Here is a 71,928-nt window from a genome sequence, read left to right on the forward strand (position 1 = left end):
TAACATTTCCATGTATGGACAACTCATGAAACAAACTAGAATCAGTTAGCGAGTCTAAAATGAACAGCAAAAGGTGGATGGCTGCACAAGGAGAAGCTACCAGTATCCATTGAACTACGGTGGCACAATTGATCCAAAGCGCCTGTTGGATGTTCCTTTGTCAAGGAATCGTAGAGTAATGTTGTGTAATCAAAGACACAACTTTGTTTATCGGTTTCTTGCTTGTGCAAACGAACTATTTCTTGGGTCTATTGTATACGGAATTGATTGACACCAAGCAAAGTCTTAACCCTAAACAGAAAAGAACCGATGGTGATCACCTCTACTAATAGTTCTTTTCAAAGTAAGAAGTTTCTTCTGTGGTTGCTGTATTTCAAGATGTAGTTTGTTAAACAACGTAAAATTTGGTAAGATGTGATCGGTTAGTTTTGTACTCCAGATTATCTTTATCTGTTTGGTCATTTTACTCCTTAAAAATTGACTGATCTTTATCTGTTTAATAACATCCATTGAAAGCCTAGGTTCGTACGCACGGTGTACTGAAAAAACTCTAACCACATTTGTAATTCTCTTTATCTGTTTGGTCATTTCACTCATTAAAAATTGACTAATCTTTATCTGTTTGATAATAGTCGTTGAAAGCGTAGATTCCTATGTATGGTGTATTGAAAGAAAGACCCTAACCACATTTGTAGTTGATCAGAAATTAAGAATATTTAGAGGAGGTGCAGGAAAGAAGAAAAGGCAATGATTCTTTATTTAAATAGATTCATTAAGAATACACTGAAAGGAAAACAAACTACGTACTGTTTAATACAATGAATATTGCATGGAAATACAACTCATTATTTCAGTATTATTTTATATGAATTTCTTCACAAGTAAGTAAGTAACCCTTATTATCAACGACCGATCAATTACCCAATGACAGGGACCCTGGTAACAATGCCATCTGTATCGACCCAAACACGAACCCTATCACACCGGAAATCTGTAGTGACAGGTGTTCCTTCTAGCACGATCACTGCCTCGACTAAAGAGTTTTCGCTCTCAATTGTTGCCTTTGCAACTGTTCCCTCAGCTCCCAACAGTTCAGGCCATGAATCCTTACCTGCATATATATTATATTTATGGACTCAAAAAAAATTTAGTACTCGCAACAATTACTTTATAATTCAGAAACCAAGTAACCAGATATGATCATGCATCAACCTTACCTTCGCATTGATCGGACATCTTTGCTTTCTTTCAATCTAGGCTTTCACTCTCTGATGATGAATATCTCTCTTGGAATATGTTTGTGGTGTATTGGAGGGAAGGAGAGATTCATATATATAGTGGATCATTGAACAAGTTGTGGGTGGTGATTATTGACTATTTGGGTCTTATGATAAATGCATATATGAAAATGCGAAGAGGCTGTTTACTTTTAGACGCTGGTAGTCCTTGCACGCATGCAGAAGCAAAATGGAGAATAGTAGTTTCGTGACATAGAAATGAAGAAAAATATACCTGGTCAATTAGGAATACAGAGAAGTCTATCAGTTTTATGTAAGCTTATCAACAAATCTGATTGTACGACAGGCGTACTTTGATGATAGGAATTGTTCAAAAGAAATTGATAGTTTGCTACTGTAATCTTCCACTTAGGTAACACCCCTAGACATATAATTAGACAACTCTAGAGTAGATTTCTCATTCATTAGTTGATTTGATTTGTTTAATTAAGACTTATTATTTTGGTTAGAAGAAGTCCACTTGATCGATCAGATCAAGGAGTGCGCGATAGTCGGAGCACCGTACCCTCATCAAAACCTTCTCCATACGAAACCCATCGGAACAAAACTCTGGGTGAAAGGAAAAAAGTACCACTTGCGCGCCCTCGATGGCATTTATGTCTGATTGTACAGTGGAAATGTCCAACTAGGGAGATGTGCCCCAGGTAATATACTCCTCGCTTTGTCTTGCAGCAAATGAAGCAGTTAAAGGAAGATGTGTCATCCATGTTTAATTAAAGTTTGAGACTTCTATTATTCTATATGGTACGAATTTCGTGTCCAAGATTCTAACTATAGCTAGCAGCTACCTTTGTTCCATAATTAACTTGATCAAAGTCATCAAACAAGTAGAGCTGGCCTGACTTACCAGTTAAAATGAGAAACAAATGAAAGCTGTGTGCATCCATTTTAATCAGTACTAAAAACAGGTTGAAAGGCTTAATTCTCTACAATTAACAAGCTAGAAAATGAAGGCTTACTTATCTTTGAAGAAACAATAACATAGGTATCTTTCATGATAGAATAGAAGTTAAAACTAAATTTAAATACTGTGAACTTTACCAAGCGATTCTTCTTCAATCAGTACAATGCATTGAGATCATACAACTACTCCTAATTTAATTTAAGTAACCTTGAAAGTCCTAAACAGAAATTCAACCAACGGTACGTAGGGACCCTGGTTGAAGTGGCGAATAAATTGAAGCAGCTCGCCAAGGATAATGCTCTTGAAGCTGTTTATACCCAATAGTAGCATATCGGTTTATCGATTATATCGTGGCCATTTAACGAATGAAGATATTGAGATAATTATGGGTAATTTTTAATTGATGATAATTATCTTGATTTGCATGGGTAGTGTTTGCAACGAGTCAGGAAAGGAGCTTATGAAGTGGGACTTAAAGATAAGTTTTCGTTTGATTAAACAAGCTGCTAGGTTGTTGTGTCAAACTGTCCAAACCAATTAATGTAATCATGCAATAATACTTGTTGAATTGGAGTAGGATTCTGTTGCATGACCGTGGTACAATGCTAAAACTAATTGCATGATTAACATTGATAAGTCATACATACTAGCTGGTGACGTGAGACCTTGATATACATCATGTGTATCAATTACCTAACATGCATTAGGAGTCCTAATAAGATTGAAGCAAGCAATTTGAGTTCGAGAGAAAGACTTTACATTCGCTTGGTCGTCCAGCAAGTCCACCTCTATATAAAGAAGCATCAACAGAAGACAAAGGACACAACATCTTCAGTCAAAACTCCATCATGGGTTTCCTTTTATTTTTCTTAGCTCCAGATTAGTTTCATTGTCTTTTCAATTCTTTAGTTGTTGGCTCTACTAGTTCAAGTCATTTCCCTTCGTTTTTCTTGTAATCTAGTATCGATATTTCAATTGTCTCCTTTGCTACTTTTTGGTTATAGTTGATAGTTTTATCTTTAAGCCGTTTATCTTTTTTGCTCTTTACGTTACTGCTCTTTCAGTTTTTGCAAGTTACTTCATTGTTCTTTACTTTCTTGCTCTTAGTCTAGAGTTTACTTCTGCGCTCTTCTATTCCCGTACTCTACGTTCTTTGCACTAGGAGTAGTTTTAAAGTAATTATTTGGTTACCAATCATCATTCGCCTCATCCATTGAACAACCCGAAAGTCCTTGTTTCCAAGGCATCGAACCCTCAGCCGAGATTGTTCCTTCCTCGGCTTTCAGTCGCTCGACGAAGTCAGAACTCGCGCACTACATCTACAATTGCACACTTGGCCTTCTGGCCGTGTGCTGGCACGCCCCGCAATTCATTCATCAAGAAGGACGTTTGTTCCTTGATCTCTCGGCTATCTAGGCCGAGGTAATTTTCAGAGGCAACAAACGCTGATTACCATCAATCAACAGTTGGAGGATGATAGAGACGCTTGCAGAGAGGCAGCGAGGAGCCCTCAAGGAGAATCATGAGAAGAATGAAAAGATAAATGCGTGATAACAGATGGAACTGCTAAGCGTTTGGCACACCGTTATCACATTCAAGTTGCAAATGAATGGTAGACTCTTAGTTTAGGTTCTTCCTCCTGTCTAGTCAAACTGACCTTATATAGGTGTATGAAGTTGATAGCTATTCCCACGTCTTTTGATCCCATATTGCAGTTTATGAAAATTGATGTCAAAACTCTTGAGTAGAAACAAGAACCAAGATGAAGAAGAAATTAACGGTTTTATTTAGCTTCATATAGAGTACATTGTAAGAAATACTGAAGGATTGCATGTTCTGCAATGTATTTCAATATTTTCACCTAAATTGTCATCAGTGGTGGCTTGTCTCCAGCTCTCAGCTTGGATATTATCTTGCATTTCTCTTCCTCCTAGTGCTTGCTGTCTTTAGGCCTCAACAAGAGTTCTAAACAAGTAGAAGTAATTTATTAGTGGCCGGTCTTCTGCACCCTCTAATTTGCAATTAATTAAAATCTGTATATGTCTTTATGGTCTGCACACCCTCTAATCGGAAATTAGGCCTAGAAGTAAGGAAATTTCTCTACATCAAGTACAAAGAAAGTATCCTGGTTAGTTATTTTTACTTGTGAGGGATTAGGCTACATTGTTCTGTTGTGGTGATTGTCTCCTCAGATTTACTTGTGGGCTGTTTGAGTTGAATACATCATTTTTTTTTCTATTTCACTATATCTAATGATTGCTCTAACAAGACTTTATTTGATGAACATTCTGGAGTTAAGTAGAGTAGTCAAGCCATTATGTGCTAATGTGGTTTTTGCATATCAAAGATTAGCCCAGAGTTGCGTTTATCATCTTGAGTGGTGACCCTGATTCATTTGTAGATCAGCTAGGTTTCGTTGTGCATTTTTTTATTTCGCAATCGTGAGCCTTCTGTTACAATTCCCAAATGTACTCGAGGTTTCTCTTAATTAGAACTAGAGAGGATAATAGTCCATGACTATCATAGTTTTGGTTAAGATGCCTCTGTCTTGCCTTTGACAATTCGTTCTGAGCCTTGACAAAAGGAAGGAGGAGGTTTGTCAGAGGTTGATGTCCATTTGCACTTCGTTAATACAAATGATGTTGGCAGAACATGGTTCTCTTGGACGGGAATAAATAGTCATGTCTTAGTTGTAGGGCTGGAAGTTTAATTGATTCAATGACTAAATAAGGATAATTAGATGGGTTTTATCTTGTCCAAGCATTGTCTTTTTGATTAAATGAAAATTTGGGAGGTAAATCTTATGCTTTTGGGTCTTAGAAATTAATATCTTTGATAATACACTGATGTGAAACGTGTCTACTATTGCATAAGATATGATTGTTGAAGAATGTTAACTTTAGTGTGCCTTATCAAACTAAGATTAGTTCTATAATTGTAATATGAGAGATTTCCTACTCCGAGTTGGAATATGAATCCTTGTACTCCAAGATTCACTAGTACAATTGTTAACAATAGGCACGTTCATGATTCGTGGGCTACGGTTATACGTGTCAATAGAGCAAAGCTAACGTCTAGAATGAGGACTACAATTAAATAACAGTAACGTCGTATCTTTTGGCTAATGCTATGTTAATGCTGCATTAGGGTTGGGAGCTTAGTATGTTAAGCTTTGTGGATTACTTATTCCATTCAAAGATTAGGTGTTCTATGATGAATCTGCACTTTCTGGGGTTTTGCTATGATTCTATGTTCTTTAAGTCTTTGCTTGAATAGGAATTATATCAGAATTTGAAATGTTTTGGCTAACAGTTGAACTGTGTTTCATGTTAGATTTTTACTTGCTGTCGGAATATGGCTTCAGAGGCAGAGTACTCTGCATTTGAGGAAAAGGTCAGACGAACTGTATACCTTGATAACCTCTCTTCACAGGTTACTGAAACGGTTGTCAGAAAAGCTATCTCTCAGTTTGGGACAGTTAAAAATGTTCAATTCATTCCAAATTACTTGGAAACAAAGGCGAATCATGAGAAGTGTGAAATAATAAATGGCGTGATAACAGATGGAACTGCTAAGCGTTTGGCACAGCATTATCACATTCCAGTTGCAGATGAATGGTAGACTCTTTCTTTAGGTTCTTCCTCCTGTCTAGTCGAACCGACCTTTTATAGGTGTATGAACTATGAAGTTGATAGTAATTCCCACGTCCTTTGATCCGATATTGCAGTTTCTGAAATTTGATGTCAAGACTCAAGAGTCGAGGAAAACAACTAAGATGAAGAAAGCATATTAACTGTTTTATTTAGCTTCTGTTGTAAATATTAATGTGGCTATTCATGTAATAGCAATTAGTGTTGCGTGATATACGCCAATTAAGATTGATTGGTGATTAACAGAATATAATTAGCGATTGATTGATTGTAATCAGACGAGTGATTGATGTAATCGTTAAATAGTTACCTTTTGTAAACCTGAGGTACTCCTATATAAACCTCATTGTGAGATGAATAGAATCACTCCATTTCTCATACTTCATTCTTGGTGTCTAAACTCTCCCTCTCTCAAATTCTTTTACTATCGTTTTACAACACGTTATCAGCACGACAAGCTCTAGGATTCAGATTGCGAGTTGCGGAGAGATGTGGTTCATCATTCAATCAAGAGAAGAGGCAAATAACTCCCAAGCTATTGGATTGGTTGGATTGGCTGAGAAGACAACCTTCTCAGTTCTGCACAAATAAGATGAAGATTCATCCGTTCTACATTGAGTTAAGTTCTCCAAATTCTAATTTTAATTCATTTTTTCAAACTTGATTATATGAACAATCACCATGATGCATGAACCCCTAAATTTACTTTATTAATTTATTTGGTTGATACATATATATCTGTCGTATATATTTGTTCATGTTTTTGGATTTGATTGACATGTACCATGACACATTGACATGTAGAATTCCTATTTAATATTACTATAATGCCGGAAGCGTTTATTCAAATCATTGCCATAATAATGTGCATCATTTCCTGTTAATGTCGTATATTACGCTCATCACCATAATGATTTCATTATTGACTTTATGATATTTATTTACTTCATTACAATTTCTTAATGCTGTACATTAAGTTTATTGCCATAATGATTATGTAATATTTATGGGGTTAATGAAGCGTTAATGCCAGAAGCATTTAAGAAAAAAAAAAGACAGGTTAATGGTGAATATTAAATGGGGCTGAGTCAGAAGCTCAAATCAAGCCCAAAGTCACAACAACAAATCTGAGCCAGAAGCTCAAGCCCAAGTTGCAAGACCAGAACAGAAACTCATCACATGGTGCCATGACAAAAGTTATGAATCTTCTCAAACTAGGCTCATCCAGTTGGATGCGATGTCTAGGCAAGGTTCAGATGAGGCTGTGTACTTAAGAGAGCCTCGCTCCACCTAAACCTCATCTTTCCTTACCTGGTCGTATTCAATTGGAGTTACCGAAATGGTTGAGTAATAACTTTTCATTCCTTGGCAGACCAGCTTGAGCCCAGCAGGCCCACTCTCCCTCAGCAGGACCTAGCAGCCCAGCAGGTCTCACACACCATTTGAATTACGCATGAAAGCCCGGGTCACAAGCCCGCAGACTAAGCCCGATAGACTTCACTATCAAGCCCACTCCTTTGGTCCAACAGAATCAAATAAAAGGAAAAATGATTTCATATTGTAAATAGATTCACCATATCTAATATGTGTAATTAATTGCCAGAAGCATTTATTCACATAATTGTGTGATAGTTAATATGTTAAATTAGTAGCATGCAATTAATATCTCGATTGATTTGTGATTTTTATTTATCCAATTTGTGAGATTATTTCAATTTGCTCAATTCAATATTATTGAGTTACTTGTCTAAATTTTCGCACTAGAATATATATGTAGAAAATGCAGGTACCTAATGAACTAGAAGTTCTAAATGAACCAGTAGTTCATACATATATCGAACTTGTAGTTTCGATAAATGCCGTTTAAGAAACTTGAAGTTTACTTCATAAATTCACCACACACGATAAAACCAGTAGATTTTACATGTCTAATCCGATTTTTCATACCATGTTATAGAACCTGAAGTTCTCATTACTTGCTTATGGATGATATTACCCAAGGCACTAATATTATTTGTTCCTTTCCTGTAAGAAATTTTAAATCTCGATCAACATGTTTGACTTTGTTGCTTTGGAGGTCTCCAGAAGAAACTATCTAAAGTGAACTCAAGATGTGAAAATTCATCTGATTGCAAAGAAGATGAGATCAACAATCAATGCTAACAATGTCGTCATTGAGGCTTTTAATATGAGTGCCATAATTTTCAAAGGAAACATATGGAGAAAACACTCCAAGTTGAGTATTCGATGAAGAGGATACACAGACTCTTTGGGTCGCTCTGGAAGAGCACTTTCACCATCAAATGACCATTTTCTTGCTTGAAGCAAGACATGATTGGCAGAACGAAATTAGCTCATATGACCGTCTGCCACTTGGCCAAAGCCCAAGAGGCCATGTAATCAGGCTCCACGTGGTAGAAACCATGATGCCATAATTGAGCAAGCCCGAGTTGAAAGGAACACTGGTCCGGCCCGCTGCCACCAGAATCAGCATGATCTTTGTTATCAATGTGGAGAAATTGACTGTTGGTCCCGCACCTATTGTGCGATAGCCTAAGCAGTAGATGAGTATTACGCCGGTTGCGTAACTCGAAATACCAACTTTATTGAAGGGTCATTTTCTATCGATTCCACACTAGAGATCACGGATTTTCAGGCAGTTGCTGAACATACCGAGGATTAGAACTCGAAGACATGGGTATAATTGGCCCCTTGTGCCATATCTATTTCATCTTAATGAATAAAACATCTTCGGATTTTGGTGATTTATGTTTTCAATTATTTTGGATAATAGAAATGTGGTTATGTTCGAATATATTTAATTCAATAAACTTATTCATACATGTGATCCATTGAATTAAATAAATGAATAGGCATATTTTGTGGGGAAGTTTGTTGTCTGGTTAAAAGTGCTATTACGCACACCATACTCCCATATCGGAGATATTTTTCAAACTTATTGTCTATTCATACCTCTGTGACAACCGTATTAGGTCAATCCAACCTGATAGAGGGTTATGGCAAAACCCACTATATGTTGTCCAATGGTACTGAACCTACCATTAATGAGGCCTTATAATCTCCACGTTCCAGAAGAACGTTATTGAGTATTAAGGATATTCGAACTAACGGTTATCACGTTGAAACCACTGAGAAAAATGAGTGTAATATCTTTGCAAAACCTCCAAAGTGTGTGGCCAGAAGCGTACATTGAAGAAATTGGAATCTGTTAGCTAGAAGCTAACTAATTCAAGCAACTACTTGCTATGGCATGACCGTTTGGGACACCCAGGTCAAAGTATGATGCACCATATCCTCAATTCATCGCAGGTGCATCCCCTTCTGAATAAGGGTCTTGTATATAATGGCACGCTATGCCATACTAGACCATCATATGCAAAGACTAGTACATACACCACCATTTTTCTGCACAGAATGCAAGGGAAATTTGTGGACATATATATCCAACCACCATGTGGACCAGTTAAATATTAATGGTTTTGGTTGATGTATCGACAAAGTGATCACATGTTACACTATTGTCCACAAGAAAACGCTGTTTTTGCTAAACTCTCACCCAGATCATGAAATTGAGGGTTCACCACTCGGATTATCCCATAAAGTCAATAAGACTTGATAATACCGGAGAGTTTACATCGAAGTCTTTCGATGATTATTGCATATCCCTTGGGATTGATGCTGAACATATAGTTCCCTATGTTCACACCCAAGATGGTCTCGCAAATAGAATCTTGGTAATGCGCACCAAACTTCTAGTTTTTGCGTGGGGCTATGCAATCTTGCATGCAGCTATGTTGGTCCCGTTGAGGCCCACTGCTACCCAACCTTACTCCGCGATACAGTTGGTGACTGGGTACGAACCTGATGTTTCGCACTTACGCGGATTTGGGTATGCAGTCCGTGTGCCAATTGTGCCGTCACAACGTACAAAATTGGGTCCTCAACAAAGGATGGGCGTGTATGTCGATTATGAATCCCATCCATTATGTGCTCCTTAGAGCCCTTGACAGGCGATCTCTTTACCGCTAGATTTGCGGATTGTCACTTTGATGAGACAGTCTTCCCGCCGTTAGGGGGAGATAAGAACGTCACCGTTCCTGATGAACGGCGTGAATTAACATTCCCACAATGTCTCATCTTGATCCCCAAACCGCATGAAAATACTGAAGTGCGGACAATTCTAGATCTATAGAGTATAGAATACAATATGCCAGACACTTTCTCTGATCTAGCTAAAGTGACGAGATCACATATACCTGCTGCAAATGTGCCTGCAAGGATAGATGTCCCTGTAGGACGTGTCGCCCCAGATGGACGAGGTACGACCATGGCGGCTAACCAGTCACATGTCCCTGCCCAGAAGCGAGGTAGACCACTAGGTTCGAAGGATTCTTATCCCCGGAAGAGGGTAAAACTGGCACCAACTAATCCACTAGACATCGCGATCTGAACTGATCCATCTCACGAGACAATTTCGGATTATGGGTCTGTCCTAGAAGAGACGACGTTGGGGGACGCTCCAACGTCTGAACCCACTCCAGAGAATAGAGAAATCTCGGTAAATTATTATGCATGCTTAAGTGAGATTTGGAATCGGAATGAGATTATCATCGATGATATATTTGTATTCGCAGTAGCTACCGAAATTATAAATAGCGATGACATCGAACCTTACTCCGTTGATGAATGTCAACGTAGAGATGACTGGCCAAAATGGAAAGAAGCAATCCAGGTCGAATTAGATTCCTAGACAAAGAGAAAGGTGTTTGGGCCTGTAGTTCCCACACCTCCCCATGTTAAACCTGTAGGATTTAAATGGGTATTTGTAAGGAAGCGTAATGAGAAAAACGAGATTGTGATACACAAGGCTCATCTAGTGGCGCAAGAATTTTCTCAACGCCCTGTGATTGATTACGAGGAGGCGTATTCTCTCGTAATGGACGTCATAACGTTCCGCTACCTTATCAGTTTGGTAGTTTCCGAAAAACTGAATATGCAGCTTATGAATGTGGTCATAACTTATCTCTATGGGGATCACGATACAGAGATATACATAAAAGTTCCTAAAGGACTTAATATACCCGATGCAAATAGTTCTAGACCACGGAACACGCTCTCCATTAGTTTTGAGGCGTTCACTTTATGGATTGAAACAATCCAGACGGAGGTGGTATAACCGTCTAAGTGAATATTTAATCGGGATGGGATATGTGAATAATAAACTATGCCCATGCGTGTTTATTAAGGAAACAAGTTCCTAGTTTGGAATTGTGGCGGTCTATGTCAATGACATGATCGAATTTGATTGATACACCTGAAGAGATCAAGGAAACCGCAAAGCACCTGAAGTTGGAATTTGAGATGAAAGGCCTTGGGAGAACAAATTATTGTCTCGACCTGGAGCCCGAGCACAGTGCAGATGAAATTTTGGTCCATCAACCAAATTACATCCAGAAGAAGTTAAGTTGCTTTAATGAGGATAAAAGCAAGCACACCCATGGTCGTCTGAAGTCTAGAGAGAACCGTATCGTCCTGCAGATGATAACGAAGAGATATTGGTGCCAGAAGTCTCATATCTAAGTGCAATTGGCGCATTATTGTACTTGGCTTAATGCCCTAGATAGGACATCTCATTCGATGTGAACTTGTTAGCTAGATATAGCTCTGTGCCAACACGCTGCCACTGGAATGGCATAAAAGACATTTTTCGCTACCTTAAAGGTACAACGGATATGGGCTTATTCTATCCCTACGCATCAAGGAATGGATCAAACCCCCTTGATCCTCAGAATGATGCTTGCCTTGTTGGATATGCTGATATAGACTATCTATCAGACCCGCACAAGGCACGTTCCCAAACTGGTTATGTCTTTACCATTGGGAATACTGCAATTTCTTGGAGGTCTACGAAATAGACACTTGTTGCTATCTCTTCGAATCATGCTGAGATACTAGCTCTTCAAGAAGCAGTATGTGAATGTACATGGCTAAAAGCCGTTACAAAGCATGTTCGAAGCACATGTGGACTGCATTCCACCACTGATGAACCAACCATTATCTATGAGGATAATGCTACTTACATAGAGCAGATAAAGACGAGTTTCATCAAAGGAAACAACACCAAACATATTGTACAGAAGTTCTCCTTCAATTAGCAACAACAGGAGCATCAGAAGATTGAAGTCAAGCAGATTCGATCTGAAGATAATCGTGCAGACCTCTTTACCAAGTCACTACCAAAGTCTACATTCCAGAAGCATGTTCAAGGTATTGGTCTACGTAAACTATCTGAATGACCTAACATGTAATTTTCAGGGGGAGTCGAAATCAGGGGGAGTATCCCGAAGCATACACATTTGACCATCGTGTACTCTTTTTGTCCTTCGTCCAGGGTTATTTTGTCCCACTGGGTTTTGTTACCTGGCAAGGTTTTAACGAGGCACATCTTTAGCATGGTCACCCCACTTGTACTACATCCTGAAGATGTTTTGATTTGACATATATGCATTTGCTCATCTTTTCCCTTCGACCACGGGTTTCTCCCACTGGGTTTACCGGGCAAGGTTTTGGTGTAGCAATTCTAATGCATCCCTCTCGTAGACATACTACGTACTTATGGTGCTGATAAGAAGACTTCACCTATATCTGAAGCTGTAATACTGCTACTCCACACTCAAGCGCGTTGTGCTCTTTTTCTCCTTCGACCAAGGTTGTTTTTTCCCACAGGGTTTTTATTACTTGGCAAGGTTTTTGACGAGGCAACTTAGAAGCGCATAGCAGGGGCAACACTATTGACATGGAATATCCAAGGGGGAGTGTTGTAAATATTAATGTGGCTATTCATGTAATAGCAATTAGTGTTGCGTGATATACGCCAATTAAGATTGATTGGTGATTAACAGAATATAATTAGCGATTGATTGATTGTAATCAGACGAGTGATTGATGTAATCGTTAAATAGTTACCTTTTGTAAACCTGAGGTACTCCTATATAAACCTCATTGTGAGATGAATAGAATCACTCCATTTCTCATACTTCATTCTTGGTGTCTAAACTCTCCCTCTCTCAAATTCTTTTACTATCGTTTTACAACAGCTTCATATATAGTACATTAATTGTAAGAAATCCTGAAGGATTTCATGGTCTGCAATGTATTTCGACACTTTTGCCAAATATTAGCATCAGTGTTGGCTTGCCTCTAACTCTCAGCTTGAAAATCTTGCATTTCTCTTCCTAGTTGTGCTTACTGTCTTTAGGCCTAAACAAGAGTTCTGTGTAAGTAGAAGTAATTTATTAGTGGTCTTCTGAACCCTTTAATTTGCAATTAAAACCTGATCACAGCATTTCTTAATGGGCTGCGCACCCTCTAATCAGCAATTACACCATAAAAGGTACGGAAATTTCTCTACATCAAGTAAAACATGAACAAAGGGCAAAAGAAACCAGTCAATTGGAGCAAATGAGAGTTGGAGATGATGAACAACAGAATAATTTTGCTGCTTAACATTTCCAAGTATGGACAACTCATGAAACAAACTAGAATCATTTAGCGAGTCTAAAATGAACAGATAAAGTTGGATGGCTGCACAAGTAGAAGCTACCAGTATCCATTGAACTACGGTGGCACAATGGACCCAAAGCGCGCCTGTTGGATGTTCCTTTGCCAAGGAGTTGCAGAGTAATGTTGAGACAGGCTACAATATCCTTCCGTATCCCATACCTTTTATCTAAGAAATGTTGAACAAAGGGCAAAAGAAACCAGTCAATTGGAGCAAATGAGAGTTGGAGATTTATTACCACAAACAGGACATTTATTACAATATTTTTAATCATTTGTCCTTATATTCGTAATAAGTGTTGTCAGAGATATAATTATTTTCACAATGAGAAAGATTACACAAGATATCACCCAATTACACATTCGAGAACTATATTACGTGAATGAGGGCACATGTTCTATTTGGTATGAAATACGAAGATTTACCACTTGTACAACACATTTGTCGTCAATTTTGTAAAATAGTTCATAAATTAATATATGTTGTCTTAGACCTTGTAATTACCCCAAACATGATATTTATTATAATATTTTTGATCATTTGTCCTTATATTTGTAATAAGCATTGTCAGAGACGTAATTATTTTCTATCCAGAAGATTACACAAGGTTCCACCCAATTACAAATTTGAGACCTCTATTACGTGAATGAGGACACATGCTCTATTTGGTATGAAATATGAAGATTTACCACTTGTACAACACATTTGTTGTTAATTTTGTAAAATAGTTCATAAACTGGTATATGTTGTCTTAGACCTTGTAATTACCACAAACAAGACATTTATTACAATATTTTTGATCATTTATCCTTATATTCGTAATAATCACTGTCAATGATGTAATTATTTTCTCAATGAGGAACATTACATAAGGTACTGGTCAGTTGAGAGCTCTATTACGTGAATGAGGACACATTGTCTATTTAGTCTAAAATATGAAGATTTACCACCCAAAACAACACATTCGTTTTTAATTTTATAAAATGATTCATAAACTTGTAAATGTGGTCCTAGACCTTGTAATTACCAAAAAGAGAACATTTTTTACAACATTTTTCGTCATTTCTCCCTTTTTTTTTATAAATATGATCCTATGTGGAATAAGTACCATAATAGAATTAAATTTCCACATCTATAAGGTAATATATTGTCATCATACAAGTAATTACTTGATTTAATGATAAATTACTCAAAGTAGACCTCAGTTATAATTGATTAAAGAAAGTACTAATGATGTACTTAATTAGTAATAAAAGACTCATTACTTTTTTATTTTTTAGAGAAAAAGATTCTATAATTAATTACTAATGATTTAGTTAAGGGGAAAACAGGTTACCAACCTTTTAAATATTCAAGGCCATTGAATATTTTTTTAAATATTCAAAAAAATGGTTGTATAGCAAACAGCCCAGTACCTTAGAATTTTCCATGTTGTGTAATCAAAGACACACATAACTTTGTTTAATTATCGGTTTCTTGCTCGTGCAAACGAATTATTTCTTGGGTCATTTTGTATACGGAGTTGATTGACACCAAGCAAAGTCTAAACCCAAATAAGAAAAGAACTCACCTCTACCAATAGTTCTTTTCAAAGTAAGAAGGTTCTTCTGTGGTTGCTGTATTTCACGATGTTGTTTGTTAAACAAGGTAAAATTTGGTAAGATGTGATCGTTTTAGTTTTGTACTCCGGATTATCTTTATCTGTTTGGTCATTTTGCTTGTTAAAAATTGACTAATCTTTATCTGTTTAATAACATTCATTATAAGCCTAGATTCGTATGTATGGTGCACTGAAAGAAAACCCTAACCACATTTGTGATTGATCAGAGACAAGAATATTTAGAGAAAAGGCAATAATTCTTTATTTATGTAGATTCAGTAAGAATACGCTGAAAGAAAAACAAACTACATTCTGTTTAATACAATGAATATTGCATGGAAATATATACAACTCATTATTTCTGTATTATTTCATATGATTTTCTTCACATGTATGTAAGAGACTAGCTAGTAACCATTATTATCAATGATCGATCAATTACCCAATGACAGGGACCCTGGTAACAATGCCAGCTGTATTGACCCAAACACGAACCCTATCACACCGGAAATCTGCGGTGACAAACGATCCTTCTAGCACGATCACTGCCTCGACTAAAGAGTTTTCTCTCTCAATTGTTGCCTTTGCAACTGTTCCCTCAACTCCCAACAGTTCAGGCCATGAATCCTTACCTGCATATATATTTTATATAAGGACTCAAAAAAAATTAGTACTCGCATCAATTACTTTATAATTAGAAAACAAAGGAACCAGATCAAGCATAGATTACCTTCGCATTGATCAGACATCTTTGCTTTCTTTCAATCTAGGCTTTTACTCTCTGTAATGAATATCTCTCTTGGAATATTTGTGGTGTATTGGAAGGAAGGAAAGATGAATCTTTATATATAGTGGATCATTGAACAAGTTGTGGTCGGTGATTATTGACTATTCCGATCTTATAATAATAACATTGGTAATCCTTGAACAAGGCTGTTTACTTTTAGACGTTGGTAATCCTTGCACGCATGCAGAAGCAAAATGGAGAATAGTAGTTTCGTGATATAAAAATGAAGAAAAATATACCTGGTCAATTAGGAATACAGAGAAGTCTATCAGTTTTATGTAAGCTTATCAACAAATCTGATTGTACTACAGACGTACTTTGCTGATAGGAATTGTTCAATAAGAAATTGTTTAGATTTCTCATTCATTAGTTGATTTGATTTGTTTAATTAAGACTTATTAGTTTGGCTAGAAGAAGTCCATTTGATCAGATCATGGAGTACATGATAGTAGGAGCACCGTAACCTCATCAAAACCTTCTCCCTACGAAACCCATCGGAACAAAACTATGGGTGAAAGGAAAAAAGTAGCACTTGCCCTCGATGTGGCAATTATATCTGATTGTACGTTGGAAATCTCCAATTAGGGTGATGTGCCCCAGCTGGTAAAAAGGAAGCAGCAAAGGAAGCAGTTAATGGAAGATGCGTCATCCATGTTTAATTGAAGTTTGAGACTTCTATATGGTACGAATTCCCCATGGTTTGAGTCACCATGGGGTAGGTACGAATTCCACCTACAACCTATGTACTAGTTTATGGACAATTTAACAAGTGTGACAACAAATTTATTGTTAGAGTGGTAAATCTTCATTTTTTTTTATCATTAATGAAATTATTACTTCAATGACCATGCATTTTACCATAATCTATGTCAATTTGATGTAAAAGCGGTAATTTTTGTTCTATTTTTAGTAATTACTCCACTTAAACTAATGTACTAGTTTATGGACAATTTAACAAGTGTGATAACAAATTTATTGTCACAATGGTAAATCCTTATGCTTTTATCATTAATGAAATGATTACTACAATGACTACATATTTTACTACGACCCCCAACAATTGATGTAAAAGTTCTCACTTTTGTTCTATTTGTAGTAATTACTTCAAAAACTGCATCATTTACAAGATAATCAACTATTTTACAATTCTGACAACAATTGTGTCGTGAATATGGTAAAATTAATATTAGACCAAAAGATATGTAAGTACTCTCTATTGTAAAAAGGTTCTCCATTTGATAAACATTGTTCAACTATCATATTTACATCTTTGACCACACAATTACAATAACCACAATAAGTGTGGTCATAAGTCGTAATTTTAGTTCCACTAGGTGTAATTTATTATTTTGACAATATATGTTACATGTTTCTTACCAATATTACATGTCAAGATAGAATGTATCGTTAATATAGTAAATTTTATTTTTTAAAATAACATAGGTCAACATTTAGGTGGATAACCTGTTAACCAATTCAGTAGGTTTCCATTACATTAATTTATTAAAATAAAAATAAGGGTATGGCATACATCAAGGTACCCTAGACAACCCCGAAATCCTGAAGGATTACATGGTCTGCAATGTACTTCAGTACTTCAATATTTTCACCTAAATTGTCATCGATCAGTGGTGGCTTGTCTCCAGCTCTCAGCTTGGATATTATCTTGCATTTTTCTTCCTCCTAGTGCTTGCTGTCTTTAGGGCCTCAACAAGCGTTCTAAACAAGTAGAAGCAATTTATTAGTGGCCTTCTTCACCCTCTAATTTGCAATTAATTAAAATCTGTAATAGCATGTCTTAATGGTCTGCACGCCCTCTAATTGGAAATTAGACCTTCAAAGTATGGGAATTTCTCTACATCAAATAAAAAGAAAGTTAAAATTTTCTGCTGAGTCAAACATGAACAAAAGGCAAAAGAAACCAATGAACTGAAGCAAAAGAGACGTTGAAGATCATGAACAACAGAATAATTGTGCTGCTTAACATTTCCAAGTATGGACAAGTTATGAAACAAATTAACTGGAATCAGTTAGCACGCAATGAACAGCATTGAACGGTATGGTGGCATAATTGACCCAAGAAAGGTGGATGGCTGCAAAACTAGAAGCTACCAGAATCCATTGAACGGTATGGTGGCATAATTGATCCAAAGTGCCCGTTGGACGTTCCTTTGCCAAGGAGTCACAAAGTAATGTTGTTTAATCGAAGACATATCACTTGGTTTATTGGTTTCTTGCTTGTGCAAAGGAACTATTTCTTGGGTCATTGTATACGAAATTTGACCGACACCAAGGAAAGTCTAAAGCCATGCCAAAACAAAGAAGAACTAATATATGGTTACCTCTACCAATAGTTCTTTCCAAAGTATGAAGTTTCTTCTGTGGGTGCTGTATTGCACGATGTAGTTTGTTAAACAAGGTTAAGTTTGGTAAGATGTGATCATTTTAGTTTTGTAGTTCAAATTATCTTTATCTGTTTGGACATTTTACTCGTTAAAAATTGACTAATCTTTATCTGTTTGATAATATTTGTTGAAAGTGTAGATTAGAAATGTATGGTGTACTGAAAGAAAAACCCTAACCACATTTGTAATTGATCCGAAACAAGAGTATTTTTAGAGCAGAAGAGAAGGCAATAATTCTTTATATAAATAGATTCATTAAGAATACACTGAAAGAAAAACAAACTACGTACTGGTTTTTTTTTTAAAAAAAAGGACAAACTACGTACTGTTTAATACAATGAACATTGCGTGGAAATACAAATTATTTCATATGGTTTTCATCACATGTTTGAAAGAGACTAGCTAGCTAGCTAGTAACCATTATTATCAACGATCGATCAATCACCCAATGACAGGGACCCTGGTAACAATGCCATCTGTATCGACCCAAACACGAACCCTATCACACTGTCTCCGGATATTAATAGGGACAATTGTTCCTTCTAGCACGATCTCTGCCTTGACTAAAGAGTTTTCGCTCTCAATTGTTTCCTTTGCAACTGTCCCCTGAGCTCCCAACAGTTCGGGCCATGAATCCTTACCTGCATATATTTTATACATGGACTCAAAAAAAATTAGTACTCGCATCAGTTACTTTATAATTGCAGAAACCAAGGAACCAGATCGTGCCTGAACATTACCTTCGCATTGATCAGCCATCTTTGCTTAAGTTCTTTCAATCTAGACTTTTACCTTCTGATGATGAATATCTTCCTTGTACTACTTTTGTGGTGGGTTGGAGGGAAGGAGAGATTTATATATATAGTGGATCATTGAACAAGTTGTGGTTGGTGATTATTGACTATTTCGATCTTATAATAAGACGTACGTGCGCGTAAGAGCTGTTTACTTTTAGAGATTGGTGATCCTTGTCATAACCACGCCGAAGCAAAATGAAGAATAGTAGTTTCATGGTATGAAAAATGAACAATTAGTATACCTTGGTCAAATAATGACAGAGAAGTCGTTCAGTTTTATTGAAGCTGGTCAACAAATTGGATTGTAGTACACACAAACTTCCTCTTCGAGATTTTAACTAAAGGAGCTAGCTCCACTTGTTTGGAGCTAGCTTTACTTGTCCAAACAAGTGGAGCTAGCTATAGCTGGCCTGAATTACCAGTTAACATGAGGAGAAACAAATGAAAGCTGTGTGCAACGATTTTAATTAGTACTAAAAACAGGTTGAAGGTTAAATTCTCTACGATTAACAAGCTAGAAAATGAAGGCTAACAAGGCTATGATTAACATGATTCAATGGAATTAGAACTAAAGAAGAACAAACATACTAATTCATCAAACTATTCTTAATTAATCTATCAGTACAATGCATGGAGATCATACATCTCCTTATTCAACTTAGTAACTTTGACATACCCTAAGAGACTAAATTCAACCACTTGTGGGGACCCTGGTGACGGTGCCATGTTTATCGACCCAAACTCGAACCCTATTACACCGAAAATCATGAGTGACATATGATCCTTCTTTCACGATGACAACCTTGACTAAATCATTCTCACTCTCAATTTTTGCCTCCGCCTCTGTCACCTTGGCTCCGACGAGCTCAGGCCACGAATCCTTACCTACACACCGCATTTCATACGTTTCCCTTCTGTGTTCTCGATCTCTTTAGCCAGCTGTATGTGGAATTGTGATATACATTGGCCAGCTAGGGAGAACGTTGAATTTATAGTATCACATATCTTACTAGCTTCTGTTTGGTTGCTATCGACCTTTGGGTGTATTGCGTATGCTGAAATAACTGATTTTGTTTCCACACATTGTATAAGTACAAACCTTACCGCCAAGATCGTGTCTATCTCTATATCATGTGAAAACCTCGTCTGGGGCGTAGGGGGTATTTCACTTTAGATATTGGCATTCCTTGTCATAAGCATGTATAAGCAAAATAAAAATGTATTTTCTTGGTATGAAAGTGAAGAACACAATACTTTGGTCAATTAGGAATAACAGAAAAGTAGGTCTTATTGAAGCTGAGCAACAAATCTGATTGTACTATATACGTTATTTGATGATAGATAATTAACCAAGGCGAAGGAAAATACAGAGAAACGAAGGAAGAGGGAGAAGAGAAAGCAAAGGGGTCGCAAGGTCTACATTTTTATCATTCATCACAATTAACAAAGTAATACAAGTGCCAGTTATAGTGATCTAACTAACAACAACAATTGCCAAAATCCATAACAGAGAATACGTACGCTCATTAAAACTTTGTTCATACGAAACTCATTGGAATAGAACTCTGAGCGAAAGGAAAAATGTACCACCTTTAATGCAACAATTATATATATATATACATTAAAAATGATCCGACTAGAGATGCAGAAGGCGTTTACCCGATTGCCTTTACAATTTTAAAGAGCACAATATAAATACATGATCGCGGTTTAGCTAGGTGGTATGAGTGTCTCATGTCTTTGGCTTCTATCAGTAGGCGGTTCGATCCTTTTGGAATTCACGTTTAATTAAAATTTGAGCCTTCTAGGCTTCTACCAAATGGCACAATTTTCTGGCCTCTCCTCTAACTAACATAAGAAACAAATGCAGGTATGCAACCATTTCAATTTTACATCAAACAATATTTATCATCTTACTTCTAAATCTAATATTGAAAACCTTTTGTCCCTGTGCTGTAGAATTCAATTTTTTTTTTTTTTTTGAGACTAATTTTTTTTCTTTCTCAATGAGAGGGTATTGGAACTTGGAACATCCACAATTGAAAAGAGAAATATAATTACACAAAGTAGTCTAGTATTAGAAACAAGTGGAGTGCCAAATTTCCTCCAATTAACACGCTAGAAAATGAAACCGAGCTTAACTTTCCAGCACATGTAACAGGTACGGGAATTAGAACTAAAGAAGAACAATAATGCTTTAAAATTTATCAAACCATTCTTATTCGATTAGTAAAATGCATGAAGGTCATACATCTCCTTATTTTACTAGAGCAAACTTGACCGCAAGAGCCAAAGTTCAACCAATTGTAGGGACCCTGGTGACAGTGCCATGTCTATCGACCCAAATTCGAACCCTATCACACCGGTAATCTTGAGTGACAAATGATCCTTCTTTCACAATGACAGCCTCGACTAAATCATTCTCGCTTTCAACTTTTCTCTCCGCCTCCCTTCCCTTGGCTCCGACGAGCTCAGGCCACGAATTCTTACCTGCACACGGCATCTCGAACGCAACCCTTCAGTGTTCACGATAACTATATATATATCGTGTTGCTTGTGAAATTGTGATGTACATTAGCCAAAGAAAGTTGAATTTATAGTAGTACTGTATCGCGTATCTTTAATAGCATGGTTGGTCGTTATTGACTTTCGGGTGTATTGCGTAGGCTGAAAGATAATTGGATTTGTTTTCGAACACTACATATATGTACAAACCTTACCGCTTCGATCGTGTCCATCTCTATATATGATTCATCACCTTGATGAGCCATAGCTAGCCACCTCGTTTGGATGTTTTATAGTGTAGATTGACTGTTTTGAAGTGTCAATTTTAAGTTTCTGGTATATAAGAGCAGACATCTTCACAAGGATACCCTGCTACCAAAACAGTCACTTTCTTGTTCAATTTAAGGGTAAGATCTCGTGTAGAGCCTACAGTGCAACTCGACTTCGATATCAATTCAAATATGTATGTGCCACTAGATATTAAGCCAGCTGCTCTCTTCTGGATGTGGTCCAAATAGATTTTGCGAGAAAAGATTGACGATCAAGATCAAAACCAAGTCTCTGGTGCTAGCACATCCTAAATAAGTCCGTAGCTTTGTTGATCAGTGTGAACAAAATAGTACCAGAATGTTCAAGTGGATAACAACAGGAGGTCCTACATGTACGAAACCATATGTACATAGACCATAAAGCAGAACATTCAGGATTTCAGGTTGCTCGATTTTCAACTTCATACACAAATAAAACCATTTGGCATCAAATTATACTCTTCTGATGAGGACGTAGAAAAATTATCCTAAATATATTCATTACAATGCCACATTTATAAATCATTTTAGCAATGGAAAGAAATCCGAGTTGAGGACACATTTTCTTCCCCAATATTTCAACAATATACGCATGTCTTTTAGAATTTAGGATCACTAATGTTGGAAAGTATATTGGCATTTAATTAGGATGATCTGTTAGCATATTTTCAGCATCAATTTGTATCAATCTGTATTCATTCTGTAAACAATCACGTTAGCTGTCTTTCCTTCTTAGTCTCCTAACTAGATAGAGATTCTTAGCTGTCAAGATGTAATCTCTGTATATATTGCTCATCGTCAAATACAAGGAAATCATTCTGGTATAATATCTTTTCCTATAACTAAAGCAGTTTTCAAGCGAGACTGATTCATTGAGAATGATATATATGGGTTGTAAAGTTCGCTGCGTAGATCACCCCACAAGGCTTCAACTTCGGCAGCAGCACCTATTAAATTTCAACTATAAACAGGATACTATATAATCAACAACTCTTATATTGACAGGGGATAGCCTAAAGCTCACCCAATACATTCCTTATCACAATTATTAACCTGATTCATTCATTCATTTCACAACACGCATAAAACCACTCAAACAATGAAAACATCAAATAGTTAACCAATCTACAGATTTGAAATTATTACATGAAGATGGATCAGAAACACCTGGCTTGGTATCTCTGTGTAACAGAGATGTAAATAGCTCAGTTATTTCAGCTTCGATCATCTGGGGAAATAGTCATCACTTCCATCTTCATCAATATTTTTATCCACATAGCAAGAAATTAGAATTCGTAAACGCCATACCGCACAATATAACATAAATCAACCTATTGTACATGATCATCATCATGGCATATATTCAATTATATATTAGCAACACCTACAACCCACAGAGAATACACAGCAAGAAGATACATACATATATAACCCAATATCATCACAAATCTGAAAGACAAACACACAAAGTACCCAATTCCAGAGAGCTAACCACCACAAAGACATGAATATACAAAAATAGTCTAACCCATTGAGATGGTCCAGAATCCAAACACATGCACAACACAAGTAATCTGGTAGTTCACAAATTCATAACTCAACTGTCAGATCACGTGGTCGGAACAACCAGAAGGCCAAAGGAAACAACAGTCCACGCAAGTATTAGATCTAGCATCACCAAAAAAAAAAAAATCTATAACTGGGTGTAAAAAAAAACCACTGCAGTAAGATCAGATTCAAGCTAATATCGTAAGCATGGCTCAAAAATACGACCTTTCAGAAACACAGTTGATAATCAGATCCAGTACATTTGTTTATACAAAGAGAGACTGTACGTCGAGAAAGAATCCGAGAGAAACTTTTTCCCTAACCCTCTTCCTCTTCAACAGTCATCTCTTTGTATAAACAAATGGAATGAATCCTTTATATTTATCGATCCCTGTAAGAAACAACGCGGATTGACCCAAAGCGTATGAAAGAGAGAAAGTACGGGTCCTGCTCATCTGCTTTACACAGAACACCGTGGAGATTTACGTGCAGTGGCAGCCTTTGGGGTTTCTCCACGGTTGTTTCTATGTATAAGCAAATAGAATGAAACCCTTAAAGAGGTTATGGAATCGGCGCAGAAGATGAAAGGTCTGAGAGGTTATGTCTTCTTTGGGTGAAGTTGGTGGTACTTATATAGGGTAAAATAATGGGTGACGTGTCTTTGTACGTACCACTCCCAAAAACCCTAGTCAAAGGTCAAAACCTCAAACGTGACGTTAGACTGTACGGGCCAAGCCCAGATTACAATATAATCGACCCGGGCTTATTTAAACCAACCCATTTTAATTTAGTGCATTTGTGGGTTATATATAGTCATGATTGTTGCAACTTGGTGCAAGAACTTGCATGCATTCTAAGTTCGTGCCCGACCCTGGGCCGTCCCTGATGCAACCTGATCTGAGACAGCCGTCTCAGGCAAACTATCTCCGGCGGAATTTGGATAGCTGGGTTTTTGTATACATACATATATGATTATTGTTCGTCTCAAAATCATCTCGGCCCAATTAGAGGCCGATCAAGGGACTTGCGATTTTAATGTCCTTCTGCATTACGCATGCGTGCTAACTCGCGGCCGATTGACTAAGTGAGATTTTGATATGATTTGCGCTTGATCTGACTTCTTTCAAGTGATTGTGGGCCGAGAAAGGAACCGTCTCAGCCACTTGGTTTTGTTCCCTTTTATGTCAACTTTTCTTTTGGGTGTGCAGAGGAATTTCTTGGGTGTTCACTTGCTTTTAATTGCTATTTTTTTAGGTGCTCAGGTTAACTCTTTGTTCAGAGTAACAAAGTGGAGTTTTAGTGCTACTGTTCTATTATTGTATTTAGTTTTGGTTCATTTGTTTTCTTTGTTTGCTTTTTGTACTTCTAATTTTGTTGGTCCTCCTCTTTTGTTCATTTCTTTTGGCAAGGTTTTGGTATAGCACCCTTTGTTATGTACCACTTTTTTCTTATATCAATAAATTCGGGTAAGAGCAATGACTTAGCTCTTATTATGCTTCTTTAAGAAAAAAAAAAAGTGAGAGCAAGAATAAAAAGTGCAACAAGTAAAAGAGCAAGAATTTAAATTGCATGAAATTTAAAGAGACTGAAAGGTAAATTGTAGGAACTTTTTCAATGAGTTTTGTAAATAAAGCAATAAAAATTTAACTAGGCTAGAGCAAGAATGAAAAGATATTATAGAGAATTTGATGTATTGAAATTGAGTTGTGTTGTGTTGGTCGGGACCCTTTACAATGAGCTAAGAGGGTCGTATTTATATAAGGGTAAAAATCACAAATAATACCTGAACTATACCTCAATCTTATCGATGGTACCTGAACTTCAATTTTGATCACAACCAGTACCCGAACTTTTCGATTTTATTTTAAATGGTACCTAGAGCCACCTTCGGTCACTATTCCGACTAAAAACGGCATGTGAGGTGATCATAGTGAAGATCTTTGGTGATTTCAAGGGCTGCGATTATAGTGATGATCTTTTTGTTAATAGACTTGCCTTGAATTTGTTTTTTTTTTTTATTTGATTTGCCTTTTTTGGCCGGAATAGTGACCGAAGGTGGCTCTAGGTACCATTTAAAATGAAATTGAAAAGTTCGGGTACTGGTTGTGATCAAAATTGAAGTTCAGGTACCATCGATAAAATAGAGGATAACTTCAGGTACCATTTGTGATAATAACCTTTTATATAATTACAAAAATAAGATTTAAAAAGAAAAGAACAATTAAATTAAATGAATATGTCGGTCTTAATGACCCAAATCAAGAACTATTATTACTTCCTTCTTGTGGCACCATTATGCTTGATTTCTTTTTATTTCTGCATATTGTCTTCAATGCCTTCAAACTCAATAAAATCTCGGCATTAATTATTCTGAGAAATAAATATCGCTGTTATTCATTTCCCTTCCAATTTCTTATCCAATATTTAGTACCTAATAAAATCTCATAAAATTAAATTTTATTGAGATACCATCAATAAAAGCAGCATAATTTTCTCATCTATCGACCAAGTATTTACAGGCCGATTTTCTAAAAATGGGTACAAACAATTATATATTAACTATGCAAGAAATAGCAAAATGTTGTTGTAGCCCGGTGGTTATCGCTTGGCCTGTGGTTTTGAATACCCAGATTCAAAGTTCCTTGGATCCAGGCCAGTCGTTGCCCATGGGCAACATTGGCGACAACCCAAGGCCCAACAAAAGGGGGGGCGGGCACCATATTTTTTACATAAGATTTAATATATATATATATATATATATATATATATATATATTTAATTGTATATATAAAAGTAGTGGAACATAAAAGAAAAAAATATTCAGATTTCTAGACTCAGGTTGCGTCTTTACGTCATCTTTTTCTTCCAATAGCACGCAAAAAAAGTCGACGTCAGTATTGATTATACCAATGTCTCTTACTCTCTCCCAAACCTTGAAACCTAGTAAATTTTATCTTTAAATTGATTTCAATAATTATTCAAATCTTCAATTCATTCTCATCCATCACCCAATCTTTCTCCTCTTTATGCTTCTGATATTCTGAGCTTTGGGTGTTGGGATATCAATAGCTAGTTCATCTTTGTGTTTATTTGTGGTTTGGGCGGACAAAGCTTCTTGGGCAAATGCTCTATTGCATTTTGACTATAGGGTCAGGCTAGCAAACCCTGGGAGAAGAGTACTACGATATCACTTAGGTTCAACTAATTATTCAGCTTCTAAATCTCTCACATTTGAACCCATTTTTTGTAGTTAGTAGTCTGATACTTGTTTTCTTTAGGTTGCAGGCCTTATGGGCTGCCTCCAACACGAGCAAGGCGTGCACCTTTCATTGTGTACCAGACAACTCTTCCTTATATTGCAGAAAGAATTAGGTCCTAACTCTCAACCTGCAGTTTTGATTTTGATATCTTGATTTTGAGATTTTACTGATGGATTGATGTATGGCTGCTTTTGGATTTTTGTTACTAGTTCTCGAGCTACTAGTCGTGGCATATCCTTGCTGATTCCCAGATCTTTTGGTGTAATTCATTCAATTGTGAAAATGGGCCAAATAACAGAATACTAGGCGAATATATTTATATGGGCTTTCTTGTTGAAGCATATGAGGCCGATCATGAGTAAGTGCATATTCGATAATTTTCATTTCTTTCCAAGTCATTTTCAGTTTGTTTGTTCAACTTTTGAATATGGTTTTTCTTTTTTGATTCAAAATTCTTCATAAGTTTTACCAAAACACACATTATCATGTCTCTTATTTATGTGATTGTGTCGAAGTGCTATATTATATATGTGATCTTTTGGATTATTTAAGAGTTTTCTGTGGCAAGAAAAATATGTAATCTTAATTATATGAGGTTTTGGTTTTATGTCCCCGGTTATATAATGTTTCTTTATCTAATAAAATCGGCGTGGGGATGAGCTGCCTAGCTTGACTGGGTTCCAAACCCCTAAAAAAAGAATTTAGAGTATGACATCTGTAAGTTAGGCACAAAAAAAAATTTCACCGTAGGCATCAAAAGCTTGGATCCATGTAGCTTCTGACGATTTCTATTTTGTTGTTTTTGTTCTTTGATATGTCAATCAAAAGGAATCTAATCAATGCTTTAGGAGATACCACTAGATCTATACAATGCTTTAGGGGCTTCTAAACCCTAGCCGCCTAAGCATGGTGTTTTAATTATGGGGACCGGTATTGGCCTCCCTCCTAACTGGAGGCTTTCTCTCCCCACATTGTTGTACGCTCGCAACCTTCCAACTTTGGTTTTCTCGACGATCATCCATCAACAACAATTGTTTGGTGCTATCACTGCAGATGCCCCATGCCAGAGCAATCTCGTCTCGCCGAGCACAGTTAGCACAGAAGCGACCCTCAGTTATTAAAGATAATACTTGCAACTTCAACTTAGATAACTCAGAGCAGCTACTTGCTTCTATTGTTGCATCTGCTACTTGCATTATTGTTTTCTCAACTAATTAGCTAGATATTTATTTTGATGTAAAGTACAAATTTAATCTAGTAAATTAGGCTTTCATTTCACACCACAAGATGGTTAGGTAGGTTAAGTTTGCCTTGACTGTATAAGGCTTAAGTTTTTTGCAAGTTCTCAAGAATTCTATATGAGTTTTACAAGCACACAAGTTGGCAGTAAACTCTGCTACTGTTCTTATTACTTCATTTGCTCCTGCAAATTCAATCTAAAACATTCAAGTTGTGTTTATGATTATGGTGTGTTACAAATATAAATTAGAAACTCAAATTGTAACATTGATCGCATGATTGTTGAAATTGGTTTACGGCCCAAACGAGGGAGACTGAAAACAGAGATGATGAATTTGGTGATGAAGAGAATGAGAGATGTGATCTTTGCGTTGGCATCTTTTCTAGCGCTGAGGCTGAGGGATTCGATTGCAATCCAGGCTGAAGAAATTGAGACTGCTGTGTGAAGGAGACAAGCCAACTTAACATTGCATGTCCTCCACCTTTTGATGGCTGCACTTTTGCCTAAGAATGGGGGTGACTGGTGGTTCTGAATCGGGCTTGGTGTTGTGGGAGGAGTCCAATGCAAGGTAGATATGCATGGGGAGGTGTGAGGCGCATGGCCTTACAAGTGAAGCGATAGATGGTGGTGCAAGAAAGGCAACGGAAAACGACGCAGGCGGTGGAGAGCACACTTCTGTAGGGGCGACGACTAGGGAATATAATCTCCAAGGTGCAGCGATGATAGTTCAAACGCACCATTTTGCAAGGGTGGCGGTGTTATGGTTTTTGTCTACTAAAACTGGCAACGAAGGAGAATGGATGCCCATACCAGATTGGCAGATTGGAAAACTTGTTTGTGGCATGGATTTCGGCCCAAAGGTGGATCAGGTAAATGGGCTCGGGTTAGCTAAGTTTTCTAATTTGGGATCCCAGGCATTAGATCGAAGTGAATATGCCGGTGGTTATCATAAGTGGTTCCAAATTTAAGTTTTTTGTACTCCGCCTATTTTATCATTGTAAGATTGGGTTATTTCAAATAAGTGAGCATCGAATGTTTAGTCAGTGGTTCTGCCCGAATGTTTAGTGTATTTGTTCGTCTCAGGCCTTCAAAATGTGAAGACTGGCCTGATCGGACCTATATTTGGATCAAAATTCATCTTTGACAACTTTTCTGAAGTTTTTTTTTTTTAATGATACTTTTGCAAAAGTTATTGGAACTTACTTGAGAGAGTGGATTTTATTCTAATGTGTTGATTAGCTTGATGTTGTTGCACTTGTGGAATATGAGCTCTCAGCGTACGTAATAGCCTGGATACAATTAAAATTGAATTGACAGGCTTGATGATAATATGATAGGCTCGTACACGGAGCTACACTCAACTAGTGAAAGTTGTGACAAGGTGTTTGTTTGGTGTAAATTGTTGATAAGAAGTTGTAGAGACATCTATTCACATTATTGATTCAGGGAAATAATCAAGATTGGGGCTGATAACATGATTGCCATAGATGCTTGAGCACAGTGAAAGATGAAGGTAAACAAAGATGAAGAAGAAGCAGAGCTAGAGATAATTTCAGAAAAGTAGCAGAAGGTTTTTACAATCAATACAACCTCATAGAAATTCTTGCAAGCCAACAGTATTTATAGTTCCCACTAGAATACTCTAACAACCATTAACTTATTACAACCTGTAAATCCAGCTAGATATTCAACAAAATATGCCACATCATCACCTTTCTGATAGCATCATCAGCAACTAGCCTTGACCATGAGTCAACGTAGTGACTTGTCAACACCTCCCCTCAATCTCAGTTGGGGTTAACCAAACTGAGATTGGAGCTATGCGTACTCAATATCGAGCTGGTGTAAATCTTTAGTATGAATATCCACAGTATGCTCAGAAGTAGGAACATATTGAAGTAACAGATCATACCTTTACACTCTTTCTCTAACAACAAAATGCTTTGCATACCAGCTCTAGATGTATCCATACCAGTTCTATGAATTAAAACACAAAAATCTTGAAATGGTTGAAATGTCAGCTTCTTGACAGTTTCATTTTCGGCTCTAGTAAGCATGGTAGCTTCTCCTGGTGAATCAGACTTTTGCTTCTGGGAGCCACCTTTACCAATTGTGTTTGGAGAAGTTCAACCCTTAAAAGCACCTCCAGTTTACTGCCTCTGTCATTTTCAATTTCAGAGAATCCATTTCTTGTTGCAGAGCTTTCTAGTTTAATTTCCATTTTGGATGTTGGAAATCTTTGAGCATCAATTGGTGCAACAGAATCAAGATGAGATGAGCTCGAGTGTAATAATGTGACCTCAAAATTATTGATGCTATTATGAGCAACCATAGCTATTGGACCATTCTTATAGTTCTAATACCATGATAAAGTAATCTGGGGTTCACATCCAAAACCAATTGGCAATGGATGGAGTGGCCCAAACTCTTATAAACTCATAAGCAAAGTTATATTTTTCCAATGTGGGAGTTATATTTTATCACATTCTCAACACGCCCCCGCACGTGTGGCGATTTCTCAAGCCATACACGTGGACAAGTTATATTGGGTGATGGTGAGCACATGTGGCCATTGCTGAAACCAAACATGTGGGTAACCCGCTCTAATACCATGATAACATGATTGTCATAAATGCTTAAGCACAGTGAAAGATGAAGGTAAATGAAGACGAAGAAGAAGCAGAGCTAGAGAGAAATTCAGAAAAGTAGCCGAAGGTTTTTACAATCAATACAACCTCGATCATAGAAATTCTTACAAGCCAACAGTATTTATAGTTCCCACTAGAATACTCTAACAACCATTTTACCAAATTTATTACAACCTGTAAATCCAACTAGATATTCAACAAACCATGCCACATCATCACCTTTCTGATAGCATCATCAGCATCCAGCCTTGACCTTGAGTCAACGTAGTGACTCGTCAACAGGGGCGACAACTTAGCATGAATGATGGTTAAATGTTGATTTTGTGTGTGGCAGTATCATAGTGTGATTTATTCATATAACTTTTTCAAGTTGATAATTGTTTATAAAAATTAATGATATAGTATTAATAGGTCATTTCGCAGTTCTGCTCACCTAACGACTTGACCAATAAGCCTGGTTTGCATGGTTTGACATTGTAACGTACACTATCCTATTCTTTACACCCAAAAAAAAAAGAAGAGGAAAAGTAAAAAAAAATTGGTTATCAATAACAAAATGCACTACTGCTTTATATGAACTTCTTTGATAATGACTAACACCTGCTCACTGGTTATAAAACAAGATGACACACCCTACAAGGTTTGAGTTAAATGAATACTTCTAGCTAGGGAGATAATTTGTTTAAGAGTGACTGAGTGAGCAGAGAATATACAATGTAAATGAAACTAGAGGCCGAAAGACCATTTTGGGTCAATTGTTTAAGCACCATTTGAGATTAGCTATCCATAAACGAGTACCAATGTGGTTTTGGAAGACAAGGAATGACCTTATCTTCAGAGGAATAACTCAGAATCTTTCATATGTTGTTGCAGCCTCAGCTGCAATCCTAAAAAGTTTCACTGCTGTTGATGTGAAATTAGGTGGAGCTCAAAAATCTTCAAGTCTATCCAAAATCTGATGGGAACCTCCCAAAGAAGATCATGTGAAGATAAACTTTGATGGTTTTGTTCATAGAGATTCAACTGCGCTTCTCCATGTATATGTACCGCTGAGACCCACTTGGAAATTCTTGACATGACTTTCATGTTATTGTCACCACCAGGCAGCCCAATTTTCTCTCTCTTTATCATCTTTACGACTCTTTGCAAATGCTCTCCTACAAATCTTTGTATGTCATTGAATGGAAGGTGAGCTGATTAATAAGATATAAGAGTACTAAGAGCCAATTCTCTATAATATCTTTGTGCATGATTGCAAGGATATGAGTTTAGTTGCTAGTCTATTTAAAAAAATATATAAAATACTTGTTGCTAGTCTAAGTGCTCTTCAAAGTCTATAACTTGGAAGTTGATTAGAAAGTAGATTGTTTTATGTGCAGGATAATATTAGAGATGCTGATGTTACTGGGAATAAGATAAAGGCTACAAAAATAGCAAGGTAATTTCTACACACCGGTGCTAATAGACAAAGGAGCTAAAAGTTGTTGATTAATAATCATATTGTTGTACGTGTATTAGCTTGAGATTTGAAGAACCTATTGTCTTATAACATCATTATCGATACATATCGGTATTGATTTGAATTTGCTAAATATACAATTACCTTCTTTGATATTTTCTGGTTCTTGCATATTCTCAATTGCCATTACCATGGTGGGAGATCTAACACTTTCAGTGCCTGAAAGTTTTGATGTAGCTGATATAGTAAGTAGAAAAGTAAATGTTACAATTGAGAGTTAAGTTCATACTTACATACATTGTGTTTCATGTCTAACTTTTGCATCATCTACTTTATACAGTGCAAGTGTGTTTGGTATCTCAATGGAGTCAATGCGTCTTCTATTTCACACGGACTAGCTGAAGTTTCAGAGGGAGAAGGTCGAGAAGGATAGATTTAAGGTTCGGGCCAAGTGGGCAAAGTATGTTTGTCCAGCTTCAAGATAACTAGTGTGTAGATATCTGCTTTTGGACATGCATCATCCATAACAGAAATTAGTATAATTGCTCCAGATAATAGTTTTTTGCCTTAGGCTTAGTATAGTTATGGATGTATGTACTTTGGCTGCAATGACAGATTGAATATTGGTATTTTTGTGCTTGGATTCCAGATTTGATGAATATATGGTATTTTGTAGTTTTCAAATTACATGTTTGTCATACAACAAGAATACAAATATGTGTCATCTGAAATACAAGGCAACCACCAAAATCAATGCCAAATATGTTGTTAATTGGACCAACTTAACAACCACAGAAATCAGGAAAAATATGTTGTTGGGAATCAATTCAGACAACAGACATGCTAGTTAACTGTCATTATTAATGGCATTTAGAAGACACTACATATGAGTCTTCATATTTCTTACTTAAGGGCATTCACACCACACAATTAACCAGAAATCTATCTTGCAAATATGCTTCACACAATAAAATTTACATAAGATTCTGGTTGTTTTGTTTCTCATACAACACAAAACTGTTGTGTTACTGTTTTTAAAGATATAGATCACATTGGTTTCTAAATGCAAAACTCATCAGACAACACACGACTTTTATTTGTTTCTGTCGTCTGATACCCCCAAGACACGACACTGTACTAGACGACATATTTGAGTTCCTTTATACGATATAACAGTTTTGTCGTCTGATAGACTTTTTGGCATAGTGACAAAATGATTCAAATCCTCACTCTTTATGATTAAGTATTTAATTTTGAAACATCCAATCCTTTACCGATCACCTAAAAGACCTGAATTAACTACCCATGAGCAAACCCAAAAAGAATTTCAATCACAAAAATTGAGACAAAAAGAACAACAACAAAAAATCAGATTCCCACAAATTGGAGATCAAATAACGATCAAATTAAACTGAAAACAAAGTCAAAAAACACAAAACCACATTGATCTTGGTTGTTAAGCTTGATTAAGTGGCATACATGTTTTCTTGAAAACAATATGGAAGAGTTGTTGTCGGTGTAGATAGAGAAGCTTCCAACGGAGAGCGAAAGAAACAGAAAATATTTGACGCTTACACTAATACACACCTTAGCGTGAATGGCAAACATGTAAATTATTACAAAAGAATGACAAAACCGTAATTTGAATAATCAGTTCGGTTCGAGCTGTACTGTTACTAAGCCGTGGTAGGCCTTCAGAGGCCCTTTTTTTTTTTTTTTTTTCCTCTGTTAGTAATATTGTAAACTTTCTGCTCGCGCTGTTGACGTTGTCATTGCTATATTGAAATTGACAGATGGACCCAAAGAAAAGCTTTAAAGGTCAATCCATTTTCATATCTTCGATCGGGACGACTGATAGCCAAAGGAGAAAAAGCAATAGAATTCCTATTTAGGCATTTAATAAAGTTTTTTGTTTTTTGTCAAAGAGAGAAAAAGCAATAGAATTCCTATTTAGGCATTATCATAAGCAAACAAGAGAAAATTATAATTCTTATTAAGATGCAAGTAGAGCTACAATGACATATATATACATCGAAACATTACCGTCAACCGTAATTAAAATGACATATATATAAGGGGTACACTCAAATATCTCAAAAACAAAAACAGCCACACAGAGAGAAAGTGAGAAACCCATGCAATGTGAATAACTAGCTAGCTAGTAAACTTCACTTATGCCAGTTAATCCGAATGAGGTTTGTCTGACTCCACGCGGTGAGAGTCAAAGCGATAATAGCTACCACGAAAGCCAAAACCTTCCAGGGGTTAGAAAACTTTTCAAACTTGAGTAAAGCCAACCATGTATACCATCTCATATTGTAACGAGCATTCACTTTTTTGCACAGCTCAACATAGTAGAACTTGTTGTGCGGGATGTCCTTGTAAAGGTTGCTGAAAAACTTACAGCCATCCTCATCACTCATCAAGTTACCTATTACTTTTTTCTTGCAGAGTAATTCCATATCTTCCTTTGAAGAGATGAGGTTATCCATAAAGATAGCATAAGATGTTATCTCGTTTGAATAGCCATGGTAGCATTGCTCAATTGCAATGAGGTTCCTGAATAATGTTTCCGATGACATTCCAACGTTTAGCGGTGGAATCTCAAGAATCCCATTCCTGTACCACCTACCCTCTTTGAATTGGATGTCCATTATGCTCTTCTTTTCGACGCTTTTGAATTTAATGTCTGCCTTTGAGAGTTCGCTTGCGGTACGAATTTGGTGTAGATCTGGGTCAAGGATAGCTTCATGAACGACTTCATTGTTTCCCTTGTGTTTGTTCCCAGAGTCAACTTCATGCTCTTCAGGGTTGGACATGGATTCTTTTCCAGCTGCTTTATGCGGTCTCTCTTCTATGGTCCTTAATGGAATTACTATGGAACTTCTTATCAGATCAAGTATGTGCAGATAATCAGCAGCAAAATGACAATTGTTTCGGCGGAGATGCTTATTATAAGATGAGCAACTTTGCTTCAGTGATGGTAGTATGCTGAGCGCTTTCATGATGAGAATAGAGAGGGAAGCTTCATCACGGTATATATCATGGGTAAGGTCATACAAAATGTGGATAACAAACCAAGGTAGTTGATTTTCTAGGAGCAAAATGTCATGGCATAGGAAATGAAACATACAGTCCATGTTGAACACCGGGTCATATAAGGCCCTGAGTTTTGGATCGTCACACTTCCGAAACAGTTGAATTAGGAAGCAACCGTCAACTATCATCATCTTGATGAACTCTTCAGAGGAAAAATGAAGTGGCTCTGCATAAAAATTGCGCGCGCGTTGCTCAAAATCGCCTTCATTCTTTTGATCTGAGAGCTCAGTAACTTTGGCTGTCAACTCTTCCATAGTTATATTCTGCATACCAGCGAGAATTTCATTCAAATAGCGAGTTTTCACTCGTTCCATAAGTTGGAAATATTTTTCGCCATTGCCTTTCTTGCCTCCTTGACCTTCCTTCTTCCCTCGCTTTTCTAGATAATGATGAAAAGGTCCGATTGAAACAACATCAGGTGTATATGCTTTTGGATTTTGTCTCCAGAGCACGTTAGGAACTCTGAAGATGCAATTCGTGCTTTTCTCGCTGTCATCGAGAATATCGATAACTGTATGATCTCTACCACTTCTATGATTTGCGGACATGAGTGCTATATATGATCAATCCCCAACTAATCAGTTCGATCTCCTGAAAAGGCTGAAACAAGTTGTAATTAATGGAGCATATAATCTAATTACCTAGAAATGAAAACGAAATGAATAAAATACAAACTGCATGTAAAGAGTATATATACACCCCATACTTAGCTAGCTAGCAATGAAAAAGGAAAACATTACTATAAATTGTACCTAGCTGAGGGAGGGTTGTGAGAGAAATTTGCAGTAGATCAATGGAGAGAAGGGGAATCTATAGAAATTGATTGAGTTTGGTTTGGGTTAGTGTGGATTTTGCGGCAAACCAGTTCCTTTTATTTATAACAGGATGGATGGATGGATCTAGAAATTCTAGACTGATGAGGGAAAGTTGTTGCAAGTATTTGTCGTTTACGCAGGCACTGAATAATTCAATTAAAGTTGATCAATACTTGCAACTGCGAAGACCTCGAAAATCGTGACTCAAAGTCCGCTTCTTAGGTAACCCTTTAATAGTCGAATTAATTACTCTTCCATGACTGGTACCTACACCAAATAGTACAGCACATGTTTGACAGTAATCCAGTAATGTGATCGCCGTCGTCAAAGTTACAGCCCCTATTATCTAAAGAGGAATCCTTCAAGTAGTATCGGTCATTTGCCCGACTTTCCACATATTCTCAAGTGGTCATGCTAGAAAGGGAAATTTTTAAGAACAGTACACGAATTTTGGGCCACTGAGAATTAAGATTAATATACTTTTCGAAACCTAATAACGTTGCCTGAGGTTCAAAATCCGACACACTTTTTGTACATATCGTCAATAACACCGTTAACCATTGTGCCATTATTCATTTTTCAAAGAGTAATTTAGTCTTTTCGCTCACTCTCTCACCCACAACCCCTTTCCCTCCCTCCGATGACCCACAACCAGTTTCTCTCTCTCCCTCCCTCCTCCGACGACCCACAACCCTCTCCCTCTCCTCCGACGACCCACAACCAAATTTCTCTCTCTCTCCCTCCCTCCTCCGATCTGATATCTGTTCGGATTCTGGTTGAATTTTTGGAGCTGGCGAAGATGGTTCAAAATTTCATCGAAGAAACCAACGAGAATCGTTGCAATTGCTTTCCCAGAAACAACACTGACAGCTCCGACGACGAGCTCGACATCTTTCCCAATTCTCTTCTCAATTTTACACAAAATTTCCCATCTCTCGTCTTCTATTTCATTTCTAGGATCTCTTCCTTCTCCTCTGAAGATTTGCTTCACAGGTTCTGCTCAGTTTAGGACCACGAAAGCGGCTGTAATCATCACCTTGCAAAAGAGACTTTTCAGGATTTTTTGCTGGGTTTTGAGGCTACAATTACATTTCGTTATCTTCCGCTCCCGGTTGGGTAAGGGCCGGGTGGATTACCTTTGCGAGCTACGTCGAAGATCTCTGTGGTCTTGTGAGTGGTTGATAAACAACGATTGCAGTTTTCTTTAGGAAGTCCCATAGCTATATATGAGGCTTAACAGACAAAGAAAATGGTGGATACTTCCGGGTAGAAGGTGACGACGCTAATGAATCGACTATGGAGGCGGCTATTTGCTACATTAGCCCTCAAATTCCTTCATCATCCACCCTGGCACATTTAGGTTTTGATCTTCGGCCATCCGACCTTTTTTTCTTATTTATTTCCTTTAAAAGATGGGATGAAGATTTGATCCATCCTATCCACATAGAAAGCTTACCATACACCACTTCGAATGGTTATTTTCCCCTTACTTAACATAAGCCGATTCACATCATTTTTATAGGCAAATATAGGCAAACTCTGCTGTTGGAAGAACTTATTCCCATTTGCTCGATCTCCCTTGCACTAAGCTCTTCAGCAAGTCTTCCAGTTAACTGATGACTGGAGTTTGGCCGTTTTAATAAGGCAAGACGAAGACCCTGATTTGGACCCTCATGATCGAGGTTATGATTGTAAAGAACACGAAGCCATAGTCAAACGATCCTCGCCAAGTTGAGAGCGTCAAAGCTTTCTTTCTGAACCTGAAACACTCACTTCTACTCCTGTCTTGCTGTGGAAGCAGTGGCCAAAAGCTTTACTGTGGAGGCAGGCGGTCTGATGGAGCTGATTAGATCCTCAACCAAGATGGAGCCATCCCGGGAACCTAGAAGCGAAGCTATCCCTCCACACACAAGAATCCATCTCTGGATTAGAACGTGCAATACAATAACCATGGGGGTCACTGAAGCTGCTGAATTGACCTCTGAGAAGGAAGAAGAACATTTTAGCCTTGAGGTAAGGGGAATTTTTGTTTGTGATGATTTTAGGTTTATTTTTACTTTTTTTTTTTTTTTTGACAAAGTTTGATTGAGCCTTGTACTGAGTAGAGCAATATATATAATATTTTTTAGATGTGCATACACGCTGCTAGAATATCGAATTCTAAATTTAAAATTATTTATTGGTCCCTAATAAACTTTTATTGCCCTCCAATAAAAGGTTTCATTGCCCCCTAATAAAATGTTTTGAATTGATGTAATCTTTTTCAATGAAAATTTTATTTGTTTAATGTTAAGCAGATTAATACCCATTTTCCCCCAATAAACTTTTATTGGGGGCAATAAAAGTCTCCGGTGACCTATGAGATCTCCGACGACCGCTTTAGGGACCTCCAAGGAAATTTGGCACCAGTGACCGGCGATCGGAGTCCCGCAGCCGGCGAAGTCTCCTATGGCTTCTTTCTCTTCCATTCTCTCTCTCTATGTGATAAAGGGGTGATGACAAAATAGTCTCAAAAATAAAAATAAAAACTTAATTAGATATTAGAGAACAACTTATAAGAGTTCAAATAAGTAAGTCGGTGGGAAAAAAAATAAGGTGAAAAAAAAATCTCTAAAATTAATGTAAAGAGACAAAACCACTTAAAATTTTACTAATTTAATTGTGAAAAAATTATTGACCGGCACAGACACTGACACGGTCACATAGAGATATCATAAATTCATAAAAATTGAGAGATTTTTTATTATTATCGCAGGTTGTCTTTGTAAAAAGTCAAAAGTCAAAAGTAAAAAAAAAATTTGTAGTTTCATAAAAAGAAAAATTAATTGGCAGGGCCATCAATAACTAATCATAGCATGGAAAAATGATTGTGTCGGAGTGACGTGGGGTTGTGATGCACGAGAGAACAAAAATGATCACACAAGCAAATGCAGGAGAGCCATGTGTTTTGTTTTAGTGCTAATGTCAAGCGGCCAAGCGCAATCAATAATGGCCCACTCTAAAAATTATTAGTAATGTTATGTCTTATGTGGGACTATTGTTTCGTACCCTATTGGCCTAGCCTACTATAATAGAACATACGGGGTCCAAATATGTACCGTAAGTTTTAATAATTTAATTTTTAATAAATTAATAATTTTGATTATATAATATTTTTAGTCTGTCCCAACTTAAAAACAACGTGCTAATAATTCACTAAATTTATATATACCCCATGTAATTTTATGATTCAACTATTATAAAGCCTTCATAAATAACGATTGAGTCACTATTTGTTTCTTCTTGAAATTGATGTCACTTTAAGTTTCATTTCTGACTTTTCTTAATATAGTAACATTTTTGAAAATAATTTTAAAAAATTATTTCTGAAAACAAAAATCAGAAAACAAATAGGAAAACAAAACCCTGCTCAGGCTAAGCATCAGGTTGGAGAAGTTGCTATCACCACTAACCCACCGCCATGCCAGCCAAGAAAACTTGCTCCAACGGCCAAAATCCGACTCAAATGAAAACCAACAGTATGTTTAGGATAAGTAGATCAATAACATTAACATCAAGCAATATATTAGGACTGGAATCGTAAACCGGATTGCCTATACCTAAATAAGAGATAGCACGTATAAGATCTATGCGACACAGCTCATACAAAAAACCCTCATGTTCACTGAAATAAAAATTATATATTCAAAGATCACCAACACAAGGCATTCATGAATTCAACCCGATACATCTTCATTTTACCTAGACTAAGAATAAAATAACAGCAAAAGAAAAGAAAAAAAAAGGATTCCAGTTAACGATGGAGTGAGATCTGATCGAAGCAGTTCTAAAAATCAAGTGCCCAAATAACTTCAGAGGGATTCAGTGCATCACTTTATACAAGGAGTGACTGTAGAGAGAGAGAGAGAGAGAGAGAGACTTTTCCATAACCCTCTTGATCTAGCAGTCATCTCTTTGTATAAAGAAAGAAAATGAACCCTAATTTGTTCTCAGCAGTCATCTCATAGGTATATATATATATATATATATATATATATATATATATATATATATATACAGTCCGTCTCAGGTGCGGACGTCCGTACCGAGCGGACGGTGCGGATTTCCTGTTTTCGACCACTTTCCGGCCACATTTTTACATCTTAACCGTTCAGTTTTTAGGTCCTAGTGTATAGATTACCTCTGCAAAATTTCAGCCAATTTGGTGATCGTTAAGGCATCCAAAACTGCAATTTACCATTATAAATACGAACGGTTCCGGTTCGACAGATTCGGTCCGTTCGTGTAAAATGCAGTTTTGGATGCCTTAACGATCACCAAATTGGCTGAAATTTTGTAGAGGTGATCTATACACTAGGGCCTAAAAACTGAACGGTTAAGATGTAAAAATGTGGCCGGAAAGTGGCCGAAAACAGGAAATCCGTACCGAAAATTTGGTACGGACGTCCGCACCTGAGAATAATTCTATATATATATATATACAGCGCTTCTCCGGTGCGGACGTCCGCACTTTTTGCTTAGGTGCGGATTTCCGGTTTTGACCCACTTTCCGATCACATTTTCACATCTTAGCCATTCAGTTTTTAGGTCATAATGTATAGATCACCTCTACAAAATTTCAGCCAATTTGGTGATCGTTAAGGCATCCAAAAATGCAATTTACCATTATAAATACGAACGGTTCCGGTTCGACAGATTCGGTCCGTTTGTGTAAATTGCAATTTTGGATGCCTTAACGATCATCAAATTAGCTGAAATTTTGCAGAGATGATCTATACATTAGGATCTAAAAACTGAACGGCTAAGATGTAAAAATGTGATCGGAAAGTGGGTCAAAACTGGAAATCCGCACCTTTTTCTTCGGTGCGGATATCCGCACCTGAGCAAACTTATATATATATATATATAGGATTTTTCTCAGGTAAGGATGTCCTTAGTTTTTCTTATGGAACGGATTTACTGTTTTCACCCACTTTCCGATCACATTTTCACATCTTAACCGTTCAGTTTTTAGGTCCTAATGTATGGATCACCTCTGCAAAATTTCAGCCAATTTGGTGATCGTTAAGGCGTCCAAAACTGCAATTTACACGAACGAACCGAATCTGTCGAACCGGAACCGTTCGTTTACATTGTTGTAATTTGCAGTTTTGGATGCCTTAATGATCACTAATTTGGCTGAAATTTTGCAGAGGTGATCTATACATTAGGACCTAAAAACTGAACGGTTAAGATGTGAAAATTTGATCGGAAAGTGGGTGAAAACCGGAAATTCGTACCTAAGAAAAACTAAGGACATCCTTAGTGTAGCCGGACTGTATATATATATATATATATATATATATATATATATATATATATATATATATATATAGCGTACTTTCCAAGCAATTGAGGTGGAAAAACCCTATGAAACTCAAACAACCCTAGTCAAACGGCGCCACAGGAAAAACCCTAGTCAAAACCAAAAAAAGAATATCTAATAAAATTTGTTTTTTGTTATTGCTTGTTAGAAAGAAAGAATACGAAGAGGGCGGGTAGGAGGGGGGTAATGATATGCTCATATTATCCTATATTTCTATGCCTCTTAATCTTGATATTTATGTTTAGTTCTCCTTATTTATGATTCATTTACATCTTTTACTGGTTTCGTAGGTTTGTTTCATAGAAAGAAGAAAAGAAGCTAGAATGCTAAGTAGGATTGAAAGGCGATTGCAATACCACGTTCCAGAATCTGTCTGTGCAGAACATCCAACTTCGCCGGATCGAATCAGACAATGAGCCTTATATCATTGGAAAGCTATGGATGTCTACTTTCTGTAGAATTTTACTGATCTCAATTTCAATACTTCTAGAGAAAGTTATGATTATTTGAGTGAAGATAGGTCGGACAGGAAATCTGCTTGGGAATTTACAACCATTCGTGGAGAACTCAAGTTCCGTGGCACAAGATCATCAATCCTAATGTTTCAAGGAAGTTAATTCAGATGAGGATTCAAAGAGCACATGTATTCCTACTTCTACAAGAGATATTTCAATGTTTTCCCATTCCAAATGAAGAAATGAATCTAAACCCAAGTTTTACAAGGAAATATGAAGCCAAAGATGAGCATAAATCTTCCCTATATAAGGGAGCACGAATTTTACATGAGAAGGGAGAGTCTCGGAGCACATTGAAGATGCCTAAGGAGCGGAGACCACTCATCCATCTTTCCCTTTTTTTCACCTTCCATTCTTTTTATGTTTTTCCTATGTTTTATTTAGCTATATTTTGCTAAACCTTTTTCTAGGGTTAGGATGATGCCCTATCATGATTGTTTATGTACTTTGATGTTTTATTGATGGATTTATAGTTTCTTTATGATGAATGCTTAATCACTATTTGAATTGATGCTTTTTGTTTAAGTTCTTTGATTGATCACCTTAGGGCTTTGCATATAGTAATTGGAAGACAAATTTGAAGTAGAGATGCAATATAATTTGATTAGCTTCTTGTGATTAAGTGTGGTAAATTACATTATTACTTGAGAAAGACTAATGGTTTGCTTGATTCCCTTGTTTTCTAAAGCGTAATGAGTATTGCATGTTAAATTTATACCTGAGAATGATAAACTGCATAGTTAGGATATAAGATCTTTACCCAAGAGGGAGAGCATCATACACTTAAGGAAAACTATGGTCTAGAGTACCTGAGAAGGACTTGGATACGGGAATTATCATCTAGAGAAACAAAAGAATCTGTTAATTGCATTGAAACATAAATAGGATTGTTAGTGGTTGATTCTGAAACCCTAGGTTTTATCATTATTTGTTTCTTTATTTAATTTTCACATTATTTGTTTAGTCGAAAACCTTATAACCATATCTTCTTTAGTTTGATTGTTTATGTGTTTTTGTGTTTGGATTAATTAGGTTAGGATTTAAATTGATTATCAATCCTCAGTTGGAACGACCTCATACTTGCACACTATACTAACGACGATTCGTGCGCTTGCGAGTTTTAATTAAAATTTCACAACAAGTAACTTGATGACCACTCATATTTTAGGTTGGTAGTCACTTAAAAGTTAGATTAGTTGATGATCACTCACAAGCTTCCTTAGTATTACATCATGGAGATACTAACTAGTGAATATTACAAAAGAACTTCAAAATAATTATGTGGACAGCAACACTTAATATTAATATTTATAACATTTAAAAAAAAAATGAGATGAAGTGCTACAATATGCATATGATTCCATCTTGTAGATATGTGTTTCATCTTGCGGCACAATTTTCATTTTTGATTTAGACTTTTTATATTGACTAGCAGCAAGCCAGCAACTGAGGTGGTTCCTTATTATCAGCGTGAAAAAGGTTTTGACCAAACAAAGAATTTCACTCCTCATTTTGTAATTACATTTAACCTTATTCTTCTACAAAATTAAGCATGCATGTGATCCTTTTTTCAGATTGTTCCCTTGTGAGCACTTGTAGCTCCAATGAACTTATCTCTTTCCAACGCTTCAACTACAGTACAGGTGTTTATCCTTCAATGAGATGCAAGATAAATCCAGGTGAAGAAATTCAAGTGACAATCCATATAAAAAATGATGAGGATCATTAGGATTGATGAAGCTGTTTTGTCCAGTCAAACGGCGCCCAATCTTGATCAAACCTCTTAACGGCTTGCTTTTGCGCTTCCACTGGCTCATATCGTCCACGGCGATGCATGTCTTCTGCAGGCAACTCAAGCATGCCTCTTATAACATTCAGGCCAAGGCTGCTATTGAACTGTGTTTCATCATCAATCACGTGGACAAACCCCTTCTTTAAACTAAACTCCACGTGGAAATATGGAAAATTAGCTGGAACTGAACCTCGCAGTCCCTTTACACTTGTATCAATAAGTTTTTTGGCATTGTGTTGGCTCCACTCATCTTCAGCTTCATCAATTGCCTGACAGATTTTTATTTTCAAATTCACACAAAATAAAATCAGAGACTGTAAATACAGCAATAGATTAAGATATGAATCACATATCCATTCAGCACATTCATAAAGAAGATTGAGAACCTAAGAAAATCAACACACAGGTGTGCTCATGTATGTGTATATTTGAGATTTAATTCATACTATCACATTTATGGTATATAAAAGACGATTAACCTGCTTCATAATGTTCCACAGAACAAGAATGAATGATATGATGAATTTCCAGAAGAATGTACAAAACCTTTTCAAAACAAACAGCAGAAACTCGATGCCTTTTAGAGGAAATAATAGCCGTTTACCTTTTTAAAATATAATGGAGCGTCTTTAGCTATATCCTGGGGCAAAGGAATACACTCGCTTATACAGTGGCGGCGCTGTTGAGCTAACCCCATCACTGTTTCAAGGAAGACAACATCCTTCTCTTGCTTCGCAAACATCATAATAAGGCATTTCTTGAAATTTCGAATTTCTTCCCACACATGATCATCAAGAGTTCTTGTGGCTGGTACATGCTGTTGAGAATTATATAGATTAGAGTCAAACAACATGTACACAGAAAAGAATACACTAAGATTACAACCCCTAGTTTTGAGATCAAATTTGATATTTCACTTTAGATTGAGACAAGTCACCATCCTTTCCAAATAATGTGGACGAATTTAGTACGAATTAACCCTTTTTACAGAAGTGATACTGCTCGCATATTTATAATCACTGATTAGGTTCTATTAACCCTTTTTTATTTGGATTGAAGATGCTATACTTATAAGGCCCTCATATTTGGTAAATGATAATCCTTCTGGTGCATTAAAAAAAGAAGAAGAAGAATGGCTACGGCTACCTATCAAAGGACTAGAAAACAAAATAAAGCAAGAGAAGCAAATAGATCCAGCTTACCTGCATCGGCAAAATGTAGCAATGACCATCCACAACAGGCTTCTGCTGTGGCAACATCAAATATGAATAATTTCCAATTGCCACAACCAGATGCGCTGGTCTCTTTGGATTTTCAAAGCAGAAAAGGCAGCGTTCTTGCTGAATGGAGAAACGATTTGCAAATGTATTCTTCTGGGTGACCTTGCGATCATCACTTCCCTGCTTCTTTTTAGACTTTCTCATTGGACCATCATCAAAGTCGTATTCATCATCTGCCTGACCAGATATACTATATTTTTTGTTCTGCATTATCTTTTTGGCTAGATGCATGTCACCATCATCATCCTTTTTCTTTTGACGAAGAGACATATCCTGCATAGCATATCTAGATAAAAGGATCTCTTATCAGAACAAACATACCAACCAACATTTATATATGAAAATACGGAGAAAAAAAAAAACCATTGAAATGGTTAAGTGCATAGGCAATCAAAGAAATGGTTAACAGTCCTTTTAACAATGCAAACAGGACCCAAAAGAGTTGACCGGGTTTGTTCTAGGAATACTACATTGCAGTACAGTTCCTTTTTATAACTCGATGAATTCTTGGGGAATTGTGGCATATTAACAGAGGGGTAAACATGACAGGAAACAGAACAATGATTGAACACTCCTTTACAGGAACTGCAAAGAGAACCTACGACAGTACATCACTCGGAGCTTGCAGGCCCTTGTTTCCAGAAGTACTACTTTCGCTATATGAATTCTTTTTATAAACTAGAGAATCCTCCCAAACTGCATTATTCAAAGAAGCAAGGGGAAGCAGCATTACCTGTTTGTACCTCTTTCATATTGTGGTCTCATCGGATTATCACCACCACCCTGCTTTGCCTTTAGGTTTTCTACTTCTTGCTATAAACCCAAAAAAAAGGGTCAATTAATTACTGAAAGAAACAAAGAAAATCTTAATGTTTTCAAATGAGTGTCTTTCCAAATCAAACCTTTTTGATTTGTCAAACGTGGAGTAACATATTGTAATGGTTATAAGAAAATAATTAAAGTATCCCAATAGGTGAGCATAAGGATCACTTTTCAACTAAATAGATGCATATAAAACCAGTAGGGTGCAAGTCAAGCAAGTGAATGGTGCATTAATACTATGAAGAAAGAAACAGGTGAACAAAGGAAAGTACAGTTCCTGCACAAAGATAAGACCAAATAGCTTAACTGCAGAAGAGCATTTTCAGTGCACCAAAGATTGGATATGATTTTTATTCCAAGTTGCTAAAGAAACTAGGGTTTTCACATCAAATGTTGATGACACATTATGGTTTATCAATCCACTAAAACACTAGCTTAAAGCATATCAAGCTGCATAGTACACACACAGAAAGAGAGAGAGTATTGCATGTGTCTTACCAGAAGTACTTCAGCTTCTTCATGCTTCCCTTTCATACGAAGCTGAAAAGCCTTAGCTGCCAACTGGTTCGCACTCAGTTCACCCTTAGAGGCAGCAGCACTGGCTTCGCTGGGTTTTCTCGTGTCGAGTACATTTTCGTTAACAGGATTCCTAGAATCATTAGTCTGCTTACGAATAAGTTCACTCAGGAAGCTTCCATCATTGGAAAACCTGTTTATGCTAGACACTGCATCTGCTAGAAGAGCAGAGTCCTTGGTAGAGACATCCCGACTCTTTTGACCCTTTTGCTTTCCCCAGGATAAAGAACCTTGAACTTTAGGCTCCTTCATTTTGGGATGTCGGATAGATACATCCTTTAGGTAGGGCCGGCTAGTGTCCTGGTAGCCACATACATGTAGCTTGTAAGAAAGACCGCAACAGTGCCTATTACCTAACATATGGCTTATAAACTTTACTTCACATTTCACCGTTATAAACTTTCCAAAAAATAAAAAGCTCTCGGTTATTCCCATACCTTCTTATCCATGTCATTGTTGGAACCTGGCTGCTGTTCCTCACTCACCCCTTTCCTTCTACTTTGTATTGCATGTAGATGAGCACGAGATGGGGCTGCTTTATTTGATCCCACAGAGGCCGCTAGTTTACCGAGAGAACCCCAACGCTCCTCAACAACCTGTAAAATGCCAATTTCCAATTCATTAACAACAGAAGAATGTGGATTGTGATACTTGCTCAAACCTAGAAGGCAAAGATAGCATACCTCGTGGAGCCCTTGTCCTTCTCGAGTTGCTTGCTCTTTTGCCCGCTTCAATGCTTTAAGTCTCCAACTTGCACCTCCATCCCCAACAACAGAGGAAGGTAAAAGTCGGTCCCCACCAGCTTTAGGTTCATCATAGTCTTCTGGATAACCACTTCCCTCATCCTTAAAATATGGATTTAATTCCCTAGGACTGACCTTCTTTGTCTAAAACGCAGAAATTAGTTATTGGGTAAGCAATCGCACAATATTACAAAGTTAAAAGAACACAAACATAATCATAGAAATTTGTTATTGGCAAGAATAACATTTCACCAAAATATCCCACAAGAATATACAATTTCCCCACCATTTGAGCACAAGCCGGAAGGGATAAGTACTGTATGTTGCCAATAGCAGAGTCCATATGCATACAACTCCACAAAGTAATAAGTTTATAAATAAAACAACCAACTCATAGTAACAAAATTGGGTAGCTAAGAATTTAGGTTTTCAAGATGACCCTGAAATCCTTGAACTTGAAAGGTAACAGCGACACTAACAATAACATATTTAGTTGGACCAAATAATAACTTACTTTTATTAACGCTTTGACAGAAGTGGTCATGTGAGTAGAACAAGATGACATAGTTAAGGAGAAATGCATTGCTGATCTGCACCCTCAAATTAAATTAATTCCAGATTTATCTGACCAAAACATAACCCATAAGCCTACAGCCAAAGAATTTAGGATAAGGTTACAAATATGTGGTTCTTGAGTACATAAACTCTGTTTCTACATTTATATTAAGACCAGCCAAAACAAACAAGGATATAGTTGCCATATAATAAAATCAACAGAAGCCCAAGTCATAACTCCAATATACTAGAACTACAAAGATTAAAAGCTTGCCTAACGAAATAAATGCATACCTCTTCAACTGGAGTTTCTTTTGGCTGGTCCTCGACAGTAATAGTAGGTGTTCTCTCTTTTCCTTCAGGTCTAAGCATCCACTCCAACCCAATTTTCTTCCTCACAATTTCCCCATCTTTCACCGTACTAGTTCCTCTACCACCGTCTATATAGAGGAAAAAACATTAACATGATCGATACCCTATCATTAAGTTAGAAAATTTTGGAAAGAAGGGAAAGATTACTTACCAGAATATTCATCATCCTCCATACCTGCCTGACTTCTATCTCTACTCTTTTTCCTTCCATCTTTTCGGCTTCTCTTCTTGCGCTTGTCTTTCCTATCAGAATAACTATCAGAAGCAGATGAAAGATCTTCTGAACTATAATCTTTTCTACTGCTACTCAATCTCTTCTTTTTCTTATTCAGACACTTCTTTCTATCTCGGTCAGAACTTTCCTTACTTTCATTTCCCGAAGAATATGATGATGATGAGTACTCATCCGATGAATACCACTTTTTTTTAGATCCCTTCTTTATTCTCTCAAGCTCTTCGCCATCCGAACTACTATATCCAGAACTCCTTTCCCTCCTACGCTTACCCTTCTTATTACCTGAGCTCTTCTTCTGTTTCTGTTTCGCAGAAGCATTCAAATTCTCATCCTGTTAACAGTAATGGAAATACAATTAATCTACTCTTTAAATAAATAAATCATGATTTGTGAAACAAAACAAAAGAAGAATAGTCTTTACTTTATCAATCTGGTCTCGAGGTATGAACTTCACTCCAGCAAGCATGATTATTTACAAATGGCTACAATTTGGAGAAGGAAGGTACAATCAAATGACCTGCAGACAACCCCCAAAAGCATCAGTATTTGCTAAAATACCATTTCAACATATGTTACTCTTCAAAGATGAGACTCAATAATGTCATTGAACTTGGGAATAAAACCCAAACCCAGAGATTGATTGAGTTTTCCATCCTACATTACATCTTTTAGTAATGAGCACTTACTAATTTTCCAGATTTGTAACCATATCAAGCACCAGATAATATGAATACTTGACTTAATCTGGTCAACTTACAAATATCTTAAACTCATTAATAAAGCAAACAAACACCCATTTTCCTGTACAAATTAACCTTCAGTCATAACAACCAAATCATGAACAAGACTACCATTTCATGTCTAAAAAGACACGCAACTGCATCAACTACCACATAAGTAGGATACCTGACTTGCGTCTGGGGCCATTTTCACACCAAAATCTAACAAAACAACTTTTCCACTGTAAAACTAACACACCTATTGGGACAACAAAAACAAAACAGACACCACAAATCATGTGAATATAATTCATATTGCTCTTAAACTTATGTGTAAATCCCGAATGGAGCAGATGGCCACTTCTATCATTTTTCCAAGTCGTAACTGCATCAACAACAACATCAGGAGGATACCCCGACTTATCTCTGGTCCTGTAACTCAACTACTGGGATATACCAAAATGAGACTATAAAGATCCAATTTCAATCAACTAACTATCTGATCTTAATGGGTGCCAAAGGCATGACACATAAATTTTGGGTGGTTTTGACACAAGGAGGCCAATAATTGGGGTTTCAGGGATGAAAATAGATAGTCCACTTGATCCTAGTAACTTATATATTAAGAACATTGTATTAGAACCCAATTGTATTTAGTTCTAAAAACGAAAAAAAAAACTCGTGACACAATATAACACATACATAAAGAATCACAGCAAAGTGAAAACAATAACAGAGTGACAGATACACAAAGCAGACTCCTCTTCACTACACTAAGCCATAAAAAAAGGGCTATAGTTTCAGATACTGAGGCAACAAATCTTCATATATATACTCCATTTTTCTTCCAAATTGATATCAGTAACTGTTCATTGATCAAACTAACTAGTAAACATGAGAATCAAATCTTTGAGTGTTCAATATTTGCAGGTTCCTAAAACAAAAACCCTAGAATTTCATAGTCTCTTCTTTCTAAACTTCTCTAAGCTCACAAATAAATCCTTGAAAAAAATTAGAGCAGAAATTACCGAATCCAAGTTTGGAAGACGCAGAATTTCGTAAAGACTCGAACTTTAACCGAAAAGTTGAGCTATTCTGAGAAGAAGAAGCAGCCCAGTAATTTGAAGGAGGCTGCGGATTTGGGATTGGGGCTTGGATCGAGGACGTAATGAAGGGATTGCTGATTGGGGAAATTGGGGATAGTGGAGAAGAGCCCTAACGGCGGTTGGGTTTAACGGAGACGGCGGAGGCGCCGGTGCTCATTAGAGGGGTGGGAGTAACTCTTCCGTTAGCTGCCGGAGTTGGAATCGTTAAAAAGGGCGGGGGATTTTCCCTGTGCCTGAGAGAAGAATGAAAAAAAAAACCCAGAAAGCCCCCAAATTATTGTGAACTAGCAATGGTACCCGCGCTTTGCTGCAGGATTTGTTGTTTGGTAAAAAAAATTTACAATAATGAAAGATATAATTGAAAATGACTTTATTATCGATCAAACTGATAACATACCATATATTACATTAATCAGAATAGTGTTTTTGTGAAGAGACACAAACTGTTCATTTTTTTTTACCACAATTCATTATTTCATTGAAACACATTAGACAAAATTTACAGCTAATTAATATGGATGAAAACAATCATGAATGCAAAAGTTACCGAGTATACATGCATTTCAAAGAAAATGACATATGCTTTTGCTTTTCAAAAATCAAAGGCCAGCTTTAACTCACATGATACAGATATGATGATACAATATGACATGAATTGCAAAGTAAAAATGATGGAATTGGAACTCAACCAACACTAAGCGATAACATTCTTGGCAAAAGAGAAAAGAGGACAATGTGCATAGATTTCATTGTTTTCTGTGTTAATCACTTACACAATATTTGGTTGAAAAAAGAAACCCCAGCAAAATACTAATACAAAGGAAGAGTCAAAGCAGTGTTTTGTTTCCACTCCTATAGTCAACAAAACCCAATAAATTCCAAATCTTCAGCTCTCTCTAGCACATAGTATGAGAATATGGAGCATCCTAGCATCAAATCTTTCCCTCCTTTGGGTGAAAACTAAACCAACATCTTCAGAAACTCAAGACAAAGGAAAAAGAAAAAAGAAAAAAAAAAAAATCCAAACAGTCAATATGTACATAAATGAAGTCGTGTATAGAGAATCAAAGTATAATTTTGGAGGAAAAGTATGTCGGAACTGAAACCTAGTGAACAGAGTGAGAATGGAATCAATACCAGACCTTCAAAATTGGATTTTCAAAGACTCTGGTTTCAGCTTTAGGTTCTTCAAGAGTAAGTCTCACCTGCAAAACCAACATAGAGAAATGGAGGCTTGATATATCAGTGTGGATTTTGATCTTGATGAAATTCTGCTCTTGAAGGTTTACAAATTAACAAATCTTATTAGCCCTCATAGCTTCAAGGAATGTTAGAAATTGAGCAAAGCAGAAAAAGTTGAATGGAACAACCGGTAAATATCTTCCGCAAATGTATATGTGCATAGTCTTTTACCACACTAAAGACTGAGTTTTATGATATTCCTATTAACTTAAGTATTGATGCCTTTTTTCCCCTTCTGTACAGGGGGTTCTCAATTGTTCACGCTATTGCTGTAGCAGTCGTGTCTTTTTACCTTGTACTCTTATCAGATCCATTTCATAAGGGTTATAGTGATACCTGATCATTAGTAGTAGATCTACTTTTTCAAATACAACATTGACATGGATACATGACATGAGCCATAAACTTTATTAATGTTGTAATATATGTTAATGGCCTCATGACGGTATCTCCGTCTATTCATATTCTGTGGATATCCATAAACTTGGCCAGGATGTAGATCCCAACCAAATAATTCCCTTGATGAATAAGGATGAACAAAATTACACATTTTGCTTCTTTGCTTTTTTACTCAATCACTTCCTTTTAGCCATGTTCTAGAAGAGCACATTGCCTTTTTCTCCTAGACCATTTGAAACATACCTGATATTGTTTTGAAGTTTATTTGATTTACTCCTTTTTGTTTTGGACTCTATAATGTAAGGCTAACCTTCCTATCTTATGCTTGGAGGCATTTACTTTGAGACATACCAGATCTACACTTTCTAAAGCATAAACCAAAATTGATAGATTAGAAAACTAAATCAAACAGCAGCATAACAACACGGGTAACTGAAACTTATACATTGAGATACATTCCTTCCTTCCTTCCCTAAAAACATCAAAACCCCAATCAGTTCAAAACAACAGAAACAGAAAATCCGTATTCCAACAATAAGCAAATTTCACTAACTCGACTCTAAAAATAGACCAAATTCAGAACCACAAAACAACATATAGCTGTCCTATTCTTTCAATTCCCTTCAAGCCTCTCAATTTACATGACAAAAAGACTCGATTTTTGGTCAGCCAGACATACAGCCCATTTTAACCAACAACAGAAAATCCATTTGTTCAAATTCCCATCAATCCCCTCAATTTACATGAGAAAAGAATCAATCTTTATTCTTTCACAAACTCAAGAACCCAAGAACCAATCTTTGGTCAGAATGACACAGTCTATTTTAATCAACAGAGAAACCCAAATTACTCAAGCACATTTCATTTGGATTCTAAAAACAAATCAAAATTCACAAACCCAAATCAAATTTCTCAAGCTATATTAAACCAAGCTAACCAAACAGCGAAGTGGAGAAGCAAAAACGTAGCAAGGAATTCAAGAAAACTAACATAATCTAACTATACCCAAGTCTCTATACACAAAACGTAGCAAGGAATTCAAGAAAACTAACATAATCTAACTATACCCAAGTCTCTATACACAAAACGTAGCAAGGAATTCATTACCTGATTGTTGTGAAGTCTGATGAATCTGAAAAGTAAGAGAATTGACTTCTAGAGTTTTGTAGCTTCACCGTCAAATCAATTGATTGTTTTGTAAAGTTGGGAGCGAGAGCTGCAGCTGCTGCTGTTCGGTTTAGGAGGCAGAAAGAGGAAAAGAGAAAGGAAACAACTCGGTCTGGGAGAAGGAGGAAAACATAGGTCAGTGGCAGAGTCGTAAAAACAATTCAAATAGGTCGGTGTATATAAGAATTGGCTCCGCTCCAGCCGACACAATAAAACAGCTTACAAACAGAAAACGGCTTATGAACAGTAAAACGGCTTATGAACAGTTAACTGACGTTTTATATATAGTAAACTAGTTAGTAAGGCCCGCGCGATGCTGCAGGTCTTTTAGTTGTGTTAATAATTGGTATATCGTTGTAAAAAAATTCAAATGAGAAAATAAAGAAGAATAGCAAAAAAGCCCTTACGTACATTGATTAGTAGGTGTACAAAATGTCTGCTGTTTTTGTTGATTGTTTTTCAAGGACCATTAGCATTATAAAAAAAACATAGAGAATGCTCCTAACAACCGCTGGTTATATGCACACAGCATATATAACATTGTTCTTCATGGACCGCTAGCATTACAAAAACATAGAATGGTCTTTATCACAAAAAGTTACGCAGCATGACAAAAAGCAAAAGAAAAAGGGTTGTAGAGCAGAATTGTCTTCTGTGTCAGATTGAACCAATGCATTTGTGCTGGTCTGATCTGATGGTGTTGCTACATCTTCAAAGGTGTCACTGAAATATACAGAGCACGTGAAGGTTATATATAAAAGATTGTGTCATTAACTAAGGGACAGCTAAATTGAATGGACCGCGTAGATAAAACGCAGAAGCTAAGTGGAAAAGATTGAAACTGCACACAATGAATACAGTCTGTAAATGCATACTGAAGTATAACTACTATAGACAATAATAAAAGAAAAAATGAACGAAAGAAAATAATGAGCAGACCACTTCATTGTTGTGATTGCATTTAATTTGTTGCTAAAAATAGTCACCTACAAATCTGGAAAAAGAATGAATCATTGGATATAAGGAAAAAAAGGAAGAAGAATGAATCAGAAGAAATTGGACATAAAAAAAAGTATTCATAAGATTGAATGCAAAATCAAACAGACCTTAATTGCAACATATCTGATGCCATAGATAACCACATAAATAAATGACAATGAATTGTAATTCAAATGTTCAAGAGCCACAACAACAAACTAAAAACTGAAAACAGTAACAAAAATAAAATTACTTAACTTCAAAAAGGAACTCAGTAATAGAAGACAATGGCAATCAAACACAAAAACAATTCAGATCTCGACACTTAATAGCAGACTATCAAGACTTTGAATGAAGAATACAAACCAAGGGGTATAAGCAACTCATAAACTATAAAGAAGGTCAGAGTTAGGTTAGAAGGGAATACTAAACTTATCCCTCCGAAATTAAGAGAATAAATCCTTATTCCAAACTATAAATAACTTGACTAAAAAGAAGAGAAATCTTAATTAAATTTGGAAACAAAAGAAAACAATCCAAACACTGCACTAATTAACTTGGTCCTTATACGTTAAGGATAATGAATCCTTAATCCAGTCTAAGAGAAAAGAAGGGGTATGACGCCCATTGCATTATGTATATAAAGCTCCGTCCTTGATCTCATACTGCAATTGCACTAATCTGAAAACAGCTTAGGAAATTTGGGGATTTTTCTTGAAGTTGAGGAGTTCATCAAATGACCACTAATGGAGGACGTACTTGTACAAAACAGCTTCCAAGCCCCTCTCCTCTAAGAAATGCCAAATTCTTTAAGGCAAACATGAGAATTTTGGTTACTGGAGGAGTTGGGTTCATTGGCTCTCACCTAATTCTTAATGTTACAATACCCTAAACATTGGCTGAGACACTTTATACAGAGAGAGACAATACAATGTAATTGATCAAGAACCTTGAGATATATATACAAATGGAGGAAATAAGGATGTAGATCATTTACCTTTGCAGTTATCAGATCTATTAAAGGATCAAGCTTTTACTCAATCACACAATTACCTGCAATCAAAAATGGAAGAAAATAGTGAACTTAAGTGTGAGCCAGGTATGTAAATGGAGGATGATATATTCCTCTGGTTTTTATTTATTTTTTATTTTTTTATTATGCGAGTGGTAGTTAAAGTTGCACTCCAACGGGTGGTATTTGTGAAGCAACAATGTCAGGAACAATTCTTCGATTTGTTTAAAGCTCAATGACTACCCTCAGGGTTCAGAGAAAGAAAAATTGAAAAACAGAAAAATCTGCAATTCCAGACTAATAGTCAAAATAGTGGAGAGCAATCATAACTCTCGCATTTGGATCAACTGATAATATAATTGGAATACCTATATATAAGGACCACTTTTATTCACTTGAACTTACAAATACAAAAACAACTTCCTCCAAATCGTTTGTTGAAAAGCAAACAACAAAAACAAAAGAAATTATAAACTGCACCACATAGGCACACATGACATGCATATTAACCCAAAAAAACAGGTTCTTGCCTATGACTTGATCCATGCCATGCAACACAAAGTTAAACTAACATCGATGCATCTAACTATAGGTCCCGTCAGTCCCATACCCAGGGGTATTGAGCTACACAGAAGGAAGCAATTGCAATTTACTCAAGGCACAACATGCAATAATAAATATCAACAAAAAAAAATTGCTGAAAGAAAAAGATATACAAAATCTGCAAAACCAAGACTTTGATCGAGTCTCAGCCAAAGACTCATAGTCCTGCAAGCCTGAAAATATACATGAACCTTCAAGCAGGAGCGTGGAGAAGAAGGAACCAATCAAACCAATGGATCAACACAAACATTATTGATGAAGAAAAATTACCAGCTAAGGAATCCTTGTGCTCCAACCAAATAGTAGCCAACTGCAAGACAACCATAATAGACAGAAATCGATAAATTCAAAGTCTTCAGAGTCAATGAACACAAAAGAAAATCTGAATTTACCCCTAAAACTAATTATCTTTGCTGCTTGATCAAAACCCAATTGTTAACCATGTTCTACCGTACAATTTGTTATATAAATAGGCAAATGCTCCTTTCCATTATGGATAGCAATTGTATGCCCGATCATTGTAGGTATGATGGTAGACGTTCGAGACCAAGTTATTATTATTATTATTTCCTTTTCTGCTTTTGTGTTAATTCGCTACAAAAGGATCCTTTGCTATCAAAACAGGAGAGTTTTACATGTACCGTGTCTTAATTCTCTAGTGTATAATAAAATAAACCATCTATAATTCAACGTGATCTTCAGATAAAAAGTTCAAGTTTATTTCAAAAGAAATGGCCAAAAATTGAATTGAAGGTACCTGTGGCATGTCAACTGCATATCTGATTTTATCAGATGTAATTGAGAGGGATTCAAGAAAGAGCCATTCCCCACTGGCTGGTAAGATTGACTAACACATTGTCCAGTCTTTTTAGCTGCACCTGCATTGATACAACATATCAATTACATATACTTTCAACTCCATAATATCGAATGGAAGAATAAATTTTGAAACATTCTGACTCACCAATTTTGTTCTTTCCTGTTGACAATAATTCAATGGCCTCTCCTATTTTGGTGGCTTGTTTCTTTGCCAAGGCCTCTTTAGCAAGTACTGAAAGAGGCTTATCAAGAGCTGCAGAAAGTTATTTGGGTTGTTAGAATGTCTTTTCCATGCAAAGATAGAAAATAGTCTGGGTTGGTATTCAAGTTTAAGATATTTAAAGTACTTACGTTGAAAATACTGAACTGCCAAGATAAAAAGGAAGTTTAATAGAAGAAGAAATCCAAATAAAGCTACTACTCCAATCCAGTACCAACATTCCGGGAACAGTCCTCAAGACTTCAAGACCATTACTCCTAAAGGTTCTGTTGAGTTGTTAGGAATCTGTAAAAAGATACATATTAGCCAGATGACATATTTCAATTAATTCTCACTTGTTCTTCTACTTATCTTCTATTCGAGTCATACAGTGATGCTTACATGTCTCCAACTTCTTCCAAGAAATTGATTGCAGTGGCTGTCATTTAGTCCATACGATATCGGTGACAGCTAATATCCCCACACCACCAGCTTTTCATATCTCTGGATCACAGAAAGAAATTCTTTTACCATCAAAGTATATCAGTTAACCAAAGAGAAATTAAAAATCAGACATGCAAGAAAGATTCACCTCGTGATAAGATGAACCCAGAAGACACTTGCCTAATTCATTAACATGCACCAAAATCCGGAAGACGACGCAATCCCAACTTAACATGGTGCATTCCCCCTCCTTCAAATAGTTAGAACTGGAGTGGAGGTGGGCAAAATCAATAACATACCTAGCAAAGCCTCCATTACCCAAACCCCAATTCAGTGACATATCAAATTTCACAGCCATTTTTAAAGAATTCGTTGGGAAAAAAAAAAATCAACAAATACCTCTTACAACTGGGATGAGCTCATCACATCCAAGAAGGCTGCAATCGGGACCTCACTCCGATGAAAACCAGCTGGCCTAGAAGCAGATAAAGAAGTCGTTTCCTTTCGCTCTCCCTCTCTCTTCTCGTGCGAAGCAAAGAAGAACAGAGAGAGCGTCGTGCTTAACCTTTCCCACCCTCTCTCACTCTTTCTATTCCTGCAGATGTCTTTCTACAGACCGAACATGCAGAACCAAACCAAACACGCAGCAGTGGCAGGCTGCAAACACCTGTCGGGGGCAACAACGTGAAAGTAGGAAAAATAGAGGGGCAAAATGGTCAGCACACTGTTCATAAGCGGGTTACTGTTCATAAGGAGTTGGAGCTTTAGAAGAGAGAAATTTATAAAGTGGGTATGGGTGTCTGGGCCTTGGGCATGACTGTGGGTTATGGGTCGGCGCTCCATATATGGAGATGACGGAGATTTATATTGAAGCCAACTTTGTGGGGTGTACAAATACTCCTACAAGATATTGGTAAAACACTTTTACCGACCAATGTTCATTAATAAGTAATAACAGTACCCCAACAAAAAGTTACTATGAACTTCGATACCTCAAGCTCTTAACCCCCGCTACAAGTACATGTTATATATAACACCGTTAACTCTAATACCATTATTCATTATTCGAGGGATAGTTTAGTCTTTTTCAAATATATATCCGCTTCAATAGCAACACATTGAAGACTTTGGTGAGAAACATAAGTTAGCAACTCCACTTCTGTTTATTAGTCGTAATCTTAGCCCGTTAGATTCTTGATATGTCAGCTATGGAGAGCAACTCCACTTCTGTCTATTAATCATAATTTTAGCCCTTTTAATTCTTGACGTTTCAACGAGAATTTCGTTTTTTACAGATGTGATATTAATGATCAGCCACTTTATATTTAGGTATATATATGTTTTTAACTTGTTTGATATGTATTTGTTTGAGCCCAAAAGTAATTTTGGCAAGATCCCTTTAGGGGATTTAGCCTAGCGGGCCGATACCTGCGGCGCAAAATTAAGTCTACTTGAGTTTGGGGTATAGCTTCACCCATTCCGAGATCCATAAGGAAAACGAGTCCTTATTAGAGTCAAGTAGTGGAGATTGAATAAGAAACTTCAGTCAATAATCCTTCTATGGCAAGGAACAGTCGAAACCCTAGGGTATAAATACCAGGTTTCAAGGAAGAAACAAGAGACAACTCTTCAATCAACTAATCGCACAGATTATCAAAGCCTCTCCGGAGCAAACCTACCTGCAACCTAGTTGCAACCCAGCGAAGCAAGGGTAACGCCCTCGCAACCCAGTGAAGCTAAAGATACGCTTTAGCAAACCCGTGCTTTCTCCAAACTTCCCGGTGATTGCTCTGCTCAACCTACAACGTTGAGTATCGATTCGGTGACGCGAAGAGATCACAACACAAGCCCTTATCCCTAAGGCAAGAAGTCCTTTTTCGAAAGGCAGAGAAAAGAACCTAGTGACGAGGTTGGTGCTCTCCTCGTCCACAACATTTGAGAAGAAGTCAAGTCAAGGGATTCCCCAACGACTGCACCCCACAGTGCTGGCACGCCTGCGTACTCAAAAGAGACAGTTTGCACCCAGACTGGTTTTGGAGCCAAACATATTGGCACGCCCAGTGGGACTTGCATAGCGTTTCTTCGCGACCGCCACCATTAGGAAGTCAAGCGCAAACCCTTACCAAAAGGTTTACGCTAACTGCCCAAAGCATAAGACCTCCAGTTACAGGCCGCATGCACGTGTAGACTGTCGTGGTCTTTCTGAAGAACAAGTGACTCAAAGATTTTCTCTCAACCCTGACCCCCAACCATCCAGCATGTCGACTGAACAAGGAGGGAGTACTCAATGGCCCGTTCCTGAGGGCGAGAGTGTCGCTGCCGTTCAGGCGAACGAGCTTGTCAATACTGTTGTCGCTACCAAAGCTGCAGGAGGCACGACAAGAGAGGCTTTCATTCCGAAGCCTATTCCAGAGGGAGCGACCATTGAAGCCCAGATCGCGATCATCATGGAGAACATTGACAGACATCGAGAAAAGGTAGCTGCAGATTTGGATAGAGAGAGAGAGAGAGAAATCGGAACAGCGCATGCGCGAATTCGACCAGCGCTTTACTCAACTTGCTCGTGAGACTAAGTCACTGATTGAACAGTCAACAGCCGAAGTGAGAGCACAAGCTAGAGAAATCGCTGACCAGCACCATCTGCAACAGAAGCAAATCATGGAGACCATCACTAACCAAGGCAAGTATACTGCAACGGAGCTTGCGGTCATTCGCAACGAGGGGTCCAATCTTGCGACCCAAGTTGCCATGCACAAAGCTGAGTTAGACCAAGCTAAAGATGTTCTGAATAAGGCGCTGGGAGATCCCAACGCTATCTTAAGTTCGCTTGGCCAACCCTTAGGCTCTGGCAAATACATACCACTGAATGCTCGGGAGAAGGCTAGCAGCAGTACCGCTACACCGTCTGCAACCGCCGCCGCCGCCTCCTCGTCAACTAAAAAACAAAGAAAAAGCTCTGGTAATTGGCGGCAATGAGAAGTCTACGCCTCCGGCAACGCAGAAGAGTAAAATTTTGAAATTCGGTGAAGGCACTCCCTCAGATCTTGTCGTGTTTGCTCAATATGACAGCGATGGAGCAGAGAATGTATACCAAGAGCTCCAAGGAAATTACTATGGGCTAGATCAGTCAGGTAACCCAATCAAGATAACAGCTTTGGTGAAAGATGTATCCACACCAGCATTTACTCTTCAGCAGTCTAGTCTCCCCCGAACCATTCGCCTGGGGGAAGGAACAGCGACTACTAGTCATGCTGTACCTCTGCAGTCTGCTCGCCAAACTGTGGTGACACCTCCTCCTCCTGGCCTAGATTATGTGAGACGCGAAGAGGTTGAGGAGATGATTAGGTTGGCTAACCCTAGGGCCCACCTAGCCTGGGTTTATGAGGGGCCTTTCCCGCCGCATATAATGCTCGCCCCTTTCCCCAGAGGCTACAAAAATATCATATTTTCTACTTTTTCAGGAGAGGATACTGAGAATGCGGCAACCCAGCTGGCCAGGTTTAAGGTGCAATGCGGCCAGTATCAAAATGATGACAGCCTCAAGTGAAAGATCTTTGGCACTTCTCTTTCTGGAGCTGCTTTTAGATGGTTTTTTAAGCTTCAACCAAGATCAGTGGCAGATTGGCCAGTAATGGAAAAGCTCTTTCGAGAAACTTTCGGGGCTATCGAGCCTGAGGTTGACTTGGCTTCCCTTACCCAGATGGCCCAACAGCCTACCGAGTCTGATGTTGATTATCTTCAACACTTCCAGATTCAGAAGGCCAAACTGAGTATTGTCTTGCCTGAGAAAGAACTAGTTAAGTTGGCGATCAAGGGCTTGGAGCCACGCCAGCAAAAGAAGCAACATGGCAGCATGATCCAATCAATGGGAGAGCTTATCACAGAGGTGGGTAGCTTTGAGCATCTCCTCAGAGAAACTGACGCTAGAAATAATGCGTCCAAAGGTACTTACGTACTCGGAAAACACCGTACAGTGGCCGCCCTGAACTATCAACCGGCCACCTATGATCCCTATTATCAAGGTGATGAGGTTTTCCAGGATGAAGATGATGAAGAGGAGAATGATGTCTCCGCATTCGAGCTGACAGGAAGGAAGAACTCAGCCTTGAAGCAGTTGAAAATATCTAGGGAACCCGTCAAGCTCAAATCTGTAGCCTTCACCAAACCTGAGTTCGCGACGTATACATATGATGCCAATAAGGCACATGAGATTTTAGATGAGATGATAGCCGCGAAAATGGTGAAGACAGATTTTGGACCCTTCCCTCGACCAGATCAGCTGAAAGGAAAAAAGTATTGCAAATTCCACAACCTGTGGAATCATAACATAGCTGACTGTGTAAAGCTGAAGGATCAGATTCAGGTATGGCTCAATAATGGTAGTCTGCAGGTGGAAGCCCCGGCGATCGAGGCAACATTAGTGGATCTGAACCCTTTCCCTGACACCGGGGTCAACATGGTTGATGTGAATTGGGCCAAGCAGAACCAGAGGAAGCCAACCCTAGATTTGACTACCAGGGGTCAAGAAGAAGACAAGGATGAGGTCCAGGCAAAGAAGAAGGCCAAACCTATTAGCGAAGCATCACCAGTGGTCCTATATATGCTCGCGATGCAAAGAGGAATGTGGCATCCAAGTGGCACATGAAGAGAGACATTTCGTTTTGGCTCTTTCCCACCGGTCAAGTGGGCTTCACCATCGCGAAACTATCAACCCTCCAACCCAAAAGCCAGAGACAGGATGGAGTCACCGCCATCCCCAAAGGATTCCAACCTGTTCAGGAAGTTGAAAGAGGCCGCGGCCGAACAGAAACGCGATGGAAAGGCTGGGAGCGAGCACAAGGATGTCGTGACCAAACCCAATATACCGCCTGCTTCAACCTCCTCCATCAAGGAAGGGAAGTGGTATACCAGAGAAAAGGGGAAGGCGGTAGAAATCAGTCATTCCAAGAAAAGGAAGCTACAACGCAGGTTTGGAGAGGCCAAGCGAACACTAGAGGCTCTGGATCAGGGCTTGATCAAGCCTTCGCAATTAGTCAAATCTCCTGAACAATATCAGAAGGAGATGGAGGTGCTAGCTGCTAAGCCATTGGTGGCTCCCCGCAGCTTTCGAAAGCAGGCAAGCTCGGAGTCAAGGGGATCTAAGCCCAGTGTTTTCTGTAAGATCACTAAAGAGAGGACACCACTGCCAGCTAGGAAGGAAAGCTTGCCAACCAGGCGGCCACGTGTCAGGCGCAGGTTGTTCCGTGAGGATCCAGAAACCAAGTCCTCAGTTTTTTAGAGACTGGGGGGCAACGATAACTCTGCAGAAGCCTTGCGTTGGAGACCTAAGAAAGTTCAAAGTCTAGTGGTTGCTTCCCCAAAGGAAAGCCCAGCAGGGGAACAAAAGTCAGACCCGCCAAGGCAAGTCGCCGCAATACCGGAACATGGGCAAGAGGAAAAGCCGCCCCTCGCGGAAGAATCGTTGGTGGCTTTGGTGGCTAGACAGTTCAATACTGCAATCCCAGTTGATGAACCCAAGCTCAACCTCGAAGATGACATGGATGAGATAGAAGCGGTTGACACCTCCTGCAACATGGTTTATGTGCTTCCCGCGAAATATGCTCTGCCAGTCGCAGCGCAGGAGTGTGTAGAAGCTGAGGGAGGTAGCGAACAGCCTTTGCAGATTACCTCAGTAGCAACAACACCTGTAGAAGAAGCAGTGTTCCTTGAAACTGAGGATGCCAATAGCAAGGAATTCTTCATGAGCTTTACTAGACCCACACCTGCTATGGTTCAACACATGCGGCCTTTGTATATCATGGCAGAGATTGATGGAACTAAGGTCAGCAAAATCATGGTCGATACCGGCGCGGTGGTCAACGTCATTACTACCAGGACCATGCAGCTGCTTTGCATCAAGAAAGAAAAGATACAGTCCACGTCCCTCACGCTTAAGAACTTCGCGGGGACTGTAACGAAGACATTGGGTCTGCTGGTCCTGCGTATCAAGGTCGGTCCAGCGGAGGGGATTTATGCTTTCTTTGTGACAGATTGCTACGCAGCCTACAACCCCATTCTAGGCCGGGATTGGATTCACCGGAGCTATTGTGTTCCGTCTACTCTCCACCAGGAATTGATTCTATGGAACAGGGTTACTGATAAGGCTGAGGTGATTGGAGCTGATCCTCGCCCATTCCCTGTGTTCAGCAAATTATGTAGATGCCAGGTACTACCTGGAGCCAATGGCTCCATTGTAGGTCAGTGGCATCGATAACAAGGGCCGCCCCACAGGGGTGACGACCTCCGAATTGGCACAGTGGGGTCTCACGCTCGCGAAGGAAAACCTGGAAAGGTCTGGCCACGCTGTGCCCAATACTCTGAATAATTAATGGATCACGACGTTCCAGAGGAAGGGATAGAGGCCTTCCATTCTTTGTACGAGAGACTATCCTCGTACTTGGTGGAAAATAAGGCCTATGATCGAGTCGCGACCTTAGAGATTGTCAACGAGGAGTTCTCTGACCACGAGGAAGAAGAAGAAGAGGAGATTCAGCTCACTCCAGCGGCATTGGATGACACACCTCCGAAGGTCAGAGACCCTATTGAGAAGGTCAATCTTGGAACAACATATGAGCCCATGGAAGTGGCTATCAGCACTTACTTAGAGCCTAGCGAGAAACAGAGGCTCATCGACTTGTTGCTAGAATTCAAGGACTGCTTCGCGGAAAAATATGAAGACATGCCAGGCCTATCACCAGACTTGGTATGCCACCAGTTGCCAACATTGCCTGATAAGAGGCCTGTGAAGCAAGAGCCGCGAAGAATGAACTCGGAGACCCAAGTTCTGGTCAAAGAGGAAGTCGAAAAGATGCATAAGTCAGACATTATCAGGGTGGCTAAGTACAATCAGTGGTACAATCAGTGGTTATCCAATATAGTGCCTGTTCGCAAGAAGAATGGCAAGATAAGGGTCTGCGTGGATTACAGAGACCATAATATGGCTACACCTAAAGACGTCTACCCCATGCCGGTCGCGGATATGTTGGTAGACGCAGTAGCGGGACATGAATTGTTGTCCTTCATGGACGAAACTGCAGGGTATCACCAGATTCCGGTCGAGGAGGAAGACAGGCACAAGTCCGCGTTCCGTTGCCCAGGGTTCGCGGGAGTTTTCGAGTATGTGGTCATGCCCTTTGGACTGAAGAATGCTGGGGCCACCTATTAGAGAGCCATGAACCTGATCTTCCATGACATACTGGGAAAGATCTTAGAGGTTTACATTGATGACGTGGTTGTGAAATCTAAGAAGCGGGAGGACCACATTGCAGATCTTAGAAAAGTCTTCGAACGCATGTGGCTACACAAGCTCAAGATGAACCTCGCCAAATGCATTTTTGGAGTTCAGGCAGGCGATTTCCTGGGATTCATTGTCCATCAAAGGGGCATTGAGGTCCCTGAGGATAAGGCAAACGCTGTTATCAACGCGTCTCCCCCACAAACGAAGAAGGAATTGCAGTGCCTACTGGGTAAAATTAATTTCTTGCGACGCTTCATCTCTAACTTTGCTGGGAAAATCCAACCTTTTTCCCCACTACTAAAACTGCAAGGACAGAACGAGTTTGTATGGGAACCTAAACATCAAGAGGCTTTAGACAAACTCAAGGCCTATTTAGCGAGCCTGCCAGTGCTCGTTCCTCCCAGAGCCGGATTTCCATTAAAGTTGTATATTTCGGCAGCTGAGGCCTCCATTGGTAGCCTACTCGCTCAAGACGATGAAGAGGGCATAGAACATGCCATTTTTTACCTCAGTAGGACACTAACAGATTGTGAAACGAGGTACACTCCAATGGAAAAGCTGTGTCTTACATTATACTTCTCAGCATGCAATTTGCGGCATTACATGCTATCCTTTACAACTTGCATCATCGCTCAAACTGATCTGGTCAAATATATGCTATCGCGCCCTATTTTGAGAGGTCGCATTGGCAAGTGGGTGCTCGCCCTGTCAGAATTTTCACTACAATATGTCCCACAGAAAGCAGTCAAGGGGCAAGTCATCGCAGACTTTCTGGCACATCACCCTATGCTGGACGTCCCCGCGGTCAGAGATTTAGAGGTTGCAGCTGGGACTTTAGATCGTCCAGACTTGGCCTGTTTACCAGAATATGTCGCGCTATATCAGGCCACTGTCTCACTCCAACCCTGGGTACTATATTTTGACGGCTCACAAACGGATACATTGGCAGGGGCAGGAGTCGTCTTGGAGATCCCGGCCAACGATCGATTTTCCTACTCTTTCCAGTTAGAGTTCTGGTGCACCAATAACCAAGCAGAATATGAGGCCCTCATTATAGGCCTAGAAGTGTTGCTGGAACTAGGAGTTAGAGACATCTAGGTTCGTGGAGATTCGTTGCTCGTGATTAATCAACTTCGCGAGAAGTTCAGGTGCACAAGCTACTTGCTCGCACCATATTTGGATCGCGCGCTTGAACTTTTGGTCCAATTTGATGACGTGGACTTGGAACATATTCCTCGCGAACGCAACTTTGAGGCCAATGAGCTCGCCCAGTTGGCTACAGGAATTACTTTGAAGTATGGGGTTCGCGAACGCATTCTGAAAGTCGAGCGCCGCACGTTACCCTCATGGCTCGCACGGCCTGACCCGCCTAATGACTCAACGGTGGCAGTCTTAGACCCTATAGATGTGGACTAGCGAGTTCCTCTGATTGCCTACCTTAAGCAGCCAGACTCCTCTACTGACAAGAAGATACGCTTTCTCGTGCTTAATTATTTTCTCAGAAACGATGAGCTACGCTGGCGTGGTCAAGACGACATCGATTTCAGGTGTGTATATGGCCGCGAAGCGAAGCAATTAATGAGAGAAGCACATGTCGGGGTCTGTGGAGCCCATCAGGCCGGTCCTAAGATGCGATGGTTAATCAGGAGACATGGGTATTACTGGCCCAGTATTTTGAAGGACTGCATCACGTTCGCGAAAGGATGCCAAGATTGCCAGGCACATGGCCCAGTCCAGCACATTCCCAATATACCCATGCAGCCTATTATTAAGCCCTGGACTACGCGAGGCTGGGCATTAGATCTGATTGGGATGATCCATCCCCATTCGTCTCTCCAGCATAAGTTCATCATCGTCGCTACCGATTTTTTCACTAAATGGGTAGAGGCTGAACCCTTGAAAGAGGCCTCGGGTGCCACCATTCGCCAGTTCATCTTTACTAATATTATTTGCAGGTTTGGTATCCCTGAGGTGCTAGTTTCAGGCAGGGGGCAGCGTTTATGGGACGCGATATGCAAGAGTTTGTAGCTGACTTGGGTATCCAGTTTATTCATTCTACCCCTTACTATGCTCAATCCAACGGCCAAGCAGAGGCCAGTAACAAGGTTATCATCACGCTGCTGAAGAAGATGCTCGCTGAGAATCCTCGCCAGTGGCATGAAACATTGTATGAGACACTATGGGCTTATCGCACTTCTAAGAGGAACCCTATTGCCACCACGCCCTATGCTTTGATGTTTGGCCATGATGCAGTCCTCCATTTGGAAATCAATGTTCAATCCCTGCGCGTCCAGGATCAACATCATTTGATTAGTGAAGATTATGTCCAAGCTATGTGGCAGGAGCATGAAGATCTTAGCGAGAAGCGCTTAGAGGCTTTGGACAGCTTAGTGATGGAAAAGCAATGCATCGCTCGCGCCTATGATAAAAGGACACGCGGGTGCAGCTACAAGGAGGGTGACCTCGTTTGGAAGGCAGTCTTACAGCTAGGTGAGAAGTTAACTGGCCGCGGTAAGTGGACCCTGCGCTGGGAAGGTCCCTTTGTGATTCAACCCATTCTCGATCGCGGAGCCTTTCACCTTAAGGATTTGGATGGTGAACTCCATCACAACCTGATCAATGGTAGGTTCTTGAAGAAATATTACCCAAGCGTCTGGGAATTTGAAGATCCCCCAGATCCACCTGTTCCTCGGCCTGGGGGCAAACATAGTCTTACTGTGTTCTCGTCCTCCCTTACATTTCGGCCTTCTCAGTGGCCTCATTCTCATGTATTCACTTCACCTAGTAAGACTAGGGGGCAACACTCTATGCATTCAGGCCTTGTATTTGCGGCCTTGTCTTCGGATGCTCTTTGATTTCTCTGATCTTTTGTTTTCTCTGATTGTGTTTATCTCTGATTGTGTTTAAATTTGAGAAATTTCTTCAATTCTTTTGACAATAAGTGTTAAGGGTATGAGCATGTTTAACACGACCTATACCAGAGGCCTTATAATAGGAGATCGAAGTAGCGAAAGAAGTATGATTTTTATTCATAAAGTGGCTTTGTGGCCAAAAGCAATACAAGTACATTCGCGAAAGTTACATTTGCAACATTACAAAGCCAAAAGTGGCTGAAACATAGGATTTCAGATCTTCGAAAGAGTTTCTGGATTTTCTGGTAGGAGGGGGGGGCAGTGAGATGGTCACTCTTACTCTTCTTCTCTTCACCCTCCTCAAATCTGAGCTGTAGCTGCTATCGTCTGTACTGTAAGGAGAGGGAAGGAAATAATCCATCGCAACCCTTCCAGTTGATTATCCTCCGGGATGAAGGTGGTCATCAGAGGAGAGCGCAGCCCAGTTGCCTCATCTCCCTCCGGGACAAAACGAAAGTTTGATCCGTTAAGTCCAGGAGGTAGGGCGTCGAAGAAGAGCGTGGGGCCTTGGGTGGCTTCCCACCCTTCTTCGGTTTGCTCCGTGCAGGGGAACCTAAGGAGAGGGACTCCTCAGAATGTGGTATCCCGCACTAGGAGCTCCTCGTGTTCTTCAGCCTATTCGAAGCCTACGATGTTCCATCCAGGCTTTCAGAAACCAAAGACATGAGTTTGCCTGAGATTAGGCCATAAAGCCTACCCAGGACTTAAGATTAAGCCATAAAGCCTAAGATCTAGAGGCTGAGAGCAAGATTGTGAGGAGAAGATTTCAGAAATAGAAGGAAGAGAAGTAGGGCTTGTATGGTTATTTCTGGGTAAGCCATGACTGCGTTAGTTTTCGCTTCCCCAAGTGCAGATATTTATAGGGTTAATCCCAGTGGCCTCAGCCCTTTGATGGACAGTTGAAGTAGATTCAAAGCCATCAATAGAGTCATCAAGAGGATTGAATGCTATGATCTCGGAAATGAAGGAAATTGAAGACGCGTGGATAACGGAACGGTCTTCAAGGAGGTAACCGCTCCGTTTCGAGATTATCTTTTAAAACTATTTTAATGCGCAGTTAAGGCAAAGTTGAATACTTTATTGCTTACAAAATTTAAAGAAGTTTTTGGGCCAGTGAAGTGGGCCAAATAAATAACATAATATTAATACTACTAATATTGTTCATATTACAAACTAACGGGCCTAACACTAGAGGCCTAAAGACCCCGACCCGCATAAGTTAGACGGAGGAAATGTTCGTCCAGGTGAAAGCTAGCGTCAGCTGCGGCTTGTTCGGCTTGTTGGGCTGCCGTACGAGCCTGGGCCAGGTTTTGAGATAATGTCTTAGAAGAGGCTAAAGGTTGCTCCAGTTGAGGCTCCTCATGGGTGAGCCTGGCCGTCACCGCGGTTAGTTGGGCCTGAAGATCCTGAATCTGGGCCCAAAGGTGATTCTCCGCGAGCCTCAAGTCCCTAATGAGGATGGCCCGCTCACCCAGGAAGTCGCGTAAAGAGTCCATTTGTTGAGCGAGGGCCTGATGATGGGTTTGGGCCTGCCTGGCCTGCGCCGTCGCGGCCGTCTTCTCACTGAGCCACCTGGGGAGATCCTCTAATATCTTGTCTATATCGTGGAACTGGGCTTCAGTGATGGCACCCTCACGGAGAAGTACACGAAGGTACTCCAAAGCTCTCGTGGGCGCCCCGAGCATCAGGATGTCGGGGCCCAGGAGACGGCGAAGGCCTTCCCTAGCATCATCTACAACTCCAGATGGAGTCACTTCGAGCATGCGAGCCAGCCGCTCTAGTCTGGAAGGAGGCGCTGGCGGTGGATTTGGAGCAACAGCGATAGGAGCCTTAGGAGGCTCCGCGACAGGGACTGCCTCTGGCACTGGCTCAGGGTTCACTCATTCCCGTACTTCAAGTACTTGGGAGGCAAGTTCTTGGTCAACTAAATTTTCGCCATCTGGTTCAGCGGGATTTTCGCCAGCTACCTCCTCGGATGCGACAGCCCCCTCCTCGTTGGAAGCAAAGTTCTGACCCTACAAAGAAATGTCAGGATGTCAAAGAATCAAGATGGGAGTCAGAGTAAAGATACGTGGTTACAAGAAAGTGTACCTCTTCAGCAATTGGCTCGCGGGGAGCTCTTGAAGCACTGAGAAGGATGGGAGTTTCTGTTGCCATTTGTTCCTGGGCAACCTCGACAGGGTCTGGAACTGAGTCAGGCGCTACTTGCAATAAAATATGAGTTAAGGGGGGTAAAAACATAAGGAGAGAAATGGAGAACATGCGAAGGAAATTACCTCATGAGAGGGCTCGTGGATTACAATGCCGGCTTGAGCAGGACGCGGGGCTCGCGCGGGTCGCGAAGTCGGCACAGGTTGCGGAGGTTGTGCTTCATCCTCAGGGAAGCGGGCGAGCAACTCAGTATTAGCGTCATAGGGATACCTCAAGTCTTGGAAGAGGGTCGCGAAGAGCTCGTCATCTCGCTGTCTCCAACAGTTGACAGAGACTTATGACCACCATTGGTCGTAGTCCTCAGCGACCCCATCAGCGGGAACGATCTCGTTGGCCCAGTTAGGAAGGTCAACCAGTGCGAGCATGCTTTGGGCTGGTGGAGGCCCGGTTGTGGGGCCAATTCTGAGCCAGGAAGTGTTGTAGTTCCAAGCCTCATAAAGGGGAAATGGCACTAACTGGATCAGGCCGAGTTGGCGAGCAAAGTGATTGGGGGCATAAAGCTCGTAACTAAGTTCATCAGCGGCGAGCCTGATATCTGAGCAGGAGATCGCGTGGCGAAAGGCCAATCGCGCGCGATCGCTATAATTAGGGTCTCTAGGAAGAAACCCATGTTCAAGTAGGGGCGGGAATCTTCTATCAAGCACCAGATCTGAGTACGGCATCTCGTCCAAGAGGTACAAATATGAGAAACATTCAGAATAAGGTGGGAATGTGTACCTTGCCTCGCGGCATAGCCATTGACTAAAAAGCTCATCGGCCGGTGGTAGCGGTGGGATGTCTTCTCGGCGGAAATATAGGAAATAAGTTTGAATCCAGAAGTCGAGGATCCAAAAGGGGCCAGACACGCCGGTCTCGAAAGGGTGCATGGTGGCTTGGTACAAAGTACGGTAGAGTGCACCTAGTACCGGTTGTCCGAGCCCTACGCGGCGGCCATTGTAGAGGGTCGTGGCCAGGAAAGTCTAAGGACCAGTGGGCTTATTGGTAGAAGTGCAGAAAATGAATTTGTAAAGCCAATATTCCAGGAAAGCAATCCTGCCGGTCGCATTGTGTTCTTTGCAGTAATGGGCCAGCCGCCGCTATAGGAGCTGCGACCAGTTTGAGCCATTGTCGAGGCGAATGTGACGGAGTCAAATTGACCATGAACGTAGGGCTCGCCGTCGATGGGTAGGCCAGTGATGGTGAGCATATCTAACAATGTGATGCTCATCTGGCCGAATCGAAAGTCGAAGGTGTTGGTGGCGGTGTTCCAGAAGCAAAGAATGGCGGCCAACAGTGAGCGATTGCCACCGAGCGGAAAGTGAAAACATAGATCAATGGTGTGGGTGATACCTGCCGCATTCCAGCGAGCCAGATCTCGCGATTCGCGATACCAGGAGTGCTCCGCCGCGCTGATGGTGGGCTAGTACCCTATTTTGGCTCTGTGCGGATGCGCGCCCCAGCTATTGAAATCTCCAGGGGTCCTACGGATGGGTAGACCGTAGAGGGCGAGAGCGTCGTCTGGAATGGAATCTCGCGGTGAATGACCCAGTTCAGCATGATTGTTTGGGAGTCTGAGGAGCAGAGGTCTCTGGACGTTGGTGTGGATGAAGCAGTGGGCACCGATATTGGTTCCCCAGGTGTGAGCAGCCTTCTCGTTGATTTCCTCCTCGTGATCGATGATCATTTTCTTGGGGGGAGCCATTTCTGGGTTTCTGTGAAGAAATAGTATGGAACAAGAAGGTTTCTGGGTTTAAGAGAGACTGGAGAGTTTCTGATGTGACAGGTTTGAAGTGGCTGCAGGTTTAAATAAGAGATTTTGTGAGGGAAACGATACGACGAAAAGATATTTTGCAAGCGAATGGACACGAGCCCTCATTAATGGCCTCGTTTCGGTCATCAAGAGTGTCGTTTAAGTCCCCTTCGATCAGTTACATTTTCGCAGACCTGATCTCGGGCCTGGGGGGCAATGTTTAAGCCCAAAAGTAATTTTGGCAAGATCCCTTTAGGGGATTTAGCCTAGCGGGCCGATACCTGCGGCCCAAAATTAAGTCTACTTGGGTTTGGGGTATAGCTTCACCCATTCCGAGATCCATAAGGAAAACGAGTCCTTATTGGAGTCAAGTAGCGGAGATTGAATAGGAAACTTCAGTCAATAATCCTTCTATGGCAAGGAACAGTCGAAACCCTAGGGTATAAATACCAAGTTTCAAGGAAGAAACAAGAGACAACTCTTCAATCAACTAATCGCACAGATTATCAAAGCCTCTCCGGAGCAAACCTACCTGCAACCTAGTTGCAACCCAGCGAAGCAAGGGTAACGCCCTCGCAACCCAGCGAAGCTAAAGATATGCTTTAGCAAACCCATTCTTTCTCCAAACTTCCCGGTGATTGCTCTGCTCAACCTACAACGTTGAGTATCGATTCGGTGACGCGAAGAGATCACAACACAAACCCTTTTCCGTAAGGAAAGAAGTCCTTTTCCTAAAGGCAGAGAAAAGAACCTGGTGACGAGGTTGGTGCTCTCCTCGTCCACAGCATTTGAGAAGAAGTTAGGTCAAGGGACTCCCCGACGACTGCACCCCACGGTGCTGGCACGCCTGCGCACTCAAAAGAGACAGTTTGCACCCAGACTGGTTTTGGAGCCAAACACTACTGTTCTTGAATCTTGATACAAGTTTATTAAGGATGTTGTGTTATGCTCG

At 39.0% G+C, this 71,928-nt stretch overlaps 5 protein-coding genes, 3 long non-coding RNA genes and 1 other non-coding gene across 10 annotated transcripts; 1 reads left to right on the forward strand and 8 right to left on the reverse strand.

Moving 5' to 3' along the window:
• Positions 1–735: 735 nt before the first annotated feature.
• Positions 736–1,331, reverse strand: LOC133707822 (uncharacterized). The gene is made up of 2 exons (XR_009845311.1): positions 1,213–1,331; positions 736–1,106 (listed from the first exon to the last, which is right to left on the reverse strand). It is a non-coding gene; the product is annotated as an uncharacterized LOC133707822 (long non-coding RNA).
• Positions 1,332–15,297: 13,966 nt separating this feature from the next.
• Positions 15,298–15,885, reverse strand: LOC133707938 (glu S.griseus protease inhibitor-like). Its single transcript, XM_062133404.1, has 2 exons — positions 15,765–15,885; positions 15,298–15,666 (listed from the first exon to the last, which is right to left on the reverse strand). The coding sequence occupies exons 1-2, from the start codon at positions 15,781–15,783 to the stop codon at positions 15,473–15,475; spliced, it is 213 nt and encodes a 70-aa protein (XP_061989388.1). The 5' UTR covers positions 15,784–15,885; the 3' UTR covers positions 15,298–15,472.
• Positions 15,886–18,592: 2,707 nt separating this feature from the next.
• Positions 18,593–19,077, reverse strand: LOC133708123 (glu S.griseus protease inhibitor-like). Its single transcript, XM_062133577.1, has 2 exons — positions 18,967–19,077; positions 18,593–18,867 (listed from the first exon to the last, which is right to left on the reverse strand). The coding sequence occupies exons 1-2, from the start codon at positions 18,983–18,985 to the stop codon at positions 18,668–18,670; spliced, it is 219 nt and encodes a 72-aa protein (XP_061989561.1). The 5' UTR covers positions 18,986–19,077; the 3' UTR covers positions 18,593–18,667.
• Positions 19,078–22,988: 3,911 nt separating this feature from the next.
• Positions 22,989–23,089, reverse strand: LOC133713262 (small nucleolar RNA Z103). Its single transcript, XR_009847928.1, has one exon. It is a non-coding gene; the product is annotated as a small nucleolar RNA Z103 (small nucleolar RNA).
• A 10,865-nt stretch (positions 23,090–33,954) lies between these two features.
• Positions 33,955–36,001, reverse strand: LOC133709394 (UPF0481 protein At3g47200-like). Of its 2 annotated transcripts, none has more exons than XM_062135122.1 (2): positions 35,843–36,001; positions 33,955–35,690 (listed from the first exon to the last, which is right to left on the reverse strand). In XM_062135122.1, the coding sequence occupies exon 2, from the start codon at positions 35,636–35,638 to the stop codon at positions 34,160–34,162; it is 1,479 nt and encodes a 492-aa protein (XP_061991106.1). In that variant the 5' UTR covers positions 35,639–35,690; positions 35,843–36,001; the 3' UTR covers positions 33,955–34,159. The 2 variants fall into 2 exon arrangements, with proteins under 2 accessions (XP_061991106.1, XP_061991107.1); XM_062135123.1 differs by having other exon boundaries at positions 33,955–35,681; positions 35,843–35,990.
• Positions 36,002–43,265: 7,264 nt separating this feature from the next.
• On the reverse strand, positions 43,266–50,157 carry LOC133710372 (uncharacterized). Its single transcript, XM_062136429.1, has 11 exons — positions 49,908–50,157; positions 48,582–48,677; positions 48,077–48,491; positions 47,848–47,993; positions 46,939–47,142; positions 46,693–46,851; positions 46,178–46,555; positions 45,591–45,670; positions 44,780–45,143; positions 44,182–44,394; positions 43,266–43,846 (listed from the first exon to the last, which is right to left on the reverse strand). The coding sequence occupies exons 2-11, from the start codon at positions 48,624–48,626 to the stop codon at positions 43,511–43,513; spliced, it is 2,340 nt and encodes a 779-aa protein (XP_061992413.1). The 5' UTR covers positions 48,627–48,677; positions 49,908–50,157; the 3' UTR covers positions 43,266–43,510.
• Positions 50,158–53,279: 3,122 nt separating this feature from the next.
• Positions 53,280–56,265, reverse strand: LOC133712327 (uncharacterized). The gene is made up of 4 exons (XR_009847297.1): positions 56,144–56,265; positions 55,657–55,696; positions 54,769–54,824; positions 53,280–53,516 (listed from the first exon to the last, which is right to left on the reverse strand). It is a non-coding gene; the product is annotated as an uncharacterized LOC133712327 (long non-coding RNA).
• A 100-nt stretch (positions 56,266–56,365) lies between these two features.
• LOC133708352 (uncharacterized) lies at positions 56,366–57,285 on the reverse strand. Its single transcript, XR_009845766.1, has 4 exons — positions 57,248–57,285; positions 56,997–57,157; positions 56,807–56,908; positions 56,366–56,710 (listed from the first exon to the last, which is right to left on the reverse strand). It is a non-coding gene; the product is annotated as an uncharacterized LOC133708352 (long non-coding RNA).
• An 8,851-nt stretch (positions 57,286–66,136) lies between these two features.
• Positions 66,137–66,979, forward strand: LOC133711866 (uncharacterized). The gene has a single exon (XM_062137948.1). The coding sequence runs from the start codon at positions 66,137–66,139 to the stop codon at positions 66,977–66,979; it is 843 nt and encodes a 280-aa protein (XP_061993932.1).
• The last annotated feature ends 4,949 nt before the right edge of the window (positions 66,980–71,928 follow it).

Source organism: Rosa rugosa, chromosome 5 (assembly GCF_958449725.1).
Source record: "Rosa rugosa chromosome 5, drRosRugo1.1, whole genome shotgun sequence".
Lineage (NCBI taxonomy): Eukaryota > Viridiplantae > Streptophyta > Magnoliopsida > Rosales > Rosaceae > Rosa > Rosa rugosa.

Excerpts from the sequence above, each read along its gene's own strand:
- LOC133709394 (XM_062135122.1), bottom strand. The coding sequence starts at position 35,638 with ATGTCCGCAAATCATAGAAGTGGTAGAGATCATACAGTTATCGATATT.
- LOC133710372 (XM_062136429.1), bottom strand. The coding sequence starts at position 48,626 with ATGCTTGCTGGAGTGAAGTTCATACCTCGAGACCAGATTGATAAA. Across the intron at positions 47,994-48,076 it reads GGAGGATGATGAATATTCTG|ACGGTGGTAGAGGAACTAGT; the intron begins GTAAGTAATCTT and ends TCCTCTATATAG. Across the intron at positions 46,852-46,938 it reads AAGGACAAGGGCTCCACGAG|GTTGTTGAGGAGCGTTGGGG; the intron begins GTATGCTATCTT and ends GGCATTTTACAG.
- LOC133711866 (XM_062137948.1), top strand. The coding sequence starts at position 66,137 with ATGCAAGAGTTTGTAGCTGACTTGGGTATCCAGTTTATTCATTCTACC.